Genomic DNA, 71563 nt, shown 5'->3' on the forward strand with positions numbered 1-71563 from the left:
ACCCCAATAACCTCACCCAAACTTTTGAACACTAAAGGGCAATTTAGCGTGGCCAACCCACCCAGCCTGCACATCTTTGGACTTTGGGAGTACCACACAGACACGGGGAGAACGTCCAAACAGATTTGATGATTTTCATCTGGGAAAAGCCACCTCACAGAGGTCGGTGGAAGTAGGCCTTCATCTTGAGCACGCAGGATGTCAGAAGAGGGAACATCGCTCTGTCAACAAGCCCCCCAGAGGTTTCTGCCCATTGACCTAGTTTGAAGTCAATTTGCACGGTGATTTCCATGTCAAGTTCGCTGCTTTGTTCAAATACTTGCTGAAATCGGGCTGTCAGCCAATGTCTCCAATGTCGACTTGAGGAAAAGGATTTGGGACAAACACAGCGATTTGTTCCATCTTGTCCAACTCCTGGAATCATCTGTTGAATTCCTTTTCCAGTTTGTTCGGGTGGGTGGTCGCAGAATTTGTTTGGGTGGAAACACTTTCTGTTTGACCTGTTGTTGGATTTTCTCCAGATTTGGGAAGTTCTTTAATTGAGAGGACCGCAGGGCCCAGTTTCAGCTCGAACGCATTCACTGCACTGATCGTGTGTGGCATGTCTCTGACCCTCCCCTGCAGTTCCTGATTCAGCTCGTTCAATTTAGCGCCTACGTCCGTCAGAAACGGCGAGTCTAGCGACCACGCATTATCCGACAGCGCGGTGCACCTCATTTCTCGATTTAATAAAGGTGACAACTTCAGCGAGCAGATCTGAAAATCTCTGGAGGCTGTTTCCTCGTCTTGATCAGCCCACATCCGCTTGAAGGGTTGGTTCGCCATCAAGCTCATCGAGTAACGATTGGAAGGAGCGATGTTGCAGAGTTCTGGCCCGAATTGATTTGACGATCTTGAAAAGTTAGATAGTGGATAACCCACTGATAATTGACAAAGGAAGGGAATTCAGCATCATTTCTATAAACAGCAACAGAGCCTGTACTAACACCCAGCATTGACGACGTATCATCGACTTTGATTGAAACCAGTTTCTTGATTCAATTCGATTTGATTTATTGTCACATGTACCGAAGTAGTGAAAAGTATTTTTTCTGCGGCCGAGGGAAAGTACACAGTACGTACATAGTAGACAATAAAAGAATAATCAACAGAGAACATTGACAAATGGTACATCGATAAACAGTGATTGGTTACAGTGCGAAACAAGGGGCCAAACAAAGCAAATACATGAGCAAGAGCAGCATAGGGTTCGTAAATTGTGTTCTTACAGGGAACAGATCAGCCCGAGGGGGAGTCGTTGAGGAGTCTTGTAGCTGTGGGGGAGAAGCTGTTCCTATGTCTGGATGTGCGGGTCTTCAGACTTCTGTACCTTCTGCCTGATGGAAGGGTCTGTCAGAGGGCAATGCCTGGGTGGGAGGGGTCTCTGATAATGCTGTCTGCCTTCCTGAGGCAGTGGGAGGTGTAGACAGAATCAATGTGGGGGTGGCAAGCTTGTGTGATGCGTTGGGCTGAGTTCATCACACTCTTGTAGTTTCTTACGATCTTGGGTCGAGCAGTTGCCACGGTCACGTACTCCCCGCGTCTGGGTGGGTTTCCCAGACACAGGCTGAAACAGGCGCCGGAATGTGGCGACTAGGGGCTTTTCACAGTAACTTCATTTGAAGCCGACTTGTGACAATAAGCGATTTTCATTTTCATTTTCATTTAATTTCACGGTGCTACCGTGCTGCCCCACCGTCCAAAGATGTGCAGGTTAGGTGGATTGGCCACGATCAATTGACCCTTTAGTGTCTAAGGGTGTGCAGATTACGGGGGTAAGGTGGGGGAGTGGGCCTAGGTGGGGTGTTCTTTCGGAGGATCGGTGCAGACTCGATGGGCCGAATAGCCTCTTTCTGCACGGTAGGGATTCTATGGATCCTATGCTCTTGATGGTTGACATAATTTCATCTTTGTTCAAGTCTGTGAACAAAGTGTCGGCAGCAACCATTCGCCTCCTTGATAACTCTGCCATCGGGCAATGGTTTATGTTTCGCCAGCAAATGGCGAATGTGAAAAGACATCTTTCTCGCCTCGCCTTAAGCCACAGGTTTTGATAATAGTGACCGTTGAGCTTTCAAAATTACCTATAACTTCCTTTCTTTGTCCGAATTGCTGTGTTGAGAGGGAGATTTTCTTGAATTTGCGCAATCATTGTCTTGTGATGCTGTTCAATATTATCTCTTTTTCTCAAGGCTGACAAATGAGACAAATGGTCTTGCCTTTGGCATTCAGAAAAATAAATTTGTTTTCCCAATGGGAGGGTGGAAATGGTGTTTTTTTGTCCCCTTCATAGAATTTACAGTGCAGAAGGAGGCCATTCGGCCCAACGAGTCTGCACCGGCTCTTGGAAAGAGCATCCTACCCAAGGTCAACACCTCCACCCTATCCCCATAACCCAGTAACCCGACCCAACACTAAGGGCAATTTTGGACACTAAGGGCAATTTATCATGGCCAATCCACCTAACTTGCCCATCTTTGGACTGTGGGAGGAAACCGGAGTACCCGGAGGAAACCCACGCAGGCACGGGGAGGATGTGCAGACTCCTCACAGACAGTGACCCAAGCCGGGAATCGAACCTGGGACCCTGGAGCTGTGAAGCAATTGTGCTATCCACAATGCTACTGTGCTGCCCACGGTACCGTGTGCCCTTGTTACACATTGCCCTAGTACCTCGCACATAATTTTGTCTTCAACCAGGGGCGTTAATAATAATCTTTATTATTGTCACAAGTAGGCTTACATTAACACCGCAATGAAGTTACTGTGAAAATCCCCTAGTCGCCACATTCCGGCGCCTGCCCGGGGAGGCTGGTACGGGAATTGAACCGTGCTACTGGCCTGCTTGGTCTGCTTTAAAAGCCAGCAATTTAGCCCGGTGAGCTAAACCAGCCCCTAATTTTGGAATATTATAACAAATGCCTCCACTAGCTCTGCTAACAGTTCCTTTAAGATACCAGTATTTCGGCCATCAGGCCCTGGGGACTTGCTTGCCTTTAATCCCAATAGTTTGCTCTGTACGTATTCTCTAGTGACGGCGATTGTTTTAAGCTCTTCCTTTTCAACAACCTCTGCATTACCTGTCCCAATCCCAGCAGGGGCTGGTTTAGCTCACTGGGCTAAATCGCTGGCTTTTAAAGCAGACCAAGCAGGCCAGCAGCACGGTTCAATTCCCGTACCAGCCTCCCCGGACAGGCGCTGGAATGTGGCGACTAGGGGCTTTTCACAGTAACTTCATTTGAAGCCGACTTGTGACAATAAGCAATTTTTATTTTCATTTCAATCTTCAATTGTTGTAAAAACCCATCTGGTTCACTAATGTCCTTTAGGGAAGGAAATCTGCCGTCCTTACCCGGTCTGGCCTACATGTGACTCCAGACCCACAGACATGTGGTTGACCCATAACTGCCCCCCTCTGAAATGGCCGAGCGAGACACTCAGTTCAAGGGGCAATTAGGGCTGGGCAACAAATGCAGGTCCAGCCCAGCGACAGCCACCTCCCAGGGACGGATAAAAAAACAAAATCACTCTCAGAGAGGTCACTCCTTTGTCGATGACGCACGGGAAATGCGAGGAGCCGATATTTGGGCAGCTCGTCCGAGCCCAGGAACTGAAGACAAATGAAGACAGATTAGAATTGGGGGTTGTGATCAGAGCTCCTTCGCTCCCTGTGGAAGGTCGGTCTGGGAGTGTCAGAGCTATGGGGCGTGGGGCACCTACAAATTCAGAAAGCAGAAGGGTTGTCTTGTCTGGGTTGGTAAAATCATTTTTAAAATAGTCACAATTCTGTCTCGCTACAACCCGTTCAAGTCCGGATCGAATGGGGAAGGGCAGTTGATAGGTGGCCACGGTTGAATATTATAATGAGGCCGTCAGTCTTATCCTTATTCTTATTGTTCGGGGCTGGTTTAGCACAGCGGGCTAAACAGCTGGCTTGCAAAGCAGAACAAGGACAGCAGCGCGGGTTCAATTCCTGTACTGGCCTCCCCGAACAGGCGCCGGAATGTGGCGATTGGGGCTTTTTCACAGTAACTTCATTGAAGTCTACTTGTGACAATAAGCGATTATTATTATTATTCCTGTGTTGAATTTGATGAGGTGGGGATTTGTTTTCTGAAAGTCAGGGTCCAGGGTGACTCCTTGGCGAATGTCCTTCCATCAGACATCACTCCCCCTTACCCCCCCACCGCCCCACCACTCCCCCGACCTTTCCCATGAGGCCTTCCATCCATCAATCCTCCAATATCCACGTGGCACATCACCCCCTCCACCACCCTGGGATTATGGGACCAGCATCTTTCCCCCGCTACTACCCCCCCTCAACCCCGAATTGGCGCACACCCTGTTCCTCGGAGGGTTGACTCCGCCACCCAGATCGCCTGCCACCCCATTTGTCCACGGACCAACCTCCACTGACCCCCCTGACCCCCCCCCCCCCCCCCCCCCCCCCCCCTCAGCTTCCCCAGCAACCCTTCCCCACACAGGATCGCCCCATTCTCCCACCGATCCTGGGAAGAGTCAACAATCCTCAGCTTGCCATCCGTGATTCTGATTCACCAGTGAGCGACCCAGACCCTGACAAGCACCCCCACCCCCACCCGCACTCCGGAGGCTGCTGCGGCCTAACAAGGCCTCCCCGATGACGAGCCTTGTGCAACCAACTGATAACGTGAAGGGGACAAGGGCGGCACAGTGCGGGAGCGATAACGGGATTGGACTTTGTAACGATCCTGAATCTCTGAACTGGGCAAATGTGAATAATGAGCAGGTGATGGGTCATAAAACAACCGGACGCTGCTCTAAATTTAGCAATTGAAATAGAAGCGAATGGTGATTAAGGTACACTTTATACTGCAGTGGCAGAATGTATAACACCGCACACACAGAGACAGTGTAACACTGCACACACACACAGACAGTGTAACACTGCACACACACAGTGTAACACTGCACACACACACAGGCAGTGTAACACTGCACACACACAGACAGTGTAACACTGCACACACACAGTGTAACACTGCACACACACACAGTGTAACACTGCACACACACACAGGCAGTGTAACACTGCACACACACAGACAGTGTAACACTGCACACACACAGTGTAACACTGCACACACACACAGGCAGTGTAACACTGCACACACACAGACAGTGTAACACTGCACACACACAGACAGTGTAACACTGCACACACACACACAGACAGTGTAACACTGCACACACACAGTGTAACACTGCACACACACACACAGTGTAACACTGCACACACACACACAGTGTAACACTGCACACACACAGACAGTGTAACACTGCACTCACAGACAGTGTAACACTGCACACACAGAGACAGTGTAACACTGCACACACACAGACAGTGTAACACTGCACACAGACAGTGTAACACTGCACACACAGAGACAGTGTAACACTGCACACACACAGACAGTGTAACACTGCACACACACAGTGTAACACTGCACACACACACAGGCAGTGTAACACTGCACACACACAGACAGTGTAACACTGCACACACACAGACAGTGTAACACTGCACACACACACACAGACAGTGTAACACTGCACACACACAGTGTAACACTGCACACACACACACAGTGTAACACTGCACACACACAGACAGTGTAACACTGCACTCACAGACAGTGTAACACTGCACACACAGAGACAGTGTAACACTGCACACACACAGACAGTGTAACACTGCACACAGACAGTGTAACACTGCACACACAGAGACAGTGTAACACTGCACACACAGACAGTGTAACACTGCACACACACAGACAGTGTAACACTGCACTCACAGACAGTGTAACACTGCACACACACACACACAGTGTAACACTGCACACACACACAGGCAGTGTAACACTGCACACACACACACAGACAGTGTAACACTGCACACACACACACACAGTGTAACATTGCACACACACACACAGTGTAACACTGCACACACACACAGACAGTGTAACACTGCACACACACACACAGACAGTGTAACACTGCACACACACACACAGGCAGTGTAACACTGCACACACACACACACACAGTGTAACACTGCACACACACACAGACAGTGTAACACTGCACACACACACACAGACAGTGTAACACTGCACACACACAGACAGTGTAACACTGCACACACACACAGACAGTGTAACACTGCACACACACACAGTGTAACACTGCACACACACAGTGTAACACTGCACACACACACAGACAGTGTAACACTGCACACACACAGACAGTGTAACACTGCACACACACAGACAGTGTAACACTGCACACACACACAGACAGTGTAACACTGCACACACACAGACAGTGTAACACTGCACACACACACAGACAGTGTAACACTGCACACACACAGTGTAACACTGCACACACAGACAGTGTAACACTGCATACACACAGTGTAACACTGCACACACACAGACAGTGTAACACTGCAAACACACACAGTGTAACACTGCACACACACACAGACAGTGTAACACTGCACACACACAGTGTAACACTGCACACACACAGACAGTGTAACACTGCACACACACACAGACAGTGTAACACTGCACACACACAGTGTAACACTGCACACACACAGACAGTGTAACACTGCACACACACACAGACAGTGTAACACTGCACACACACACAGTGTAACACTGCACACACACAGTGTAACACTGCACACACACAGACAGTGTAACACTGTGCACACACAGACAGTGTAACACTGCACACACACACACAGACAGTGTAACACTGCACACACACACAGACAGTGTAACACTGCAAACACACACAGTGTAACACTGCACACACACACAGACAGTGTAACACTGCAAACACACTGACAGTGTAACACTGCACACACACAGTGTAACACTGCACACACACACAGACAGTGTAACACTGCGCATACACACAGACAGTGTAACACTGCACACACACACACACAGTGTAACACTGCACACACACACAGACAGTGTAACACTGCAAACACACTGACAGTGTAACACTGCACACACACAGTGTAACACTGCGCATACACACAGACAGTGTAACACTGCACACACACACACACAGTGTAACACTGCACACACACACACACAGTGTAACACTGCGCACACACACAGACAGTGTAACACTGCACACACACACTGACATTGTAACACTGCACACACACACACACAGTGTAACACTGCACACACACACAGACAGTGTAACACTGCACACACACACAGACAGTGTAACACTGCACACACACACAGACAGTGTAACACTGCACACACACACAGACAGTGTAACACTGCACACACACACACAGTGTAACACTGCACACACACACAGACATTGTAACACTGCACACACACACAGACAGTGTAACACTGCACACACACACACACACGGTGTAACACTGCACACACACACAGACAGTGTAACACTGCACACACACACACACACAGACAGTGTAACACTGCACACACACACACACAGTGTAACACTGCACACACACACACACACAGACAGTGTAACACTGCACACACACACACACACAGTGTAACACTGCACACACACACACACACACAGACAGTGTAACACTGCGCGCACACACACACAGACATTGTAACACTGCAAACACAGACATTGTAATACTGTACACACACACACACAGTGTAACACTGCACACACACACACAGTGTAACACTGCACACACACACACAGACAGTGTAACACTGCACACACACACACACAGACAGTATAACACTGCACACACACAGACAGTATAACACTGCACACACACACAGACAGTATAACACTGCACACACACACAGACAGTATAACACTGCACACACACAGACAGTGTAACACTGCACTTGTGTTTCAGAAAGGACGGGTGTTGGCCATTTAGGGACTAAAATGTTAAAGAAATGTCCACTACCCCCCCTAATGATCCCCTCACCAAGCACACACTTCACTGCAACAGGAAAACAGAGATAAGAGTGTTGTATCAGCACAGTTTGTTGGGTACAGAGAACAATTTACTCCCATTAGTACTGCACCGATCTCAGTGTTTGCTTCAGTGTATAGACAATACACAGCAGATTAAAGAAAATCATTTGCTTCTTCCTACTACATGTCTCCTCCTTGTGCATTCCTCCAGGATGAAGGATGATTTGGTTCCGCTCCGGTTTGGGTTCTGAGATGGCTGATAAATCCGATGCACGACCCGCAGGCTCTGCCAGGGGTGTGGCGGGTGGTGCTGGCAGTGTCAAAGAGCAAAGGATAGAACAGCGCAGAAACAGGCCCTTCGGCCCTCCAAGTTTGCGCCAATCATGATACCTGTCTAAACCAAAACCTTCTGCATGGTACAGCACGGTAGCACAGTGGGTAGCACTGTTGCTTCACAGGGAGCTGGATTTGATTCCCAGCTTGGGTCACTGTCTGTGCGGAGTCTGTACGTTCTCCCCGTGTCGTCCGGATGCTCCGGTTTCCTCCCACAAGTCCTGAAAGACTTGCTTGTTGGGTGAATTGGACATTCTGAATTCTCCCTCTGTCTACCCGAACAGGCGCCGGAATGTGGCGACTAGGGGATTTTCACAGTCACTTCATTGCAGTGTTAATGTAAACCCACTTGGGAGACAGCACGGTGGCGCAGTGGATTAGCTCTGCTGCCTCACGGCGCCAAGGTCCCAGGTTCGATCCCGGCTCTGGGTCACTGTCCATGTGGCGTTTGCACGTTCTCCCCGTGTTTGCGTGGGTTTCGCCCCCACAACCCAAAAGATGTGCAGGGTAGGTCGATTGGCCATGCTAAATTTCCCCTTAATTGGAAAAAATGAATTGGGTACTCTTAAATTTAAAAAAAAATAAAAAATTAGGCTTTCATTTCTTGAAAAATAAATTTATATTTCCCAATGTAAGCCTACTTGTGACACTAATAAAGATTATTATTAATTTACTTCCGGGGTCCGTATCCCTCTATTCCCATCCTATTCACATATTCATCAAGGTGTATCTTAAATGGAATGAAATGAAAATCGCTTATTGTCACGAGTAGGCTTCAATGAAGTTACTGTGAAAAGCCCCTAGTCGCCACATTCCGGCGCCTGTCCGGGGAGGCTGGTACGGGAAGCGAACCGTGCTGCTGGCCTGCTTTGGTCTGCTTTAAAAGCCAGCGATTTAGCCCAGTGAGCTAAACCAGCCCCTGGTCGCTATCACATCTGCTTCCACCATCTCCCTTGGCAGCACGTCCTAGGCACTCAACACCCTCTGTGTAAAAAGCTTCCCTCGCGCATCTCCGCTAAACTTTCCCCCTCAAACCTATGGCCCCTTTTCCACCCTGGGAAAAAGCGTCTGACTCTCCACTCTATCCGTGCCTCCCATAATCTTGTAGACCTCTATCAGGTCGCCCCTCAATCTTCGCAGTTCCAGTGAAAACAGTCCCAGTTCATCCAAACTCTCCTCATAGCTAATGCCCTCCAGACCAGGCAACATCCTGGTAAACCTCTTCTGCACCCTCTCCAAAGCCTCCACATCATCTGGTAGTGTGGCGACCAGAATTGAACTCTATACTCCAAGTTTGGCCTAACTAAGGTTCTATACAGCTGCATCATGTCATGCCAATTTTTATATTCAATGCCTCGGCCGATGAAGGCAAGCATGCCGTCTGCCTTCTTGACTACCTTCTCCTTGACTACCTGCGTTGCCACTTTCAGTGACCTGTGGACCTGTATGCACAGTTCTCTCTACCTATCATTATGCCTAAGGGTTCTGCCATTTACTGTATATTTCCCACCTGTATTAGACCTTCCAAAATGCATTACCTCACATTTGTCCAGATTAAACTCCATCTGCCATCTCTCCGCCCAAGTCTCCAAATGATCTAAATCCTGCTGTATCCTCTGACAGTCCTCATCACTATCTGCAATTGCACCTACCTTTGTGTCGTCTGCAAATTTACTATTCAGACCAGTTACATTTTCCTCCAAATCATTTATACAAACAACAAAGGTCCCAGCACTGATCCCTGTGGAACACCACTAGTCACAGCCCTCCATTCAGAAATACATCCTTCCACTGTTACCCTCTTTCTTCTATGACCGACCCAGTTCTGTATCCATCTTGCCAGCTCACCTCAATATGACTTTCCCTTGTGTATCAGTCTGTCATGAGGGACCTTGTCAAAGGCCTTACTGAAGTCCATGTAGACAACATCCACTGACCTACTTGCATCAACCATCTTCGTCACTTCCTTGAAACACGTGATCAAATTAGTGAGACACAACCTCCCCTTCACAAAACCATGCTGTCTATTTTGAATAAGTGCATTTGTTTCCAAATGTGAGTAAATCCTGTCCCTGAGAATCTTCTCCAATAATTTCCCTACCACTGACAGAAGGCTCAGCGGCCTGTAATGTCCTGGATTATCCCTCCTACCTTTTTAAACAAAGGAACAACATTGGCAATACTCCATTCCTCTGGGCTCTCATCTGCAGCCAATAAGGATACAAAGATTACTGTCAAAGCCCCAGCAATTCCTTCCCTTGCCTCCCTCAGTGTTCTGGGGTAGATCCCATCAGGCCCTGGGGACTTATCTACCGTAATGCTTTTTTAAGACGCCCAATACCTCCTCCCGTTTGATACCAACATGACCCAGACTATCTACTCCCCCTTCCCCAGACTCATCATCCACCAAGTCTTTCTCTTTGGTGAACACTGATGCAAAGTATCCAATCAGTACCTCGCCCATTTTCTCTGGCTCCAAGCATAGATTCCCTCCCCTGTCCTTGAGTGGGCCAACCCTCTCCCTGGCCACCCACCTGCTTCTTGGTGGGTTTCTGCTCTCCCTCTGGCGCCTCAACTTCACCTCCTCGCAGGGCAGCACGGTGGCCTAGTGGTTAGCACAACCGCCTCACAGCGCTGAGGTCCCAGGTTCGATCCCGGCTCTGGGTCACTGTCCGTGTGGAGTTTGCACATTCTCCCTGTGTCTGCGTGGGTTTCGCCCCCACAACCCAAAAATGTGCAGAGTAGGTGGATTGGCCACGCTAAATTGCCCCTTAATTGGAAAAAATAATTGGGTAATCTAAATTTATAAAACAAAAAAAAACTTCACCTCCTCGCATTCCCAACAAAATCTCCCGACGTGTTTGCTGTCTTCCCGAATGAACCTTCCCCATTTTGGGTCGGTCCCAAGGGACTCTCATGACTTGACGGGAAGATGTGACCTCACCAGGGATGTTTGAAGGACATCCCTTCAGCATTTCTGTCGTCAACCTTAGGGCAGCAGGGTAGCATGGTGGTTAGCATACATGCTTTACAGCTCCAGGGTCCCAGGTTCGATTCCCGGCTGGGTCACTGTCTGTGTGGAGTCTGCACGTCCTCCCCCTGTGTGCGTGGGTTTCCTCCGGGTGCTCCGGTTTCCTCCCACAGTCCAAAGATGTGCGGGTTAGGTGGATTGGCCATGCGAAATTGCCCGTAGTGTCCTAAAAAAAGTAAGGTTAAGGGGGGGGTTGTTGGGTTACAGGTATAGGGTGGATGCGTGGGTTTGAGTAGGGTGATCAAGGCTCGGCACAACATTGAGGGCTGAAGGGCCTGTTCTGTGCTGTACTGTTCTATGTTCTAGGGCATTTACAAAAACCTGGGTGTTGCTGCCGTAACCGAGTTTCGAGTGAAACAGTTGCTTTGGGAGACTGGTGTCAGGCAATGCGAGCGATTTGTCCTGATCAGTGGGACTAATCGATTACGTGACTTGTGCGTGTCTCCTTCTCACTTTATGCAACTGTAATGAAAGACCTGGGGCGCGATTCTCTGCCCCCCACGCCGGGTGGGAGAATCGCCGGAGGGCCGGGTGAATCACGCCACGCCGCCCTGGCACCCCCCGCGATTCTCACCCCCCCCCCCCCCCCCCCCAAATGGTGTCTCGGGTGGGCCGAGCGGCCTGCCGAACACGACCGGTTCACGCCGGCGCCAACCATACCTGGTCGTTGCCGGCGTGAACAGCACGTGGCCGCTGTGTGTGGGGCCTGTGGGGGGGCGGAGGGAGGATCGAGCACCACGGCCATGCTCAGGAGGTGTCTGGCCCGCGATCGGTGCCCACCGATCGTCAGGCCTGCGTCTCTAAAAGACGCACTCTTTTCCCTCCGCCGCCCCGCAAGATCAAGCCGCCATGCCTTGCGGGGCAGCGGAGGGGAAGACGGCAACCGCGCATGCGCGGCTGACGTCACTTAGGCGCCGCGGCCACGTCATTCCCAGCGCGCCGCTTTGACGCAAGCGTCAAGGCCCGGCGCACAAAATTCACGCGCCGCCACTCCTAGCCCCCTGGGGGGGGGGGGGGGGGGGGGGGGGGGGGGGGGGGGAGGGGGAGCGGGAATAGGGGGCGAGGAACGGCCTCCAACGCCGGAGTGAAACACTCCAGGTTTCACTCCGGCGTGGCTGTTTGTCTCCCTTTGGGAGAATTGCTTCCCTGCATTTCCATAGCGCCTTTCACAACCTCAAGATGTCCCAGAGAGCTTTACCGCCAATGCAATGCTTCGGAAGTGTAGTAGTCACTGTTGTAATGTAGGAAACATGTAAGCGGATTAGTGCATGGCAAGCTCCCACAAACAGCAATGTGATAATGACCAAATCTTTGCCATGTTGGCTGATGGAGACACATAGACGCAGACAAGGATGAACACACCTATTTTGGTGTCTCGTGGCGCAATCCCTCCCTCTGAGCCAGAAGCTCCCTGTTCGTGTCCCACTCCAGGCCTTGATGGCCAAGGAAAGTGCGACCACAACGCGGGCCAACAGGTTGAGTGTCAAACTGCAAAATCCTTCCAAACGCGGCAGTGGCTGGCGGTGGAGAGCGGGAGAGACTCCTGGTCAGCTACTCTTGCTGTGGTGTTGTGCCCCTCGATCTATAAGCCCCTGGTGACAGACACTCCAGGATTAACTAACTATGGGAACAGGAGAAAGAAGATCTCCCCCATTTCAATCACCGTATTTTCTGATGGTTAAACACCAGTACCTGGGGCATCTTTTCTGCTGTGTTGATTAATATGGCAATAACGCTGACTCAGTGTTCTAGTTGGCAATACAATTCAAATCCTGTTGTAGCTCACAGTGTGAAAATAATTGACTGATTAGATCAACCTTTGGAATTCTGCGTTTGAACCTTCGCCTTGTGGACCCGGCAATTAATTCCAACTTTATTCCTCGTAAACAACTTAAATTGTTCACTTCTTTCTCGATCTTTTTGCGAAGTTCTACTAAAAAATACATTGGGCGTCTCCGTTCCTGAGACTGCGGGCTGGATTCGCTGCCGGCGGGACCCTCTGTTTCTCCGGCAGCGCACACACGCCCGGGGATTTCCTGGCGGCATGGGGGTGCCCACATTGGCTGGCTGCCAGGAGGGAGAATCCCGCCCTACGTGTTGGCGCCAGGGCAGGATCGTGGACTTCATCAGGGTGGTATACACCCCGTGCCAAGCCAATAGATCTCAGTTCAAGGATATCGTTTTCGTTGAGTTGCGTGTTGCTATCTCATATGTAATGTTTCGGAACAACTTTCCAAATTGCAGAAGAAGTTGCTCTCAATGTAGACTGCCAATAAAAATTACTTGTTTTTTAAAAAAATGTATTCTTTCATACACCAGAGGGCATTGCTGGCTGGGGCCAGCATTTACTGCCCATCTCTAATTGCCCTTGATCTGGAGTCACATGTAGGCCAGACCAGGTAAGGACGGCAGATTTCCTGCCCTAAAGCCAGATGAGTTTTAATGATAATCGGCAATGGTGTCGGGGTTTATCATTTAGACTTTCAATTCCAGATTTTGATTGGATTCAAATTTCACCATCTGTAGTGTTGGGATTGGAACCCTGGGTCTTTGTATTATTAGTCCAATGACCAAGCCACTGCCTCCTCCTTGCCCGCCATAAATTCTTAAGATATAGGAGCAGAATAAGCCCATTTGGCCCATCATGTCTGCTCCGCCATTCGATCTTGGCTGATATCATCCTGGCCTTAACTCCACCGTCCTGTCCGTTCTCCATAGCCCTTCAGCCCATTACCAATTATAAATCTGTCTAACTCCTCCTTAAATTTACTCACTGTCCCAGCATCCACTGCACCCTGCGTTAGCAAATTCCACAAATTCACAACCCTTTGGGAGAATTAGCTACCCCTCAACTCCGTTTTAAATTTACTACCTCTTATCCTAAGATTGTGACCTCTCGTTCCAGAATGCTCCACAGGACGAAGCATCCGCTCCACGTCTACTTTATCCAAACATTTATCATCTTGTACACCTCAATTTGATCTCCCCACATTCTTCTAAACTGCTCAGTCTCTCTTCATACGACGAACCACTCATCTGTGTACATGCAACCACACAGCAGCTAGCCATGTACTGAAATAAACAGGCTGCTCACACAGGGCAGCACGGTTGCACAAGTGGTTAGCACCGTGGCTTCACCGCGCCAGGGTCCCAGGTTCGATTCCCTGCTGGGTCACTGTCTGTGCCGAGTCTGTACGTTCTCCCCGTGTCTGCGTGGGTTTCCTCCGGGTGCTCCGGTTTCCTCCCACAGTCCAAAGACGTGCAGGTTAGGTGGATTGCCCATGCTAAATTACCCTTAGTGACCAAAAAGGTCAGGAGGGGTTACGGGGATAGGGTGGAAGCGAGGGCGTAAGTGGGTCGGTGCAGACTCGATGGGCCGAATGGCCTCCGTCTGCACTGTATGTTCTATTTCGGAAAGTTCAGTGATTTTTAAATTGTAAGTTGCCCCTGGATGTTAAAGTAGGTGCCTGGTGGTACACCTGTCAGAAAGAGTTTAGGGAGAACTATTTCAGAGAACTGGCCACCGACAGATGTTAGAACATAGAACATAGAACAGTACAGCACAGAACAGGCCCTTCGGCCCTCGATGTTGTGCCGAGCAATGATCACCCTACTCAAACCCACGTATCCACCCTATACCCGTAACCCAACAACTCCCCCCCTTAACCTTACTATTAGGACACTACGGGCAATTTAGCATGGCCAATCCACCTAACCCGCACATCTTTGGACTGTGGGAGGAAATCGGAGCACCCGGAGGAAACCCACGCACACACGGGGAGGACGTGCAGACTCCACACAGACAGTGACCCAGCCGGGAATCGAACCTGGGACCCTGGAGCTGTGAAGCATTTATGCTAATCACCATGCTACCGTGCTGCCCCCAAACCTTAGGGGAGGTTTTTTTCCCTCGTTTTGTTTGCTTTTTGGGGGGATCGTAAGCTCAACGTGAAGATGTCCACAGTTTGGAATCTAAAAGATTTGGTGGTATAGAGTTGTACTTGTGAAGTGGATTTGCTGTTTTATAATGGAAAATGTCCTCAATTAAAATATTTTTAAAAGGAGAATTGAGATGGGGCACTGATGACGGGGTGTCTGTCCTGCAGCAATATTCCCTGATTGTTCCTCACTGCCACTCAGGACTCTGTGTTCCTGTTATTATCTCCAATTTTGCTAAGTTCAGTTCCCTCAAGTTGCTGAGTCACTCTGAGTAACACGTCATTCCAGTTTGCAATGTCACATTGTTGAAATGTCAGGAAGATTCTATTTGATTTGGCAATTCTGGGTGCATCAGCAGCGCAATTGTTTTCGTGGCCTAGCAATTTCTTTTAAAAATTCAAAACCTGTGGACGCCTTCACGCTGAGCTTATGGTTCCCACAGAGGCCGGTACAGACTGCCCCTCAGTTGCAGAAGGTGAGTCAACCCGCACCGCTGGCAACGGGAGGTAATCACCGCCATTGACATCTTGCACCAGAGTCCCGGGCGCCACTTTGCTCCTCTGCCCAGCCTGTACTGTTCTGTCGTTCTTGGTGTCTGAAGGTGGCAATGCGACGTGTACCCGCAAGCCTGTGGCCAGTATGGGGGAGGCGGATATAAGACGGGACGAGTGCAGAAGGTGATGTGCAGAGTGTGAGCAGCACTTTCATGAAATCTTTCACCCTTACGCAATAGGCTTTTGTTATTACAGATCCTCCCAGGCAGACTGTCTAAAAACACGTCAGCAATGAGTCATTGCCAGTAACTGCCGACACTGACTGTGCAATTTTTGTGTCGGCTCCAGCTGTTCTACAGAACGCAATGTTAAAACATTTTAGCTAAAATCTAACCACGTTTGTTTCAGAATCAGTTCCTATATCTGTGCAGTGTGTCAATTAAGGGGCAACAATTTCCTCCCATTCAGCCCATTTATATCTCATACATACGTGTGTATCTGCTTGTATTCGTGTGAGTATATTTGTGTGTGCATGTGTGTGTGCGTGTATCTGCTTGTACGTGCATGTGTGTGCGTGGTGTGTATCTGCTTGGATATGTGTGTGTGCGTCTGCTTGTATGTGTGTATATTTCTGTGTGAGTATATGTATGTGTGTGAGTGTATTTGTGTGTGTGTATCTGCTTGTATGTGTGTGTATGTATTTGATTGAGTATATATATGTATGTCAAAACATACAGCGTGAAGGCGTCCACATGTGTGTGTATCTGCTTGTATGCGTGTGTATGTATTTGAGTGAGTATATATATGTATGTCAAAACATACAGCATGAAGGCGTCCACATGTGTGTGTATCTGCTTGTACGTGTATGCGTGTGTGCATCTGCTGAACGTGTGTATATGTGCGTGCGTGCATGTGTTTGTATATGTGTAAATGTCTGTGTGAAATGAAAATCGCTTATTGTCACGAGTAGGCTTCAATGAAGTTACTGTGAAAAGCCCCTAGTCGCCACATTCCGGCACCTGTCCGGGGAGGCTGGTACGGGAATTGAACCGTGCTGCTGGCCTGCTTTGGTCTGCTTTAAAAGCCAGCGATTTAGCCTTGTGAGCTAAACCAGCCCCTGTGTATGTATGTATCTGCTTGTATGTATGTGCTTGCATGTGCACATGTGTATGTGTGTAGGATTCTATGTTTGTGTGTGCTTGTATGTGTGTTACGTGTTTGTGCATATGTTTGTGTGTGTGTATATGCTTGTGTGTGTGCATATGCCTGTTTGCGTGTGTATGCTTATGTGTGAATGCATTAGTGATGTCTCTTGAACATGTAGTTAGGCCACAGCTAAAATCCTGCGCGCAGTAAATGCTGTACAAGGAGGATGTGATGACATTAGAGAGGGTACGGAGGAGATTTGCAACTAAGCAAGAATTGGAGAATCGTCACTGTGAAGAAATGCTGGGATGAAGGAAGCTGAGGGAAGATTTACTTGAGGTGGATAAAATTATGAACAATCTGGATAGAGTGGATAGGGAGGCTCTGTTACTATTAGCAAGGAGCTCAATCATCAGGGACCATAGAGTTAACAAAACTGACAGAAGAGTTAGAGGGTTGCCAACCCTCCAGAATTGTTGGCCTGGAATCTGCCGGAATTGAAGATCGATCTCCAGAACACAGCTGTGCGCGACCCTGGAGAAACATCGTCGGGACATTAAAAAAAATATGGGTTTTTTTTCATTTCCTTTGAACATTTCTCTTGATCAGATTTTTTAAATATTGAAAATGGGAAATAAAGGCTGTTTCACGGACAGAAGTGCATTGTCCCATTGGGTAATGAGTCTCTCTGTTTTCCGATTGGTGAAGGGAGACCGTGCGTCACGAGGGTGGATGTGTTGGCCGGCTAGAGGGTGGAGCCTGGGGGCAGGTCTTGTGTTGAAACCTCCACTTGGGGGGGGGGGGGGGATTCTCCCGCCTCCCAGCCACATGTCTCTCGGCAACGGGAGCCGGCACGCCATTCGCTGGCGACCTGATTCTCTGCTCCAGCCGCTGCCAATGGGATTTCCCATTGATGCCACCCCACGGAGCTGGGAAACTATCAGGCGGGGGGGGGGCGTTACCGGCGGGAACAGCGAATCCCACAGTCAGCGAACGGCTGGTGGATTCTGGCTTTAATCACAGTTGTCAACCCGGATGTCTGTACCAACATAAAGTACACACCAAGTTTTTTTTTTCCAATTAAGGGGCAATTTGGCGTGGCCAATCCACCCACCCTGCACATCTTTGGGTTGTGGGGTAAGCCCCCCACAGACACGGGGAGAATGTGCAAACTCCACACGGACAGTGACCCGGGACCGGGATCGAACCCGGGTCGTCGGCGCCGTGAAGCAGCAGTGCTAACTGCTGTGCCACTGTGCCGCCTCGTGCAGACTAAGATAAAGGGAACAATTCCTTCCAATGGCTCGAGGGAACCCCACCACCTGGAGGTTCCCCTCCGAGTCACTCACCACCCCGAGTTGGAAATATATCGGCCATTCATTCGCTGTCGCTGGGTCAAAATCCTGGAACTCCCTCCCTAACAGCACAGTGGGTGTACCTACACCTGAAGGACTGCAGCGGTTCAAAAGGCAGCTCACCACTACCTTATGAAGGGTAATTAGGGATGGGCAATAAAAGCTGGCCTAGCCAGCCACGCCCACATCCCGTAAATTAATTTTCATAAAAAGATTCATCATAGGATGTACAGTGCAGAAGGAGGCCATTCGGCCCATCGAGTCTGCACCGGCTCTTGGAAAGGGCACCCTACCCAAGGTCAACACCTCCACCCTATCCCCATAACCCAGTAACCCCACCCAACACTAAGGGCAATTTTGGACACTAAGGGCAATTTATCATGGCCAATCCCCCTAACCTGCACATCGTTGGACTGTGGGAGGAAACCGGAGCACCCGGAGGAAACCCACGCACACACGGGGAGGATGTGCAGACTCCGCACAGGCAGTGACCCAAGCCGGAATCGAACCTGGGACCCTGGAGCTGTGAAGCAATTGTGCTGACCACAATGCTGCCGTGCTGCCCTAAACATAGGGCACAGCAGGCCTATGCTTCTTATTCACTGAGCAATTGGTCATCTCTGATTCTTCGACCTCTCTCTGGTTTTTATTCCCACTTAATTTACTGTGAGACCAAAAGTCAATTTCCCGATGTCACAATTAACTTTTGGAATTTTGATCTCGGGATCATAATAATAATCTTTATTAGTGTTAGTATTTATGAGTATTATTATTATTAGTGTCACAAGTCGGCTTACATTAACACTGCAATGAAGTTACTGTGAAAAGCCCCTAGTCGCCACATTCCGGCGCCTGTTCAGGTACACAGAGGGAGAATTCAGAATGTCCAATTCACCTAACAAGCACGTCTTTCGGGACTTTGTGGGAGGAAACCGGAGCACCCGGAGGAAACCCACGCAGACACGGGGAGAACGTACAGACTCCGCACAGACAGTGACCCAAGCCGGGAGTCGAACCCGGGTCCCTGGCGCTGTGAAGCCACAGTGCTAACCACTGTGCTACCGTGCCGCCATAAAGGCGGGCGAGAGAGGAGTCAAATTTCCTGGCAAACAATGTCGGGGGAATTTCCTTCCGCCTGCTTTATCACGTCCTGCTCGCTCTTTGAAAGGTCACCTCTCCGGCATTAATTTATTTCCCCGCGAAATTAAATTCCCCGCCTGTGGGAAATTGGGATGGTCACTGTGTGTAAATGGCGAGCACCTGGCGAGTAGAGGCTCCCATGAGGTAATGGTGGTGGGGAGGGCAACATCACTGCTCACCCATCCGTCAGATTCGTCGTGGTCCGCACAGGTGCATTAATGAGCTGAACAGCGCAAGATCGCACGTGTCCAGCTGTCCCCAGGAGGAACCACTCCTACTTACACGCCTGGTACCGAATTTGGATTTCAGAGCGTATGATTTCACCCAATGTTGACCCTTTATCAGATCAGATCAGCCATTTACACATTCTTTATACTTTCTAATGGTTTTGGTTAATTCAATGTTTCTACCGATAGCTGAATTAAAATTTAATCTCAGTCGTTTACATTTCATTTTTTAAAAAAAATTTAGAGTACCCAATAAATTTTTTCCAATTGAGGGGCAATTTAGCATGGCCAATCCACCTAGCCTGCACATCTTTGGAGGAAACCCACGCAGACATGGGGAGAACGTGCAGAGAGGTTTACAATTCATCTACATTGGTGGCACGGTAGCACAGCGGTTAGCACTGTTGCTTCACAGCGCCAGGGTCCCAGGTTCGATTCCCGGCTTGGGTCTCCCCGTGTCTGCGTGGGTTTCCTCCGGGTGCTCCGGTTTCCTCCCACAAGTCCCGAATGACTTGTGCTTGTTAGCGGAATTGGACATTCTGAATTCTCCCTCGGTGTACCCGAACAGGCGCCGGAACGTGATGACTAGGGGATTTTCACAGTAACTTCATTGCACTGTTAATATTAGCCTACTTGTGACACTAATAAAGATTATTATTATTAATTGGCGTGTTCCTCTGGTTTTTCTCACCGAGGTTAGACTGAAGACTTCAGAATGCAAGATAAGTGGTATCAGTTGATAGCCGGTGACAATCTAGTCAGTACTGGGGTGTCAGCATGATTCAGCCGAAACGTTATGGGTTTTTAAGCTCCACTCAAGGACTTGCTCGAATAACAAAAATCCCAAACTGTGCCGACGTTGATAATCTGAAAGAACAGAAAATACCGGAAAGACTCAGTGAGTCAGGAACCATCCACGTTTGAGATCGATGACCTTGGGGTTCTTATGAAAGGTTATCCACCTGAAACTTTTCCTCGCTCCTGCAAAACTCGTGCTGGATCTCCCTGGATGATCTATTTTCTTTTCAGCATTGGAGAATTGTCAGATTGAGGAATTTATTCAGAAATTTTGAATACCCAATTCATTTTTTTTTTCCCAATTAAGGGACCGATCCACCTACCCTGCACATCTTTGGGTTGTGGGGGTGAGACCCACGCAGACCCGGGGAGAATGTGCAAACTCCACACGGACAGTGACCCGGGGCCGGGATCGAACCCGGGTCCTCAGCGCTTAGGAGGCGGCAGTGCTAACCACTGTGTCATCCTCAGATTCGGGTGGAGTGCTCATCCAAGGTGTTGTCAGTATTGTGAGTATTGCTGATAGAAAAAAGGCAGGCTGGTGAAGTTTTTCATCTCGCACTCGACAGGACAGACGCGAGAATCCCAAATTTCAAAGGGAACAACAATTTATACCGCATGAGCAAAAGGATGCTGATTGGTTGGCAAGTCAACGCTGGTTGGTCAACGCATCGCCATGGAGAATGCACCAGGGGACTACTGTCCCCAACACTTTTGTTCAATTTTAAAAAGGCACAATGTCTGGACATGTTCCTTTTGCTTGCACAGGCCAGGTCCCTGCGTGTGAATATGTGTAACGTCCAGCAAGCAGACGTGAGCCACATCACAAACCCGACTGATGAACTTAAATTGCTTATTAGCGTGAGTCTCGGCACACTCAGGATTGCTCAGCATGTGCTGTCCAATCATGAAATCACATCTAATGATAGACATTGGCCGGTATTCATGATAGACGTTGGCCCGCGGGTTTCCTGGTGGGGTGGGGTGGCTTAAATGGGAAATCCCACGGACAGCGGCGGGAACAGAGAATCCAGCCACCAGCGTGTCGCCTCCTGCTGCCGGGAAACACGTGGCTGGGAGGACGGAGAATCCCACCCACTATGTTCTGAGGGGCTGTTTGAGTTCAGTCAATATTCTGCTTTTGTGGACAATCAGGTTCTATTCTACCAAGTGCCTATTATCCGTGAGGCCTTCATTGAGACGGGAAGGTTGGAATCACCGAAGGATAGTTAAAAGGCATTTTCTTTAACTCAAGGAAGAAGATCCATTGATAGGACCATTATTATGTCTTGTGCGACGATAAATAGCGCCGAATCTGACCATATCTATTCTGTACGTTCCGTTTATTGTGAGGTAAAGGAAAATGATGGGCCTCAGATCAACAACTTATTTGAAATGAGAATAAAGAAGCAGTTAATTTATTTCAGGTGATGTTGATTCGGGGATGAGCGTTGGGCTCTTCGAGTTCCCCGCTCTTTCTTTTCAGAGTGCCCTGGGGATCGTTTATTCCGTGGCCATGCAGACAGGATTTTGGGGTTAACGGTTCGGCCAAACGACGGCGCCTCTGACACTACAGCACTCCCTCTGCACTGCACCAGAAAGGCATACTTGGATTATGTGCCCACGCCCTCGCTTAAAGCTGCAACTCATGATCTTATGACTCCCCGATAGGAATGCTGACGGTCCTTTATTTCTCAATGCTGGCTCGGCAGCTGATATCAGTCAGATTGCACCCTGAAAATTATGGACTTAATAAAATAGGGCATATTAAGTGGCGTTATATGTGCTGGTGACCACCTGTGCGTTAAACATTTTTGCAATCACATGCAGCACACACTGTAAATATTTACGACCCATTAATCAGTTTTGTACTCTGAACATTTGTGTTTGCTGCTGACACATTCACTTGGCTCGGATATCTTTAAGGAACGAACATATCCTTCTGCCACCTCAAAGTGCTTCACTCCCACTAAATTATTTTGAAGTGCCGTCTGTTGTTTTATCGGCAAGTGCAGTAAATCAAAGCCTCCGGGGCAGCAATTTGATGAGTAACCCCATTATTAACCTGTCCCCGTGCTTGTGGGGTAAACGTTTGCCACAAATTTGGGAGATCCCCCCTCTCGTTTTTCGTTCCTGGTCTCTTTTGTGTCCCAAGTTTCAAATTGCCGGAGGATATCTTTTGCAAGAAGAAAGGTTTACCTTTAGAAAGTACCTTCCACAACCTGAGGATGGCCCAGTGGTCACTTTTGACGTGTCATTGCAGCTACAGTGTCAGAAACGTGGCAGCCAATTTGTGGCACAGCAAGCTCCCACAAACGGCAATGTGATCATGACCTGATATCCTGGGGTTTTTTGGATTGTTCACTGAGGGATTTGGCCAGGAGCTGGGGAGCACTCCCCCGCTCTTCTTCCAAAATAGTGTCATGGGGGTTGTTTACATCCACTGAAGAAAACATCCAAGAGACAGCACCTCCAGCCCTCAATGCTGCACTGTCAGCTGACATTTCAGTGCTCAATGATGTGGGACTTGAACTCACAACCTGTAGCTCATTGGTGAAAGAGCCGCGCACCTTTGTGACGCTGCTAACACAAATCATAGAATCATCGAGCTTACAGTGCAGGAGAAGGCCATTCGGCCCATCGCGTCTGCGCCGGCCCTTGGAAAGAGCACCCTATTTAAGCCCACACCGCCACCCTATCCCCGTAACCCAGTAACTCCGCCTAACCATTATTGGACACTAAGGGCCCATCCCCCTAACCTGAACATCTTTGGACTGAGTCTTTGTTGGGATTGGTCAGTCTATAAGTGGTCAGAGCCTCATGCTTTTATGGGAACTGGATATGTTGCTACATTTATTTAACCGCAGTACGACCCAGAGGTGCAACCATTTCCCCTTTCTGCTTGCGTACGAGATATTTTTCAGTTACGTAAAAAGAGGGAAAATTGCTTCATGCTTATTCTGACGTGGTCTGTTTCGTGTGTTAACCACCTTTTGTCCAGATTCTTCATTTTTTGAACTTGTCAGGATGCACTTTGCTCAGATGAACTCCGAGGTTGGAAGTAGCTAATGTTTCCCCCCCCTGAATTGAAACAGCAAGTCCTGGCTCTTTTGATAAATGAAGCATTTTAACAAACCCTCTTTCTCCCAGTTTGACGCTAAAGGTCGGTCTAGATGGGGGTTGGGGGCCCAGGGGCCGCTCACGATCCATCAGGGTTCCGAGTGCGGCCCGTGGGACATTTTGTTGACAGTTGCCGACGCGCAGACTTGCAACATTCCGCTTGTTTCCATCGTGTAGCTCTTTTCCTATCGCACGTAAGGTGATACGCAAGTAAAGCAATGGGAAGTGAAGTGAGGTGCATGCTGGTTGCTCACAACATTGACTGTGAGAACCGTGCGCTCCCTCTGTGCAAAGATTTCTTTTGTTTTTACCGCTGGATGTTGATGACGGTTCCATTTTTTAAAAGAATATTTGTCTTCTCCTCCTCTTTCACATTTTCTCCCAAATTTGCACCCACCAACAATAGACAATAAGCAGGAACGAATATAATGTCAATCCCCATATCAACAACAACCATCCCATCCTCCCAAACATTGGCCCGCATGTTAACATAAACAAATGACAAAAAGGAATCAGGAATCACCCATTGTCACCAGTAACACATACAGACCCCTCCCCCCAACCCCCCCCCTAATGTTCGGTGTTATCCAATTCTTGAAAGTGCAGAATGAATAAGGCCCATGAATTGCAGAACCCCTCCATCCTTCCCCTCAGTTCAAACTTAACCTTCTCAAGAGTCAAGAATTCCAACAGGTTCTATTAATATATGAATGATTAAGGGACTGGTTTAGCACACTGGGCTAAATCGCTGACTTTTAAAGCAGACCAAGGCAGGCCAGCAGCACGGTTCAATTCCCGTATCAGCCTCCCCGAACAGGCGCCGGAATGTGGCGACTACGGGCTTTTCACAGTAACTTCATTGAAGCCTACTCGTGACAATAAGCGATTTTCGTTTCATTTCCTTTAACTTGTTCGGAAATACCCGGCGTGTATTAAATGTGTTTAATCTTATTCATAGGGTCATGGTTCGTGTACAAAGCCCCGACTTCAATCTTGCGGCCCACTGCGAGGGAGGGCTGTATGTGCAGCCTACTCACTGGCCTAGGCTGCCCATCACTGCTCTAGATTTACAGGTTGGGGTGAGGCGGAAGGGGGGCGGTATTTACAAATGACACCTGCTCTGTTTAGAAGGCAGTCAAACGTGGCAAGGACCGGATAGGTCCCCTTCGGAGGCTGAATGTGCTCCTGTAAATGGGTGGCCAGCACTTTTTCCTGCCCAAAATCAGCGCCAGGCTCCAGGCCACATATTCTCGGTCATTCTCGCCTTGATTAGTCACAGTTACTCAGATGTTTTTTTGTGAATGCAGTCTGGTGTCACTTGAGGGCATGTGCGATCCACTCTGCTGTTCTTTTACGGGTTAGCTGCCTTACCCCAACCTTCACTACTGTTCACTACTCCTTGCAAATGACTGGTGGCAACGCACACTTTTCAAATCCATCTGGAGCTGGAGCTGTGGATAGTGATGGTAGATTATAGATTCATAGAATTTACAGTGCAGAAGGAGGCCATTTGGCCCATCGAGCCTGCACCAGCCCTAGGAAAGAGCACCCTACTTAAGTCCACACCTCTAAGGGCAGCACGGTGGCCTAGTGGTTAGCACAACCGCCTCACGGCGCTGAGGTCCCAGGTTCGATCCCGGCTCTGGGTCACTGCCTGTGTGGAGTTTGCACATTCTCCCCGTGTCTGCGTGGGTTTCGCCCCCACAACCCAAAAATGTGCAGAGTAGGTGGATTGGCCACGCTAAATTGCCCCTTAATTGGAAAAAATAATTGGGTAATCTAAATTTATAAAAACAAAAAGCCCACACCTCCAGCTGATCCTCATAACCCAGCAACCCCACCTAACCTTTCTGGACATTAAGGGCAATTTAGCGTGGCCAATCCACCTAACCTGCACATCTTTGGACTGTGGGAGGAAACCGGAGCACCCGGAGGAAACCCACGCAGACACGGGGAGAACGTGCAGACTCCGCACAGACAGTGACCCAAGCCGGGAATCGAACCTGGGACCCTGGAGCTGCGAAGCAACAGTGCTAACCACTGTTCTACCCCGCCGCCCAACATTCGTTCCATCACACGGCTGACCTCTGCCATCCTTACTGTCTGCCCTTGGTGTGTGTTGGAAGGATTCTCAGGTCGATATCCCGTTTGACCGCGGTATGTACGGAACCTCCCGCAGCGATCGAGACCTGGGGTGGGACGCGAACCCGGATCTGACTATTCCCAGGCGCTGCTGTTCCTTCGCTGTCGCTGGGTCACAATCCTGGAACTCCCCAACAGCACTGCTGGTGCCCCCACACCACAAGGACGGCAGACGTCCAAGAAGGCAGCTCACCACCACCCACTGCGCCACGGCCACAGACAAATCCCACATTGCCTGCCATCTACAGAAGTCAAACAACAACAGAATTAAGACGTAAAATGAATGCAATATCCCGCGCGGGACCTGTGGGTGAGAATGCTTGTTTTCCCCGTGCTCCTTGTGGAAGTCGAACTCCCCCCGGCTAGAGGGTGGGATATCTCTATTGCCCAGTGTATATAAGGTTGGGCAGTAAATCACCGACAAGAGCAGTACCCAGCAGGGATCAACCAGGGAGCATGTGATGAACAGTCGCTGTGGATATAAGCGGGGAAACCAAACAGTGTGAAGATGCTGTGCAGTGCCTTGATCACGGAGGCCGAGGTCATATCGGGGCAGGGGACAGCAAAAGGGAAGCGGAAGAACTCATCGATAACGGTGAGGAAGTAGATGTTGCGGTTGGTGGACGGGAGGGGCCCTTTGAAGTCCACGCTTAGTCGCTCAAAGGGCCCAGAGGCCTTTATCAGGCGGGCCTTGTCTGGTCGATAGAATTGCGGTTTGCATTCCGCACAGATCTGGCATGCCTTAGTCATGGCCTTGACCTCCCCTGTGGAGTAGGGTAGGTTGCGGGACTTGATGAAGTGGGCAAGCCGGGTGACCCCCGGGTGGCAGAGGTCATCGGGGATGGATCTCAGGCGGTCCAATTGCGCATTGGCGCACATGCCGCGGGACAGGGCATCTGGGGACTCGTTGAGCTTCCCCGGGCAATATTTAATGTCATACGTATAGGTGGAGAGCTCTATTCTCCACCTCAGAATTTTGTCATTCTTTATTTTGCCCCATCTTCTAGGAGCTGCTGCCGGATGTACGAGGACATGATACCGGACACAAGGGCGTCGCGAATATGCAAGTTCCTGTGGTGTTCGGATCAACCAGGGAGCATAAATATACTGTTTGTAAATAAAACTTTGGGCGCGATTCTCCGCACCCCACGCCGGGTGGGAGAATCGCGGGAGGGGCGGGCGAATCACGACACGCCGCCCTGGCGACCCCCGCGATTCTCCCACCCCCCCAAAATGGTGTGTCGCGTTTGTTGACAGGCCGCTCGGAGAATCGCCGCTTGCCGTTTCTCAAGGCCGCCGGCGATTCTCCGGCCCGGCCGAGCGGCCTGCCGAACCCGACCGGTTCACGCCTGCGCCAACCACACCTGGTCGCTGCTGGCGTGAACAGCGCGCGACAGGTGAGTGTGGAGCCTGTGGGGGGCGGAGGGAGGATCGAGCACCATGGGCGTGCTCAGGAGGGGTCTGGCCCACGATCGGTGCCCACCGAACGTCGGGCCGGCGTCTCTAAAAGACGCACTCTTTTCCCTCCGCCGCCCCGCAAGATCAATCCTCCATGTCTTGCGGGGCAGCAGAGGGGAGATGGCAACCGCGCATGCGCCGGGCTGCGCTTAGGTCACTTAGGCGCCGCCGGCCGCGTCATTCCCGGCGCCCGAGATTCACGCGCCGCCGCTCCTAGCCCCCTGGGGGGGGGGGAATAGGGGTCGAGGAGCAGCCTCCGACGCTGGAGTGAAACACTCCGGGTTTCACTCCGGCGTCGGCTGTTTGTCTCCCGATGGGAGAATTCCGCCCTTTGTTCTTACTTTCACTTGGTTTAGATTCCCGTGCCCTCATTAAAATGATGAGATTTAAGAATAGCCCAATGCCATATCCCCGGGATCAAATTAATCAAATCTAATGAAAGGGCAGCTCGGTGGCGCAGTGGTTACCACTGCCGCCTCATGGCGCCAGGTTCGATCCTGCCTCTGGGTCGCTGTCCGTGTGGAGTTTGCACATTCTCCCCGTGTCTGCGTGGGTTTCGCCCCCACAACCCAAAGATGTGCAGGGTAGGTGGATGGGCCCCTTAATTGGAAAAAATGAATTGGGTACTCGAAACGTATAAAAAAGATCAACTCTAATGATTTTTATACATTGAATCCTGACCTAGACGATATTTTACTCTGCTTTTTTTTTCTATCTTCTATTGTGTTTTTTTATATTTTACTTGGAAAAATGATTGATTGTAAAATTTGGTCCTCGCCCACGACGGAAGGTGATTTTTACTGAAGAGATGAATGAAACGGAAATGGGTCCTGTGTCAGGCAAAAGGGCAGCAGTTTACAAACAGAATTAGTTTGCAACTTCCAAGTACAGATGGGGGGAGGGGGGGGGGGGGGGGGGGGTTGGGGGGGGGGGAGGGGGGAGTAGACAAAACTGGTTCTTCCTGCCCCATAAATATATTGTGGATAGCCACCCACCTTTATCCCTGCCCGCAATTTAGCGTGGCCAATCCACCTACCCTGCACATCTTTGGGTTGTGTGGGTGAGACCCACGCAGACACGGGGAGAATGTGCAAACTCCACACGGACAGTGACCCGGGACCGGGATCGAACCTGGGTCCTTGGCGCTGTGATGCAGCAGTGCTAACCACTGCGTGACCGTGCCGCACACTCATGCTCACCTTTTAACACATACAAACATACATACAAATTAGGAGCCAAAGTAGACCACTCGGCCCCTCAAACCTGCTCCGCCATTCAATAGGATCATGGCGTCGAGTCACTGGATATTTAGCACCGCCTGGGTAGCTCTTACTGCCTCTCGCATTTTCTGAGCACTGGGCGGTTTGCCGACTGGATTCTGCAAATGGTTTGGGTCAGAGCAGAAGGTGCGCCAGCCATTTCAAACCCCTTTTTGGGCATAGATCTAAAATCACCGCTGTTCACTGAAATCCTTGAGTGGGTCTTGAACACCCACTCAGAGGTAAAGGTGAGACAGACCAACGCAAGTGTGCCCGCCTTGTAGTGGCAGCATCACAGCTGTGATTTTTAAAAATTCTTTCTTGGGATGGTAGAATCCCTGGCAAGGTTGGTATTTATCACCCATCCTTAGTTGCCCCTTGAGGAAGGTGGTGGTGAGCCGCCTTCTTGAACCGCTGCAGTCCGTGTGGTGTAGGTACACCCACAGTGCTGTTAGAGAGGGAGTTCCAAGATGCTGATCCCACGACGCTGTGGCAATGGCTGATGTATTTCCAAGTCAGGATGTTGGGTGGTTCAGAGGGGAACTCATCGGTGATGATGTCCCCCATGCATCTGTTGCCCTTCTCCTTAATAATTATTAACAATAATCTTTATTATTGTCACAAGTAGGCTTACATTAACACTGCAGTGAAGTTACTGTGAAAATTCCCCAGTCGCCACACTCCGACGCCTGTTCGGGTACAGGGAGGGAGAATTCAGGATGTCCAATTCACCTAATCTGGCTGCATCACAGCCTGGTATGGCAACTGCTCGTCCCAAAACCGCAAGAAATTCAGAGAGTTGTGAACACCGCTCAGTCCATCACATGAACCTGCCTCCCATCCATTGACTCCGTCTACACCTCCCGCTGCCTGGGGAAAGCGGGCAGCATAATCAAAGACAACTCCCACCCGGCTTACTCACTCTTCCAACTTCTTCCATCGGGCAGGGGATACAGAAGTCTGAGAACTGATTCAAAAACAGCTTCTTCTCCTCTGTTACCAGACTCCTCTTATGGACTGACCTGATTAATACTACACTCCTGTGTGCTTCACCCGATGCCGGTGTTATGTAGTTACATTGTGTACCTTGTTTGGCCTTTTATTTCCTTTCCTTTTCATGTGCTAAATCATGATCTGTTTAAACTGCTCGCAGAAAAATACTTTACACTGTACCTCGGTACACGTGACAATAAACAAATCCATCCATCTTTCAGGACTTGTGGGAGGAAACTGGAGCACCCAGAGGAAACCTACGCAGACATGGGGAGAACGTGCAAACTCCGCATAGACAGTGATCCCAAGCCGGGAATCGAACCTGGGACACTGGCGCTGTGAAGCAACAGTGCTAACCATTGTGTCACAGTGCCGCCTTGTAGGTGGTCGAGACCGTAGGTTTGGAAGATGCTGTCGATGGAGGGTTTGCGCTGAGTTGCCGCAGCGCATCTGGGCGATGGTAGGCACGGCTGCCCCCCTGTGGTAGGCACGCTCTGGCCCGATGACTGCGCTGTATAAGAGGCACACATCAGAGCTGTAAATAACTGTAACCCTGTCCCCAACCCAGTGGGTTAAAGCAAGGAAGTCAGAAACCCAGCACTCGAAGAGTTAACCAATTTGTGCTGAATCATCCCGGTGGGGCGGGAACAAGGTTGTAGGCGGTGACTTGCTGAACATATAAGAGGTGTTGGTGGAGGAGCTGCAGCTCAGAATCCGGGTTATATTCTTGCTTCAACAGTGTTTGAACGGAATAGAACCCAAACTTCGATACCTCGAACTCCCATTTTAGTTTGGAAAAAAACAAATTTTTTTTTTCAACACTTTGCCAACAACAACAACAACAGCAGCAACAGGATGGCTTCTCAAATCCGCCAGAATTATCACCAGGAGTGCGAGGCAGCGATGAACCGCCAAATCAACATGGAGCTGTACGCTTCCTATGTCTACATCTCGATGGTGAGGCCAGAGATATTTACTATGTGGGTGGAGGGATTCTGAATTGGGGGGGGGGGGTATTGAGCTGGCTGGGGCATTCTGTTTTTAATTGTAACCATCGACGGGGTTGGGGGGAAAATCGGATCTTGCGGGGCAATCCTCTGGTCTAGGAGAAGGGCGTTGTTGCTTTTGTCTCCAGTACAAAGACTAGTCCCAAGGCTAGTTGGCCTCTCGCACATAATGTGCTTGTTTAAAGCTTTAAAAGTGCTCAGGTGAAAACCTTAACTGGGTGGAGAGCTGTGGCTGGCCTTGTCAATTTCCACTGGGTCAATTTCAGTAAAAACCTTACAGGGCGGAGAGCTGTTGCTGGCCTTGTCAATTTCCAGCGGATTGGAGAAATTGAACGAGTCTGGAGAAGTTTGTGTGCCTGGTTTCACGTAACACTTTTTTTTCTCTTCTCTCTTTCCCTTTGTCCCTCTCCCTCCCAGTACGCCTTCTTCGACAGGGACGATGTCGCCCTGAAGAACTTCGCCAAGTTCTTCAAAGACCAGTCCCACGAGGAAAGGGAACATGCAGAGAAGCTGATGAAATTCCAAAACCAGCGTGGGGGACGTGTTATCCTGCAGGATGTCTCGGTTAGTACAAAAGGACTGACTTCCCACACGCCATGCCTCACTCGAGTCTCTCTCTTGTGTAGTCTAATTCTTTTTTTTTTCTTTCCCCTCCCCCTAGAAACCTGACCGCGATGAATGGAGCAATGGTCTCGAAGCCATGAAATGTGCTCTTCACTTGGAGAGAACCGTGAATCAGTCTCTCTTGGACCTCCACAAACTGGCTTCTGACAAGTTCGATGCACAAGTATGTATGGACCTCCCTCTGATTCCTTTGTTCTACCCAAGGCCAGTTTTTCTTGTTCTTTTTTAAACCCCTCCCAGGTTCAGTGTGGACTGTAGAAATGTTTTTCATCCAGCAATTGTTTTTTAAAATAATAACAGTAAACTTTTTTTTACAATCTATTTAACCTGCACATCTTTGGGTTGTGGGAGTGAAACCCACACACACACACACACACACACAGGTGCAAAGTCCACACGGACAGTGAATCGAATGTGGGTCCTCAGTGCTGTTGTTCCAGTGCTAACCACTGTCACATGCTGCTCTTTACCTAGCAAGTATTATCATTTTAAAAAAAAATTGTTTAAAAAAAAAAAATACCAAGACAAGGGGCCAGGCTACTATCTACTTGAACCCAAGATTTTTCTTGAGGCAGATGTTTGGCTGGGGCTGGTTTAGCTCACTCGGCTAAATCGCTGGCTTTTAAAGCAGGCCAGCAGCACGGTTCGATTCCCGTACCAGCCTCCCCGGACAGGCGCCGGAATGTGGTGACTAGGGGCTTTTCACAGTAACTTCATTGAAGCCTACTCGTGACAATAAGCGATTTTCATTTTTTCATTGGGATAATGCTGAAATTGTTTAAAATCTCCAATCATTTTATGCTGACAAATATAAATTGTCCTCCCAGGACATCAACAACTAACTGGTTATGTGTTGTCCAGCATTTAATCGAAGACTTGATTAAGTACTGCACTAGCTGAACAATAAGTGTCTGAGGTTCATTAAAGCCATGCATATTAACAACACTGTCTTTTTAAATTTCTTCCAGATGTGTGATTTTCTGGAGACTCACTACTTGGATGAGCAGGTCCAGTCTATTAAGAAGCTTGGCGATTTCGTCACCAACCTGGTTCGTCTGGGGGCTCCCCAGAATGGTATGGCCGAGTATCTGTTTGACAAGCACAGTCTGGAAGAGAGCAGTTAATGCCTGGAGATCAACAGTGTGCCTACATTAAAACCATTTTTCTCTACTATTGATGCTTTTTCACTTGGATGACTATATTTGTCTATCTTTTTGATTTGAGTCTATCTTTGATGGGGTATTAACTAGGTTGTGAATTAAGCTTGTAAAGGTTAAAATCGTGTCTTGAAGTGTGAACGTTTCTATCAAACTGTAAAACTGTGGCACAACTGGATAAGAAAATAAAATAAAATGTTGTCAAGTGTTAAACTGTTTCTTGTAGTCTTTGCTCTTTTGGGGGAGGAATCATTCTCTCAACCCACTAGGTGTAGATAATTCCACAATAAGGGAGTTCCATGGTTTTGACCCAGTGACAATGAGGGAATGGCGAGTTCTGATTTCGTGATTTAATATGGGGATGAGTGAGAAAAATATCAGGCATGATTGAATGGTGGAGCAGACTCAAATGGGCCGAGTGGCCTAATTCTGCTCCTGTCCTGACCCCTGCATCTGTCTGTACCATGTGTTCAGCAATTACTTGCCACTTGAACAATATGCTGCTTTCCTATTCTACCTGCTTTTGAGTGGACAAGAACAAAAAGTACAGCACAGGAACAGGCCCTTCGGCCCGTGCTGCCCGTCTAAACTAAAATCTTCTACACTTCTGGGGTCTGTATCCCTCTATTCCGATCCTATTCATATATTTGTCAAGATGCCCCTTAAACGTCACTATCATCCCTGCTTCCACCACCACCTCCGGCAGCGAGTTCCAGGCACCCACTACCCTCTGTGTAATTTTTTTTTTTTTTTAAACTTTCCTCATATCTCCTCTAAACCTTGCCCCTCACACCTTAAACCTATGCACCCCTAGTAACTGACCCCTTTGAACGTTCTCCCTGTCTGGGTTTGCTCCGGTTTCCTCCCACAGCACCAAAGATGTGCCGGTTAGGTGAATTGGCCATGCTAAATTGCCCCTTTAGTGTCCAAAAGGTTAGGTGGGGATAGGGTGGAGGTGTGGCCTTTATGTAGGGTGCTCTTTCCAAGGGCATATGCAGACTCGCTGGGCTGAATGGCCTTCTGCACTGTAAATTCTATACTGGCTGGCTCTAACTTGTCCCCCTCTGCTCTAGTATTGCGAACTATAATCATAGACTGGTTACTCCTTCCTCCACCAGGAGGTGGTAGTCCTGTCTAGCACTATTTTAAAAAAAAAACCAAGACACTCTAAATACCAAAACACTTCTTTCCAAGGGCCATGTGTGTCACTGTCTCAGATGGCATTTGTTGCCCATCCCTAATTTCCCTTTTACTGAGTGGCTAAGAGTCAACCACATTGCTATGGGCCTGGAGTCATGTAGGGCAGACTGGGTAAGGATGGTGGATTTCCTTCACTGAAGGTTGTTAGTAAACCAGATGGGTGTTTTTTTTTAAACAATTGATTAGTTTGAACCAGTGTTTTTCTGAACATTAGTTTTGGTCATTGGATTACTAGTGCCATTACCACTACAGCATTGTATTCAATGTATTCCTGCATATCTTGTGCAAATAGTTGAGACTGCTTGTCCAAAGATGATGGTTAACGGTTGGTTACTAATCAAATGGAGTTTGTTACGTATCAACAAAATTGTACTGCGTGAAGCCTGTTACAAACATGCCTGGGTAAACTGTTCAAATCTTACCTCTCCACAAATAATTTTCTTGTTTGAATGAACAGGCACTTCAAACCTAAACATTATCAGTGTCACCTGATTGTTCCTGAGTGACTTGCACCTGTGGTGTTGATAAAACTGTAGCTTTCCAAACCTGTGACCTCCACCACCTGTTACTTCAAGCTCCACTCCAGGGGTAAGTCTTGTCTGACACTCCCAGTGCAGTTTGGAGGGAGTGCTGCACTGCCCACGCAGCTGTGCTTGTGGATGTTGAACCCCTCAAGTGGGCATCGGGTGGTGGAATTCTCCTGGTGTCTTGGCCAACATTCGTCCCTGAACCAGTATCATCTGGTCATTTATCTTTTTGCACTGTACAAACTGGTTTCACCATTTACCTACAGAAATGTCACGCCACTTCTAGTTGATTTTTAAAATTCATTTGCAGGATGTGGCCATCGCTGGCTAGGCCACCATTTATTGCCCATCCCCTAATTGCCCTTCAGGTGGTGGTGAGATGTGTTGTTGAACTGCCGCAGTCTCTGTGGGAGAGCTACACCCACAGTGCTGCGAGGGAGGGAGTGACAGGAATTTGATCAGGTGACGGTGAAGAAACAACCAAAAAATGGTTCTGATCATTTATGGGATGTATGTGCTGCTGGTTAGACCCAGCGTTTATTGCCCATCCCTAGTTGCCCTTCAGAAGGTGGTGGTGAGCTGCCTTCTTGAACCACTGCAGTCCTTGAGGTGTATATAATCCCAAGGTTTAAAAAAAATTTATAGTACCCAATTAATTTTTTCCAATTAAGGGGCAATTTAGCGTGGCCAATCCACCCAACCTGCACGTCTTTGGGATGTGGGAGCGAAACCCACGCGGACACAGGGAGAATGTGCAAACTCCACACGGACAGTGACCCGGGGTCGGGATCGAACCTGGGGCCTCGGCGCCGTGAGGAGTCTGCTAACCACTGCCCCACCTTGCTGCAATATAATTCCAAGTTGGCTGTGAAAGACCTTTATACAAGTGTAAATTCTTTTGAGTTGTCAGCGCAGATGCACTGTTTCTTTCAGGGTTCTGCCAGGGTTCCCAAGTGCATTGTTAGGTGTGAGACAGAATCATATAGATCAGGGGGTTTTCCAGTTCAGTATCACGTCTGGTGAGCACCTAGTGAGTGAGAGCACAAAGTGGGCCCAGTATCCCAGAGGTCTGTGTGAAATGGGTTCAGATAAAAGCTGGCATCCCTTTTCGCGATCACTGTATAAACAAAAATGACAGGCCTGAAAAGACACGAGGGATCACCAAAAAAGGCTGGTTGTTTGGGCATATTACAGGAGGACAACTAGTACTGATGCTTCACAGCACCAGGGTCCCAGGTTCGATTCCCGGCTTGGGTCTGCACGTTCTCCTCGTGTCGGCGAGGGTTTCCTCCGGGTGCTCCGGTTTCCTCCCACAAGCCCCGAAAGACGTGCTTGTTGGGCGAATTGGACATTCTGAATTCTCCCGCTGTGTACCCAAACAGAATGTGGCGACTAGGGGCTTTTCACAGTAACTTCATTACAGCGTTAATGTAAGCCCACTTGTGACAATAAAGATTATTATTATTAGCTCCCCAGTCAAGCACCTTCGGGGGGGGGGGGGGAGCTCATCCATAATCTCGGCACGTGCAACGCTCTCCGTGTGAAAAGGGACCCAAGTCTTTCCCTGTGGATCTGAGAAACATTAACAGGCAAAAACAGCAACGGTTTAAGAACTTTTATTTGGGAACAGATTGTAAAGTTGTTCTTTCCGGAATGATTATCCAGTGCATTTTTGTGACCAGATGGGATCACTTTAATACCACGGCCATTTTGGTAAAAACAATGTCATAACTTAACATAGAGGACAACAGGATCACCCTGTTGAACAATGGAATTCCTTCGACCAATCAGGGTGACGAGCTTGCAAAAAAAAAAACCGAAGGAAGGCAGACCTAGCAGACGCAAGTCTAATGAGCCAAAGTTGGCCAAACATAACCTCTCCTTAACTGCTCTCCCCCAGGGTGTGCTTGTCGAACAGATATTCCCCCATGCCATTATCGGGAGCTCCCAATCGCTTCAAGTTAGTAATATGCTCTCCAAGCCTCGTAATGGCCACAATTTGCTCATTCAAGTAGTTTGATTCCAGGAATTCGCATAGCTGAAAGAGAAAGAAAATGGGGTCTCATCTCCATCCTGAAACTTACTTCGCCAACCTGGCACGCTCCAGCTTACAGCTCCCAGACCCTGCTGATGGGTTTGGAGTTATCAGCCTCAATCCCAATTACGTTATCCAGTTGAATAAGGAAGCAAATTTCAAGGCAGGAATTGTTCACAGCCAGTTAGATGGTTCTTTACGACCGCAGCCAGCCTCTGAGTCTCCCAGTGCAATAAAAAAAAGAACCCTGGGAGGTCTTGGCTCTCCTCCAATTCAGGCCTCTTGCAAACCCTGATTTAATCACTACAACTCTGGTAAACCCTCAGCTGCTTCAGTCCCAAGACCTGGACTTGCCGCCCTCAACCTCGCCTCCTTTTGGATGCTCCTCACAACCTCTTTAATTTATTCTTTCACGGGCTGTGGGTATCGCTGGCAAAGGCGGCATTTATTGCCCAGTCCTAATTACCCTTGAACGAGTGACTTGCCAGACCATTTCAGGGGACAGTTAACATTGATCTGGAGCCATACGTAAGCCAGAGCAGGTAAGGACAGCAGATTTCCTTTCCGCCAGGGCATTAGTGAACCAGAGACTTTTATTTATTTTTGTATAAATTTAGAGTACCCAATTTTTTTTTCCCAATTAAGGGGCAATTTAGCGTGGCCAATCCACCTACCCTGCAGAGCTTTGGGAGGTGGGGGTGAAACCCACACAGACAAGGGGAGAATGTGCAAACTCCACACGGACAGTGACCCAGGGCCGCGATTCGTCCTCTGCGCCGCAGTCCCAGTGCTAACCACTGTGCCACCGTGCCGCCCCACCAGAGATTTTTCTGACAATTGGTGATAGCTTTGCGGTCAGCATTACTGAGCCGAGCTCACAACTGTAGATTTTATTAGCTTACCTTTTGAGATTTTGTTGATTGCATTTTTAAAAATTTAGTGTACCCAATTAATTTTTTCCCAATTAAGGGGCAATTTAGCCTGGCCAATCCACCTACTCTGCACATCTTTTGGGTTGTGGGGGAGAAACCCATGCAGACAAGGAGAGAATCTGCAAACTCCACACGGACAGTGACCCAGAGCCGGGCTCGAACCTGGGACCTTGAGGCAGCAGTGCTAACCACTGCGCCGCCGTGCTGGCCTTATTGATTGCATTTTTAAAAATTCCACAAGCTGCCATGGTGGAATTTGAACTGAAGCACCTATCCAGGCGATATCTGACAAAGATTGACATCGAGCCTCTTAAAGGGGAGGCCCAGGCTAACACTCTGGGGCTTCAGTTCAAATCCCACCATGGCAGCATGTGGAATTTTAAAAAATGCAATCAATAAGGGCAGCACGGTGGCACAGTGGGTAGCACTGCTGCCTCACGGCACCAAGGTCCCAGGTTCGATCCCGGCTCTGGGTCACTGTGGACTTGGGGAGAGTGCTCTTTCGGGCCGAAAGGCCATCCTCCGCACTGCTGAGATTCTGTGATTATATATAAATGACAGCTAGGGGCAGCACGGTGCTGAGGACCTGGGTTCGAATCCCGGCCCTGGGTCACTGTCTGTGAGGAGTTTGCACATTCTCCCCGTGTCTGCGTGGGTTTCACCCCCACAGCCCAAAGATGTGCGGGTTAGGCGGATTGGTCACATTAAATTGCCCCTTAATTGGAAAAAATAATTGGGTACTCTAAATTAAAAAAATATATATATAAATGACAGCTGTTGTATTTGCCCGCCTGTGAATCAGCGTTTGAAGCAGGTTCGTTAATATGATTCCGGGGTGTGACTATGTGGGGGTTTTCTGCCCTTTTGGAGTGGAACGTCTCTCCACGCCTTACAAAGTAAACGACGGACAGGATCATATATCCCCTTCCTGATCCACCAACCATCAATCAATCACGGGGCATTTTAATAATCTTTACCCTATCCAAGAGGAGCAAAGCAGGGCAGAGTCACAGAGTATATTCTTGGTTAGATTCTCCCCGTTTATGTTTAATCTGTAAGCTCTACAGGTGAGAATGAGGCTGTTCAGCCTTTGGCCCCTGTGCTGGCCCCATGGGAGAGCTATCTAATTCCATCCCACTCCCCTATCCGTTCGCCGAACTCCTTCAAAACTTTATCTTTTCAAGCGTTCACCCAATTCCCTTTGGAAAATGACCACTTAATCTGCTGCCACTGCTCGTTCAGGCAGCAGATTTCCAAACCACTACAGTTGTATCGAACCTTGGTATGGTCGCACTTGGAATATTGCACACAATTCTGGTCGCCACACTACTAGAAGGATGTGGAGGCTTTGGAGAGGGTGCAGAGGAGGTTTACCGGGATGTTGCCTGGTCTGGAGGGTGTTAGCTATGCGGAGTGGCTGAATAGACGCGGACTGTTTTCATTAGAAAGACGGAGGTTGAGGTGCGACCTGATAGAGGTCTATAAGATTATGAGGGGCATGGATAGAGTGGATGGGCAGGCACTCTTTCCCAGGGTGGAGGGGTCAGTCACCAGGGGGCATAGGTTTAAGGTCCGTGGGGCAAAGTTTAGAGGAGATGTGCGAGGCAGGTTTTTTACACAGAGGGTGGTGAGTGCCTGGAACGCGTTGCCAGGGAAGGTTGTGGAAGCAGATACATTAACGGCGTTCAAAGGGCATCTTGACAAACACATGGATAGGATGGTAGAGAGGGCACAAGGAAGTGCTGAGGGTTTTGGCAAAGATTGGTATCGACCAGTACAGGCTTGGAGGGCCGAAGGGCCTGTTCCTGTGCTGTATTGTTCTTTGTTAAGTAAAAAAGCAAATCACTGCGGCGCTGGAATCAGAAACAAAAGCAGAAAATGCTGGACAATCTCAGCGAGTCTGACAGCATCTGTGGCAAGAGAAGGGAGCTAACGTTTCGAGTCTGGATGACTCCTTATCAAAGCCAGAGAGGGCTGGGACAGGGCTGAGATTTATACTGTTGTGGGGGAGGCGCGAGCAGTCGGGGCAAATCATGACTCGCTGCCTTAAATTTCTTTAATCTTCATCTACCCCTCTGTTTCTTTCTTTAATTATCTTAAATCTGTGTCATCCGGTTACCGGCCCTCCCACCAGTGAAATAGTTTCTCCTCATCTATTCCACCCAAACGTCTCATCAATTTTAAACACAAGAGATTATTGTGCAAGATTAAAGCGCATGGGATTGGGGGAAGTGTACTGAGGTGGATAGAAAACTGGTTGGCAGAGAGGAAACAAAGAGTAGGAATTAATGGGTCCTTTTCAAATTGGAAGGCAGTAACTAGTGAGGTGCCACAGGGATCGGTGCTGGGACCCCAGCTATTCACATTACATATTAATGATTTGGATGAGGGACCAAAAAAAGTAACATCTCAAAGTTTGCAGATGATACCAAGTTGGGTGGGATGGTGAACTGTGACGTGGATGCAGAGATCCTACAGCATGATCTGGACAGGTTGGGCGAGTGGGCAAGTCAATGGCAGATGCAGTATAATTTGGATAAGTGTGAGGTAATTCACTTTGGAAGCAAAAACAGGAAGGCAGATTACTACCTGAATCGTTGTAAATTGGGAGAGGGGGCGTGTGCAGCGAGACCTGGGTGTCCTTGTGCACCAGTCGCTGAAGGTAAGCATGCAGGAGCAGCAGGCGGTAAAGTATGCTGGCCTTCATTGCGAGAGGTTTCGAGTATAGAAGCAGGGATGTGTTACTGCAATTATACAGGGCCTTGGTGGGGCCACACCTAGAATATTGTGTGCAGTTTTGGTCTCCTTCTCTGAGGAAGGATGTTCTTGCTCTCGAGGGAGTGCAGCGAAGGTTTACCAGACTGATTCCAGGGATGGCGGGACTGTCACATGACGAGAGATTGACTAGGTTAGGATTGTTCTCGCTGGAGTTCAGAAGAATGAGGACAGACTTATAAAATTCTAACAGGACTAGACAGGGTAGATGCAGGGAAGATGTTCCCGATGGTGGGTGTGTCTAGAACCAGGGGTCACAGTCTGAGGATTCAGGGTAAACCATTTCGGACAGAGATGAGGAGACATTTCTTCACCGAAAGTGTGGTGAGCCTTTGGAATTCATTACCACAGGAAGTAGTTGATGCTAAAACATTGAATATATTCAAGAGGCGGCTGGATATAACACTTGGGGAGAATGGGATCAAAGGTTCTGGGGAGAAAGCAGGATTAGGCTATTGAGTTGGATGAACAGCCATGATCGTGATGAACGGCGGAGCAGGCTCGAAGGGCCAAAAGGCCTCCTCCTGCTCCTATCTGCTAGGTATCTATGTAACGTCGATCATATCCACGCAGAACCTTTTCTGCTTTTAAGGTTGGTAAATTTATACATAAAATCTGGGTGGTCAAGGTTTGGCGAGATTCGCGCAACTCACAGAATGATCATCCTGGTCGGACGCCAGTTTGTGTAGGTCCAGGATACACTGGTTCACTTCCTTCTCCAGGTGCAGGGCCTGTTCCATCGCCTCTAAGCCGTTGCCCCATTCGTCCTGTTTGGGTTTCTGGAAATAAAGGCAAAGTGGCTCACTGGAGCTGAAGGACATTTCGTAACGTTGGGCGAAGCGGGTGGGAAGGGAAAGCAAAGGGGACGGAGAGATCTCCCTCCCGCTAACCTTGATGTCCTTGAGGATGATGCGACCTCCGCGCAGATTCTGAAACTTCATCAGCTTCGCAGCATGTTCCTGCTCCTCGAGCGACTGCTCCAAGTAAAACTTGGCAAAGTTCCTCAGAGCGATATCATCCCGCTCGAAGTAGTAGGCCTGAAGCAGAGAAGACAAGGGAGTGACGACGGGACTCAGGGCACCCTCGCTTCCACGGCGCGCACCCTCCCGACACGAACGTACTTCATTTCAACCATTCACTGCCGAACACGATTGCTGAGCAACGTGTCGCCACGGGGACCCCTTCGGCCCTTCAAAATGCTATCCCACAACATCTTCTCAGGACAAATAAGAATGGCTAAGGGTCAGCTGTGCCTCAGTGGGTAACCCTCTTACCTGACTTCGAAGGTTGTGGGTTTCCACACACTCCAGAGAGGTGACGCTCCTCTTGTAGTTTGGAGCACCGCATTGTTGTGAGACACGAAACCGAGGTGGAATTAAAAGATGCAATAGCGCTACTTTGAAGAGCATGAGAGTTATCCCTGGTGCCCTGGCTAATATATATCCCTTAACCAAAATCACTAAAACAAATTCAGATGATATAGTCTTTCTCTCATTGATGTTTGTGTAAGCTTGCTGTATGCAAGTTGGCTGGCGCGCTCCCTAATGGTCAGTGGTGACTAAACCTCAGGAAAGTACTTAATTGGCTGGAAGTGCTTTGGGGATATCCTGAGGATGGGAAAGAGTCTATATAAATGCAAGTTCTTTCTTTAACAATGGAAGGGCAGGGTTAGCCCTGCTGCCTCACGGCGCCGAGGTCCCAGGTTCGATCCCGGCTCTGGGTCACTGTCCGTATGGAGTTCGCACATTCTCCCCGTGTCTGCGTGGGTTTCACCCCCACAACCCAAAGGTGTGCAGGTTAGGTGGATTGGCCAGGCTAAATTGCCCCTTAATTGGAAAAAAAAAATAATTGGGTACTCTAAATTTATAAAAAAAAACAATGGAAGTGCCTATGTAAACATGTCACACTGCTGTTACATCCTCCTGCCACTGGAGGCTCTGCATCTCCGTAGGCAGAAGGGTGTATGTACAACATGACGGGCTTACATACCTTATAAACAGGACATCGACCTGGGAGGAATGTGAGTTGATGTAACAATCTGAGGAAGTTCCCCTTGCAATTAAGGACATTACATTTTCCTTCCACATCTCTTGCTGATTCTTGTACAAGGACATCCAGATCCCTCTGCATTTTAGCAGTCTCTCATTAGTTAAATAATAGTTTGCTTTTCTGCCAAAGTGGCCCAGCTCATATTTTCCCACATCATACTTCATCTGCCAATTATTTTGCCCACTCACTCAGCCTATCTAAATCCCTTTTCAGACTGTACCCTCCTCACATCTTGCATTCCTACCGATCTTTGCATCATCAGCAATTCTGGCTACGCCAGTCCCTTCATCCAAGTCATTAACATAGGGAGTAAATAGTTCAGGTCCCTGTGGCACTCCACTAATTATGTTTGCCAACCTGAAAATGACCAATTTATCTCGATTTTTGTTTTCTTGCATGACAATGGTAAGATGTTAGTAAAATTGGATGATTAATGTAGTGGGCAATGTTAAGGGTCAAACACCTGGGGTTAGAATGTGTGTGTTTAAAAAGAATTCTGTTCTGCGGGGCCCGGGTGGTTTTAGCGGCCAGCAAGTGAAATTGACAGAGGAATGTGTTTGTCAGTCTGGGCTAATGCATCACGGTTTGCCTGGGGAAGTTGTTTTTCAGCTTGAAGAGATGAGGTCATTTCGGGCTGGAGCCCAGGAAGGCAGAGAGAGACATTTTGAAAGTATTAGAGAGGCAACTGGTGGAGAAACTCTTTGGAGAGAGGAGTTGCATTCTGATCTGCCTGATACTGAGTCCACAAATCTCCCGCAGTAAGTTAGATTGAGATCTGTATGTTTCTTTTCTTATTGTTTAATGGGAAATTGAGTAGCATTGTTCAAGGTGTAAATTGTAAGCTGTTATTTCTGGGTGTGAAGTTAAAAAGTTTAATATTGTAGTTATAATAAAGTTTTAAAACTAACCAAGCACTATTTCTTCATGCAATCACTCCTGGAGCGAATCATTCTTTCCACAAATAAACTGAAATATTGGGGATTTGGTCCAGTATCCTAGCCACTGTTGGGATCTGGTCTGGGATCGTACTACTGAATCCATGCTAATATATCAACCACGACACCATGGGCCTTTATCTGGTGCAGTTACTTTTTACGTGGCACCTTATTGAATGCCTTTTGGAAATCTAAATACATTATATCTACTGGTTCCCCTTTATCCACCCTGCTTGTTACATCCTCAAAGAACGCTAATCAATTTGTCAAATATGTTTTGCCTTCCACAAAAACGTACTGACTCTGCCTGTTGCCTTTTGCTTTTTCTAAATGCCTTACTACTACTTCCTTGAGAATGGATTCTAGCAATTTCCCAATGATAAATGATGGATTAGTCTCCACCAACTCTCTTCAACAGTATAAAATCCATCACATTTCTACTTCTAAACAAGAGTCATATGGGCTCAAAACGCAAACTCTGTTTCTCTCTCCACAGATGCTGCCAGACCTGCTGAGTTTTTTCCCAATACTTCCTGTTTTTATTTCAGACTCACAGCATTAGGGGCGTTTTGCTTTAATTATAGTTTCCTGCTTTCCGTCTCCCTCCTTTCTTGAATATAGCAGTTACATTTGTGGTTTTCCAATCCTTTCCAGAACCTGGAGAATTGTGAAAGATTACGACCAATGCATCCATTGTCTCCACACCATTTCCTTTAAAAAAAAATCTAGGGTATGGTAATTGGGCGGAGGACCGACTGGGTCCCTGTGCGGAGAACCTGGACGTAATGGGCCGAGTGGCCTCTGTGCTGGCCATCAGGTCCAGATGTATCAACCATTAGTGCCATTAGCTTTCCTCCTACTTTTTCGCCACTGATAGTGATTGTTGTACGTTCCTCCTACCATTTGCCTTTTCATTACCAATTATTATTGGTATGCTTTATGCAAACAGATAACAAACGTTTGTTCAAAATCTCTGCCATTTCTTTGTTTCCCACTATTAATTCTCCAGTCACACCTTTTAGGGGCTGGTTTAGCACACTAGCTAAATCGCTGGCTTTTAAAGCAGACCAAGGCAGGCTAGCAGCACGGTTCAATTCCTGTACCAGCCTCCCTGAACAGGCGCCGGAATGGGGCGACTAGGGGCTTTTCACAGTAACTTCATTGAAGCCTACTCGTGACAATAAGCGATTTTCATTTCATTTTTTTTCATTTTTAACGGGCCAGTGTTTACTTTAGCTACTCTCTTCCTTTTTATATACTTGTAGAAAGTGTAATTGTCTTTTTATATTACTTCCTAATTTTCTCACATATCCCAATTTCTCTACTCATCCTTCACCAGCTTTGAATGTTCCCAAACTTCTGGCACTAATTTGTCATGTTTTCTTTCAACTTGATACCCCCCCCCTTAACCTCCTTCTACAAATGATGCACCCTTCTCGTAGTATCTTTATCAATGGACTATATCTTTCTTATGAAAGACCTCCTTCACAAGGGCAGCACGGTAGCATGGTGGTTAGCATAAATGCTTCACAGCTCCAGGGTCCCAATTTTGGTTCCCGGCTGGGTCACTGTCTGTGCGGAGTCTGCACGTCCTCCCCATGTGTGCGTGGGCTTCCTCCGGGTGCTCCGATTTCCTCCCACAGTCCAAAGATGTGCGGGTTAGGTGGATTGGCCATGCTAAATTGCCCGTAGTGTCCTAAAAAGTAAGGTTAAGGGGGGGGGGGGGGGGGGGGGGGGGGGGTTGTTGGGTTACGGGTATAGGGTGGATACGTGGGTTTGAGTAGGGTGATCATTGCTCGGCACAACATCGAGGACCAAAGGGCCTGTTCTGTGCTGTACTGTTCTATGTTCTAAATGTCTGCCACCCCTTTGCCACTGTCTAACCCTGCACTGCTGGCCTTGTTCTGCGTCACAAAGCAACTGTCTAGCCAACTGAGCTACACTGGCCCCCATACCGGCTGAGATTATTCATGAAGGCCCCACTTTCTCAACCTTGCACCTCGCCTGAGGTGTGGTGATCCTCAGGTTAAATCACCACCAGTCAGCTCTCCCCCTTAAAGGGGAAGCAGCCCGTGGTCATCTGGGACTATGGCGACTTTTGCCGTACCTTAGTCTAACCTTTCAATGTTTTTTTTGCCATTCCACTTTGGCCAACTCTGTTCTCATGCCCTTGTAATTGCCTTTATTTCAGTTTCAGACAGCAGTTTGGACACAAATTTCTCACCCTCAAACTGAATGTGAAATTCTATCATGTTATGATCGCTCTTACCTAGAAGATCCTTTGCTATGAAGCCATTAATTAATCCTGTCTAATTACACATTACTAAGTCTAAAATGGCCTGTTCCCTGGGTGGTTCCAGAACAGCCCGGTAGCACAGTGGGCAGCACTATTGCTTCACGGCTCCAGGGTCCCAGGTTCGATTTCCGATTGGGTCACTGTGGAGTCTGCACGTTTTCCCAGTGTTTGCGTGGGTTTCACCTGGGTGCTCCGGTTTCCTCCCGAAAGACGTGCTATTCGGTAATTTGGACATTCTCCCTCTGTGTACCCGAACAGGTGACGGAATGTGGCGACTAGGGGCTTTTCACAATAACTTCATTGCAGTGTACTGTAAGCCTACTTGTGACAATAAACATACTGTTCTAAGGAATTGTCGCAATTATACTCTAATGAACTTCAGGCTACGTTTGCCAATTTGATGCATCCAATCTTAAACAGTGAGGATCTGCTGGAATTCTGTCCTGAGATGTGTCCGTTGAATGGGACCCGCTGGATTTTCTCCTCACATTGTTGGAATTTTTTTCCTGGGACATCCTGTATTGAATGGAATGCTCTGGAATTTCCTCCTGGAATGTGTCAGTTTCTTCTTGGGACGTGCTGTGACTGACGCAGGTACTGGGATTTCTTCTTGGGAAATGCATGCTCCCTCCTGTGGTGTGCTGAGATTCTACATTGGAAGATGCTGCAATTCCCTACTTGGATACCCCTGAATTCACCACTGGGATTCCCTCTTCGGATGTGCTGGGATTGGGATTTGCTTGGATTCCCTGTGGGGATTCTTTATTGGGCTGTGCTGGGATTACCTGTTTGGATATGCTGGGTCTGTTGGGATGTGATGAAATTCTGTTGGGGTGTGGCAGAATTCTGTTATGGCATGCTGGGATTATCTGTTGGTGTCTTTGGGATTTCCCTGTTGGGACATGCTGGAATTGCCTGCTGGGTGTACTGGGGCATGCTGGGATTCCCTGTTTGGGTGCACTAGGAACGCCTGCTGGGTGTGGTGGTGGGGATGTGCTAGGATTGCCTGCTGGGTATACTGTGATTTCTAGTTGCAGTGTGTTGGGATTCCCAATTGGGGGTGTGCTGGGATTGCCTGCTGGTGGTGCTGGGATTGCCTGCTGGGGGTGCTGGATTCCCGGCTGGGATTGCCTGCTGGGATTGCCTGCTGGGAGTGTACTTAGATTGCCTGCTGGGGTTGCTGGGATTCCCTGCTGGAATTGCCTGGTGGTGCTGGGATTGCCTGCTGGAATTGGCTGGTGGTGCTGGGATTGCCTGCTTGTGTGCTGGGATTGGCTGCTGGGGGGGTTGCTGGGATTGGCTGCTGGGATTGCCTGCTGGGGGGGGGGGGGGGTGCTGGGATAGCCTGCTGGGTGGGTGCTGGAATTGCCTGCTGGGGGGTGCTGGGATTGGCTGCTGGGGGGGGGGTTTGCTGGGATTTGCTTGGGGGGGGGGGGTGCTGGGATTGCCTGCTGGGTGGGTGCTGGAATTGCTTGCTGGGGGGGTGCTGGGATTGGCTGCTGGGGGGGGGGGGGGTTGCTGGGATTGGCTGCTGGGGGGGGGGGGGGTTGCTGGGATTGTCTGCTGGGGGGGGGGGGGGTGCTGGGATTGCCTGCTGGGAGGGGGGGGGGTGCTGGGATTGCCTGCTGGGAGCACCGGGCTCTCACCATGGACAGGTAGACGTAGGAGGCGGTCAGCTCCTGGTTGATCTGTCTGTTGATGCCATCCTCACATTCCCGCGGGTAATTCAGGCCGCTCCCTCGGCCCTGCGACCCCCTCCGGATCAGCAGCTGCGGCCCGGCGGCGGGGGAGCGGCAGAGCGAGAGCGGGCCGGGCCGGCACAGGAGGCGGCAGCCGGGCTGCAGGCCCAGCCACAGGCCGGGCAGGAGGCCCCACAGGCTGCCCATGGGAGCGCGGACAGGCCGCGGCGTGAGGGGCGGGGCGAGCGCGCGGCCGCCGGGACTGCCGATTGGCCGCTAAGGCGGGCGCCATATTGGGAAGGGCGTGTGGCGGCGGGTCCGGGCGGCCGCCATTTTGAGCGGTTCCACATTAGTGTCTCCTTCCTTCCGCCATTTTGGGGTGTGGCAGACCCTCCGCCATGTTGGGTGTGGCCAACCCTTCGCCCTGTTGGCTGTGGAAGACCCTCCACCATGTTGGGTGTGGCAGACCCTCCTCCCAACCTGGCCCATGTTTGCCTCTGGCTGCTCCATGGAGAGGGCCACAGCACAGAAGGAGGCCACCCGGCCCGTCGTGTCCACGTCAGCTCACGGCCTGCGCAACTCGCCCACGCCCCGCAATCTATTTCCCAGAGCCCATTCGATTCCACTTGAAAAATCACGATCGAATTCACCTGTGTTCGGGCATCGCGCTCTGGATCTTGCTGCCCGGTGAAAGTATTTCATCGGAATTAGGAGCAGAAGTCAGCAAGTCAGCCCTTGAGCCTGCTCCGCCATTCAATCAGATCGTGGCCGATCTCTTCCTGGTATCAAATCCACCTCCCTATCTGTTCCCCAAAGAACAAAGAAAAGTACAGCACAGAAACAGGCCCTTCGGCCCTCCAAGCCTGTGCCGACCATGCTGCCCGTCTAAACTAAAATCTTCTACCGGGGTCCGTATCCCTCTATTCCCATCCTATTCATGTATTTGTCAAGATGCCCCTTAAACGTCACTATTGTCCCTGCTTCCACCACCTCCTCCGGCAGCGAGTTCCAGGCACCCACTACCCTCTGTTTGAAAAACTTGCCACGTACATCTCCTCTAAACCTTGCCCCTCACACCTTAAACCTATGCCCCCTAGTAATTGACCCTTCTACCCTGGGGAAAAGTCTCTGACTATCCACTTTGTATATGCGCCTCATAATTTTGTAGACCTCTATCAGTTTGCCCCTCAACCTCCATCGTTCCAGTGAGAACAAACCAAGTTTATTCAACCTCTCCCATATGCCTTCAACTCGTTTGAAGAAATTCAGAAATATCTCCTTCTAGAAACCATTTAATGACTCAGATTCCGCCGCACTATGGGATAGTGACTTCCACAAATTTACCACCCTCTGCGAGTAGTTCCTCCTCATCTCAGTTCTAAATCTACCGCCTCTCAACCTATATCTGTGACCTCTCGTTCTAGATTGCCCGACGAGGAGGACCATTTGGTCTACGTTTACTTTATCAATCCCATATAGTATTTTCTAATAATAATAATAATCTTTATTGTCACAATTAGACATTAACACTGCAATGAAGTTACTGTGGAAAGCCCCTAGTCGCCACACTCCGGCGCCTGTTTGAGTACACGGAGGGAGAATTTAGAATGTCCAATTCACCTAACAAGCACGTCTTTCGGGACTTGTGGGAGGAAACCGGAGCACCTGGAGTAAACCCACGCCGACACGGGGAGAACGTGCAGACTCCACACAGATAGTGACCCAAGCTGGGAATCGAACTTGGGATTCGATCCCCTCTCATCCTTCTAAACTCCAGCGCGTATAAGCCCAAACAGTTTAATCACACCTCATACCTCAACCCTTTCATCCCCGGAATCAATCTGGTGAACCTCCTCCAATGCCACCGCATCCTTCCTCAATCAGGAGACCAGAACTGGACACAATACTCCAGATGTGGTCTCACCAAGTTGTCACCGCCATCGTTTCCTTGGCCCATCATCTCGAATCGGTGTCTTCAGGCTTGAAATGCAATGATAATCGCTTATTGTCACAAGTAGGCTTCAAATTAAGTTACTGTGAAAAGCCCCTAGTCGCCACATTCCGGCGCCTGTTCGTGGAGGCTGATACGGGAATCGAACCGTGCTGCTGGCCTGCCTTGGTCTGCTTTCAAAGCCAGCGATTTAGCCCTGTGCTAAACAGCCCCTGATAGAGAAACAGTTTCTTCCCTGACCGGGAATCGAACCCGGTGAAAGCACCGAATCCTAACCACTAGACCACCAGGGAGAACAACAGGGAGGCTTTCAGCCCTTCTGCCAGTTGGAATTCTCCCCACCTCCTCTGTCCATTCACCTCCTGATTTTGAACACCTCCGTCAAGTCTCCTCTCAACCTTCCTGAAATGAATGATCCAGGTTTCTCCAATTCATCTGGAACACACTGAAGCCTTGGCCCCTTTCCTGGTCTACAGAAGAGGTGTGCAGACTTGGACCGTGAACTCTGCTTGTCTCTCCACGGGCACTGACAGACAGACCTGCCGAATTTGTCTCTGCCCTCATGTGATTCTTGTGAATCTTCTCCGAACCCTCTCCAAAGCCTTCGCGTATATCTCTTAAGGTGTGGCGTCCTCAATTGACCGCAATACGCCATCATCATAATCTCCATTCTCTTGTACTCGATTTATAAAGCCCCAACACCATATTGCTTTTTAACCGCTTTCTCAACTTGCCCAGTCGCCTTCAACAAGTGTCTCTGTTTCAACAACACCTTGAGAATTATACCCTTTAATTTACATCGCCTCCTGTCCTTCCTGTCAAAATGGTGTCACTTTCTCATTTCTCTGAATTACATTTCATCAACTACGTGTCTGTTGCGCTAACAATTGCACACAGAAACACAAAACGGTACAAAAGAGGCTTTATTACCGTGAGATGTTATTACTTCAAGTGGAGCTGTAAAATGGCAGCTCAGGAGACCTCATGGATATTTATACTGCTCCTGTGGGCGGAGCTAGCTGGCTTACCGACAAACTATGCAGGGGCTTACCGACAAATCTGTAATAGCCGGTACTATTGTACATCCTCTAATAGAGGCACACATATATATATACAGTGGTATTACCACAGTGTCCACCCATTCCATCAGCCTTGAAATCACGTAAAGAACTAAATTCAATGTTTGCCCTTTAAAATCCAAAAGAACTTTGTGTCAGAGCCTGAGGAAAAGAAAGCACCACCCTGAGGTACGGACTCCATTTCAGAGGACCACAAAGAGTCATTGAATCATAGAATTCACAGTGCAGAAGGAGGCCATTCAGCCCATCGAGTCGGCACTGACCCTTTGAAAGAGCGCCCCGCTTAAGGCTACACCCCCGCCCTACTCCTGTAACCCACCTAACCCAAAGCTTTTGTACACTAAGGGCAATTTATCACGGCCAGTCCACCTAACCTGCACAACTTTGGACTGTGGGTAAAAACCGGAGCACCCGGAGGAAACCCACGCAGACAAGGGGGAGAAACGTGCAGACTCTGCACAGACAGTGACCCAAGCCGGGAATTGAACCTGGAACTGTGAAGCAACTGTGTGGACCATTGTGCTACCGTGCTGTCAACCGTATTGCCGTGGATCTGGTCAAGAGTCACGTGTAGGCCAGACCATGTAAGGATGGTAGATTTCCTTCCGATGGAACCATCAATCCACCAGGCACGTGTTTCCGATATGAATCTAGGCTTTAATCGACTTACTTCAGAGCCAGCCTGTTACCCGTTGATGAACTCTTAGTGAACTCAGGCTGACTCTGGACAAGGGTATTTATACAGCGGCACTAGGGGGAGGAGTCGGGGGCGGAGCCAAGGGTGGAGCCCAGTACAAGTTCCTGAGTACTCCCAGAGCTACTCCCCCTAGTGGTTGGATAACGCTACTGCGCTTACCTGGTGACCATTACTGAAACTAGCTTTCAATTGCAGGTTTTTAAATTAATGAGTTGAATTTGACAAATCAATTCAAACTCCCGTCAGCCGCTGAGGTGTGATTTGTTCCCCAGACGGCCAGCCTGGGCCACTGGAGAGGTTAGTTCTGCAGTCACCATCTTTCCCACGTGATAGACAGACGGAAGGAGCTGAAAAGGACCTTCATGCAGCCTCAGGATGTGAATCGGAAGGCAGTGGGGTGGTTGGATACATTAGGACATGACCAATAAAACAGGGAGCTGACTAGAGAAAGTTGCTGAGCCAGTATTCATTCAAAGACTGTTGAAGCATAAACGCAGCCCAGTTTGTGCAAAACTACACAAAGGAATCTTTATATTTGTAACTTCTGCGATTGGGACATATCTTTACCTCGTAGGCCGTGTTGACACATGCGATGACGTGACATTTTTTTTAAAAAAAGGTTAATTATAATGCAAGCAATGTCCAAATATTGTGTGACAGGGGAATGGGCAGGCGGATAGCTCAGAGGCATGTTCAATTAACTGCTCACTGATTCCAACAATACACTAAAAAAAAACAATTTGCTGACTTCATTTAGTTTAAAAGAGGAGTATTGTGTCCAGTTCTGTGCACCAGACATTAGGAAGGATGTGAAGACATTAGGGAGGTGGCAGAGAAACGATCATAAGGAGCAGAATTAGGCCATTCGGCCCATTGAGTCTGCTCCGCCATTCGATCATTGCTGATATGTTCCTCATTCATGAGAGTGGATCCAGGGTGGAGGAGGATTGGCGACAGTGGAGCTGGATTCTCTGGTGCTTCCCTGCGTTGTGCCGCTCACTGGGAATCCCGCCGGTTTTCATTGAAGACACTCCATGCCACCGGGCGGGCGTGATCTGCCGGCAGAAATCCCAATGGCCAGAGAATTCCGGCTGTCGGGACTGTTTTCCTTAAGAGAAGGCTGAGAGGAGATTTTGATATAAGTATTCAAAACCATGAGGGGTGTGGACAGAAAAGATAAGGAGAAAGGGTTCCCATTGGCGGAAGGTTCCAGAATCCAGGCCCTTTAAGATAACTGGCAACATGAGGTAAAACCTCTCCACTCGACGAGCGGTTAGGATCTGGAAAGCGCTGCCAGAGAGTGTGGCGGAGGCAGGTTCAATCGCGGCTTTGGAAAGGGAATTGGATCATTGTCTAAAAAGGAAAGATTTGCAGGGCTCCACGGAAGAGGCGAGGCATGAATTGCTCCTTTCGAGAACCAGCATGTACACGACAGGCCAAATAGCCTTCACCTGAGCTCCAGCCACTCCGTCATACAACTCAAAGACTGTTCAGATTAATAGACCTTCTTGATTTGTCTTTGAGGAATGTTTATATGTGAAAAACTTGAACACAACTTCAAAAAAACAACTTAAGACATGTTGCGTTTTGTAGTTTTTTTAGGCTTTCCCCTTCCTCTGGACTCTCCCTGACTTATCCATGCTAATAGAATTCTGAGTTATACAGTGGAAACAGATGGCCGGGATCAAAGTCTACAGACCACTGGTTGACCAGTCCTGTGTACAATGTCCAATGCTGCCCTCCGATATGCAAGACGCAGAGGTGCCATGAGCCTGATTTAAATGCTGAGAGTCGATTGAAGAAACCTGTGCAACTCAATCTGGAAAGGGCAGCACGGTGGTTAGCACTGTTGCTTCACAGCGCCAGGGTCCCGGGTTCAATTCCCGGCTTGGGTCACTGCCTGTGCAGAGTCTGCACGTTCTCCCCGTGTCTGCGTGGGTTTCCTGCCTCAAATCCCGAAAGACGTGCTTGTTAGGTGAATTGGACATTCTGAATTCTCCCTCTGTGTACCCGAACAGGCGCCAGAGTGTGGCGACTAGGGGCTTTTCACAGTAACTTCATTGCAGTGTTAATGTAAGCCTACTTGTTTATTTATTTATTATAAGGGAGAAGCCCACGAGGTGATCTTGTACTGACAAATAAGACAATTGATTTGTAAAACTCCCAGAAAAGATGCATTTTTGTTAATGGGATGTGGGCGACCCTGGCAAAGCCAGTTTTTGATGCCCATTCCCATTTGCCCTTGAGCTGTGTTACTAGCTAGGCCATTTCATAGAACATACAGCGCAGAAGGAGGCCATTCGGCCCATCGACTGCACCGGCTCTTTGAAAGAGCACCCTATCCAAGCCCGCACCTCCACCCTATCCCCATAACCCAGTAACCCCACCCAACACTAAGGGCAATTTTGGACACTCAGGGTAATTTATCATGGCCAATCCACCTAACCTGCACATCTTTGGACTGTGGGAGGAAACCGGAGCGCCCGGAGGAAACCCACGCAGACACTGGGAGAACGTGCAGACTCCGCACAGACAGTGACCCAAGCCGGGAATCGAACCTGGGACCCTGGAGCTGTGAATTTACCACACAGGTTTGAAGTCAAATGTAGGCCGGGCCAGGTACAGGCGGCTGATTTTCTTCCCCGTAGCCCATTCGTGAACCAGCTGTGTTTCTCTGACAATCAATAATAATTCAACAGTCACTGAGGCTAACTTTCAACTCCAGAATTTTATTAATTGAATTTAAATTTCCACCCACTTCGAAAGGAGGACTTGAACCTATATCCTCAGAGTTTTAGCCTAGGCCTGTGGATTACAAGTCCAGCGACATTATCACTACACTACTGTGTCCCTCTAACTCCAGACAATTACTGAGCATTTGCCTAAATTGTAAGAATAGGACAAGGGGACATTCTCTAACTGATAAAAGGAAAACGGAGGCCATTTTCATACATTTCTGGTCAAGTCAGAGGGACAGAAACCCCAAACTCATTTAATTACTGATTAAATAAGTGGGCAGCACGGTAGCATGGTGGTTAGCATAAATGCTTCACAGCTCCAGGGTCCCAGGTTCGGTTCCCGGCTGGGTCACTGTCTGTGCGGAGTCTGCACGTCCTCCCCGTGTGTGCGTGGGTTTCCTCCGGGTGCTCCGGTTTCCTCCCACAGTCCAAAGATGTGCGGGTTAGGTAGATTGGCCATGCTAAATTGCCCGTAGTGTCCTTAAAAGTAAGGTTAAGGGGGGGGGTTGTTGGGTTATGGGTATAGGGTGGATACGTGAGGTTGAGTAGGGTGATCATTGCTCGGCACAACATCGAGGGCCGAAGGGCCTGTTCTGTGCTGTACTGTTCTATGTGGACTCTTCTTGATGGATAAAGCTTCGACATCAGGGATTATCTTCCATAGAATCCCGAGAGTGCAGAAGGAGACCATTCGGCCCATCGAGTCTGCACCGACCCTCTGAAAGAGAACCCTACCTAGACCCACACTACTGCCCTAACCCCATAGCCCCACCTAACCTGCACATCTTTTGGAAACTAAAGGGCAATTTATCACGGCCAACCCACCTAACCTACACATCTTTGGACTGTGGGAGGAAACCGGAGCACCCGGAGGTAACCCATGCACACACGGGGAGGACGTGCAGACTCCACACAGACAGTCACCCGAGGCTGGAATCGAACCAGGGGTCCCTGGCGCGCTCCCAGGCAGCACAGTAGCACAGCGGTTAGCACTGTTGCTTCACAGCGCCAGGGACCCAGGTTTGATTCCCGGCTTGGGTCACTGTGCGGAGTCTGCAGGTCCTCCCCGTGTCTGCGTGGGCTTCCTCCGGGTGCTCCGGTTTCCTCCAACAAATCCCAAAAGATGTGCTGTTAGGTGAATTGATCATCCTGAATTCTCCCTCAGTGTACCTGAACAGGCGCCTGAGTGTGGCGACTCGGGGATTTTTATATAACTTTATTGCAGTGTTAATGTAAGCCTACTTGTGACAATAATAAAGATTACTATGTGAGGCTGCAGTGTTAACCCCTGTGCTACCATTATATGCTAGTGGAAAATCGCTGAGCATGTTAACATAGTATTCCTCTGTCCATTCTTTAGGAGATGGTGTTAACTCACTTAATATAAACTAGTCAATGCCTTTGGTAATATGACCAACCAGAACACTGTCACACCAAGACGTTGTTCCTTTCCTGCTGATTTCATCAAAATTAATTTCTCGTCTTACAGTTTAAAATAAGAAGGGAAGACTTTGAGATTCTGCAAGCGGAGACCTCCTGAGCAATTAGATAGCAAGAAGAGAGTTAGGAAGCAGCCAAGCAGACCTGTCACTCCTTCCAATCCCTCGCGCCATCGCCCCATCCCACCCTCCTGTCAGCACCTGAGCCAAAGCAGCTGGCCTATTGGCCAGAGGAGCTGCCTCACTCAGAGCACGCAGCAACCTGAACTCAAAGCCAGGCTGTACCTGAACAATATAAATTCAGGTGTGCCTGAGATACACTTTCACATTGCTGCCTCTGAAACGCCACTCAGCTGCAGCCTGCGATCTCTGTCACGCCAGAAGACTGTTTGAACATTGGTTATTTTATCCTGCATTGAAAGCGTATTCAGCATGGACCACAATATGCGTTTGAACTATCACAAGGATTGTGAGAGTGCTGTCAATCGGATGATCAACATGGAACTCTACTCTTCATATTTTTACCTGTCCATGGTGAGTTCTACACCCAAAGCAAATCTCTTTGAGCTTGAAGCGTGAGTGAGTTCTAATAGGTGTTTTCAAAAGGTACCGTCTCCCTTTAAAGAGTCTGTGATGGCCTGCAGGAAAAGTTTTTATTTTGTCATTTTGCCTGGATTAAAGTTTGGAAAATAATTATTTCCCGGTCCTGTACACTTAGTTAACTCCGGTTGTCCACTGTTTGGTGCGATGCCATAATCTGGGATTAATTAAATCTGGGAAGAAAACATTCCGAACGTCGAAAATGTGCTCAGAATGACTGCATCTTTGGGTGTGCTGTTTCACACTGTAGCTAATGTCAGGCAGCTCCTGCTCAAACTAGCATTCCAGGGACATTATGAGCGTGTTAAATGGTCAAACCTCAATCTTGCTGATCAGAAGTCCTAACCCTTTGGAGTTTATCTAAAGCTAGGAAACCTGGAGGTACATTTTTATTCCTGTGTCTTCAGTAAAAGATTAAACGTGATTATAAATTGCAGGATGCCTCCATTTGGGGCAGTACGGTAGCATGGTGGTTAGCACAAATGCTTCACAGCTCCAGGGTCCCAGGTTCGATTCCCGGCTTGGGTCACTGTCTGTGTGGAGTCTGCACGTTCTCCCCGTGTGTGCGTGGGTTTCCTCCGGGTGCTCCGGTTTCCTCCCACAGTCCAAAGATGTGCAGGTTAGGTGGATTGGACATGCTAAATTGCCCTTAGGGTCCAAATTGTCCTTAGTGTTGGGTGGGGTTACTGGGTTATGGGGATGGGGTGGAGGTGTGTGCTTGGGTAGGGTGCTCTTTCCAAGAGCCGGTGCAGACTCGATGGGCCGAATGGCCTCCTTCTGCACTGTAAATTCTATAATTCTATAATTCTAAATCACAGCCGTGACCATACATGTCAAAAAGCACTTCATAAATCGCCCGGTGGGGTAAGGCGGTGGCGTAGTGGTATTGTCACTGGATTAGTAATTCGGAGACCCGGGGTAATGCTCTGTGGTCCTGGGTTCGAATCCCACGACGGCAGATGGTGGAAATTGAATCCAAGAAAGATCTGTAATTAAAAGTCTAATGATGATCATGAAACCACTGTCAATTGTCGTAAAAACCCATAATAACTCAGGGAAGGAAATCTGCCATCCTTACCCGGTCTGGCCCTACATGTGACTCCAGACCCACAGCGATGCGGCTGATTCTTAACTTTCCCCCTCCGAAACGGCTGAGCAAACTGCTCAGTTCAAGGGCAATTCGGGATGGGCAACAAATGCCGGCCCAGCCCAGCAACGCCCATTTCCCAAGAATGAATATTTAAAAAAAGATACTATGTAAATGCAAGTATTCATCTTCCTTTCCTGCTGCTTTGCACCCACAAATTTCCCTTTTGCCTACGTGGCCTACGTTGATCCTCTGCTGATCGAAAATCTCCCTCAAAACAAAGCCAATCGATCTAATGTTCATTTTCCGTAATGTGTAATCTCAAGCCGTCATTTATGGATATAATTTTCCCAAATTCGGAACAGAGTAACAACTGATCAGTGGGGAAAGAAAATCCTGTCTTCTCTTACTGGGTCGAGTAACGTTATGAACTAATTCAGTCAGCTCACAAACTGGTGGAGGTTGGATCATTCTTGTCGTTATGTTTTGGTAATCATCCATCAATAATATCTGCTATAATTAAAAACAGAAAAATCTGGATAAGCCCAGCAGGCCGGGCAGCATCTGCAGAGAGAGGAAACAGAGTTAACATTTCGGGTCTAAATGGTTCTTCTACATACTAACTAGGGTGGTGCAGTGGTTAACACTGCTGCCTCACAGCTCTAAGGTCCCAGGTTCGCTTCCGGCCTCGGGCGACTGTCTCTGTGGAATCTGCACGTTCTCCTCGTGTCTGCATGGGTTTCCTCCAGCTGCCCCCCCCCCCCCCCCCCCCCCAGTCCAAAGATTTGCAGATCAACTGGATTGGCCATGATCCAGGCGTGGGGTAGGGGTGGGGGGAGTGGGCCCAATGTAGAATGCTTTTTTCGGTGCGTCGGCTGAATGGCCTCTTTCTGCACTTTAGGGATTCCACGGACTCTTTCCGATATAACGAGTTGACAAGCTAATCACAATGACTGAATGTGAAGATTTGTGGCAACGTCTCCTTTCGTACTGATCCGTGCACGTCGTGGAGACATAGGGCAGGATTTTCCAGCCGTTCCTACCAGCGGGATTGTCCAGTCCTGAAGATCCCCCCCCCCCCGTGGCAGGGTGGAAAGCCATACCAAACACTAGTGGCCAATGGAGAGCTTCCTCTGCCGCCGGGGAACATGCCGCGATGGGGCCGGAAAATACGGCCTGAGAGACATAATGGCACCGAAGGAGGCCACTCTGTCCATCAAATCCATGCTGGCTCTCCAGTCAGTCCCATCCCCCCCCCCACCTCCCCCCCCCCCCCCCCCCCCCCCCCCCCCCCCCGTTTTATTTCCATATTTCCGTAAGTATATTTGACTCAGGAGTCTGTCATATTCCATTTTGAAATGATTGACTGTCTCTGCTTCCACTTCCCTCGACGGCAACAAGCCCCAAGTCAGTATTATTCGCTGCATTAAAGTTTCTGTCCCCTATTCACCCTCACCCCGCACCCCACCCCGCACCCCACCCCGCACCCCACCCCGCACACCATCCCACACCCCACCCCGCACCCCACCTCACACCCCACCGTGCACTCCACCCTGCACCCCACCCCGCATCCCACCCCACACCCCACCCCGCACCCCACCCTGCACCCCACCCCGCATCCCACCCCACACCCCACCCCGCATCCCACCCCACACCCCACCCCGCACCCCACCCTGCACCCCACCCCGCACCCCACCCTGCACCCCACCCCGCATCCCACCCCACACCCCACCCCGCACCCTCACCCCGCACCCTCACCCCGCACCCCACCCCGCACCCCACCCTGTATCCCACCCCGCACCCCACCCCGCATCCCACCCAACCTCTAGCTCAAAACCAGAAATCTGTGTCCCGCAGTACCATCAGCTAACGGGAACAGCTTTTCTTTTAAAAAAAAATTTAGAGTACCCAATTCATTTTTCCAATTAAGGGGTAATTTAGCGTGGCCAATCCAACTACCCTGTACATTTTTTTGAGTTGTGGGGGCGAAACCCACGCAAACACGGGGGGGGGGGGGGGGGGAATGTGCAAACTCCACACGGACAGTGACCCAGAGCCGGGATCGAACCTGGGACCTCGGCTCCGTGAGGCTGCAGGGATAACCCACTGCGCCGCCGTGCTGCCCCGGGAACAGCTTTTCTTAATGAACCTCATCCAAACCTGTAATTATCTTGTCCAGCTCTATCAGATCACCCACGTTTCAAGGAGAATGGCTTCTGCGACCTAACCTTTTAGGGAAATTCCCTCATCCCTGAATTCTGGTATATTTCCCTCTCCTCCCCTTTCCTCTTTGGAAAAATTATTATTTTGGGATGTGGGCATGCTGGCATCTCTCCCCCCTCCCCCTCCAATTTAGCCTGAGAAGGTGGTGGTGAACTGCCTTCCCGAACCGCGGCCGACCATGTGACGTAGGAACACCCACAGTGCTGGTAGAGGGTGGTTTTGGGATCTCGACCCGGCGCCAAGTCTGTGATATCCTCCGGTGCTTGAACCTGCTGGCACGATTCATTTGGCATCAATGGGGCCATTTCTGCCACTTTGTATTCCACACTGCCCCCCCCCCCCCCCCCAAAATCTATGAGTTAATTTGGATACATGAAGAAATTCATGTTGCCAGAGCATTTCTCTTTAAACTGCCCATTGCTGGAAACGCTTAATTCTTCTTCTGAAAACATGAATTTACCAGAGAGCCGCACTTAGAAAATTCTAGAAAAAGGACACATTTTGAGGCCTCAACTTCGCTCAGAGAGAGCACTGGGATGGGGGTGGGGGGTGCGGGGAGGGAGTGGGGTGGGGGGTGCGGGGAGGGAGTGGGATGGTTACAAATCATCAAAAGTGTCTGCGTGGGCCTCTTAGCCTACCTAAGCTGTCTGAGACAACGCTGCCTGAAATAATCCTTCCCTCTTCTTGCTCAGCTGATAGGAACTCGGTTTTTGAGAACAACCTTTTATCCTTTCTCATTGGACAAACTAGATGTGCGTCCACTGGAGTTTCGAAGAGTAAGAACTAGGGGCGACTGATTAAAAATAAGGAGTCGCCCATTTAAGACAGAGATTCTTTTCTTCTCCCCGAGGGTTGTGGGACTCTCTCCCTCGAAAGGTAGTTCAGGCAGAGTCCTGATCATTTATAAGGCAGAAGCAAATAGATTCTTGATCACCAAGGGGGTGAAATGGTATTGAGGGTGGGCAGGAATCTGAAGCTGAGGTTAAAATTAGATCTGCCATGATCATATTGAGAGGCAGAGCCGGCTGGAAGGGTGGGTGGCCTACTTCTGGCCCCTAATTCGTAAGTTGGTATTGACCTAACAGATCCTAAAGTTGTCCAAGTCATCTCCAATGTTTCGACTAATGCAAAGAGAATCTCAGACCACGCCTGCGCATTTTTTAATGCAGAGATAATTTTTTAATGCATTTTTTTAATGCACTAATGCAAAATGCATTTTTTGTGCATTAAATTTTTAGTGTATTTTTAGTGCACTTAATTTAGTGCATTTAATTTTTAGTGCATTTTGATGCACTAATGCAAAGTGCATTTTTAGTGCATTTTTTAATGCAATAATGCAAAGAGAACCTCAGACCACGCTTGTGCATTTTAAAAACCGTGCTAATGGCTGTCCTGTCACAGTTGAATGAGAATGAGAAAGCCTTATTAGTAATTAAATGGACATTGAACTATTTTGGGCGTGTGCTAATTGTATGAATTCCCAGTAAAATGGATAGGGCTGGGTATGTGTTTCTGTGATGGGGCTGAACCTGACTTAATGATAACAGCTGGTGAGCAACCCTCGACCAGAGGGAGCTGGGACAATTCTGTTTTGATAATTAGCTGGCCAATAAGAACCATAGAATCCCTACAGTGCAGAAGGAGGCCATTCGGCCCATCGAGTCTGCACCGACCTTCCAAAAGAGCACCCTTCCTAGACCTGATCCCCCGCCCTATCCCCGTAACCCCACCCAACGTTTGGTCACTAAGGACCAATTTTTTTTTTAGCACCCACCTAACCTGGACATCTTTGGACTGTGGGAGGAAACACACGCAGACATGTCAAAACACGCAGACTCCGCACAGACAGTGCGGCACGGTAGCATAGTGGTTAGCACAATTCCTTCACAACTCCAGGATCCCAGGTTCGATTCTTGGCTGGGTCACTGTGCGGAGTCTGCATGTTCTCCCTGTGTGTGCGTGGGTTTCCTCCGGGTGCTCCGGTTTCCTCCCACAGTGCAAAGATGTGCGGGTTAGGTGGACTGGCCATGCTAAATTGCCCTTAGTGTCAAAAAGGTTAAGCGGGGGTGCGGGGATAGGGTAGATATATGGGCTTGAGTGGGTTGCTCTTTCCAAGGGCCGGTGCAGGCCCGATGGGCAGAATGGCCCCCTTCTGCACTGTAGATTCTATGAACACAGTCACCCAAGCCGGGAATCGAACCCAGGACCCTGGAGCTGTGAAGCAACAGTGTTAACCACTGCTACCGTGCCGCCTATCAAGATACTGCTGAAATATTCCTGATTCTAAAAGATTTCTTGATAATGGAAATGCAGGGAAAGCAAAACATTTTATTTTGCTAATTCCCCAATGCCAAAGAAATTTAGCAGAACAGCGATGAGATGTTCATCGTGGAACAACGGGACAGTAACATAATGATAATGTTACTAGACTAGAAGTCCTGAGTCCGCACGAATGTTCTTGAGACATCAGTTGAAGTCCCATCATGGCGGAAGGGAGAATTTAATTTCAATGAATTAAGAAATCTGGAATAAAATGCTAGACTCAGCAATAATCATCATGAAACTGCTGAATTATTGTGGGAAAAAAAACACTCATTTGGTGCCCTAGTGACCTCCAGGGGTGGGAAATCTGCCAATCTCACATGGCCTGGCCTACATGTGACTCCAGCCCCATTGCAAACTCTCACTTGCCCTCTGCACCACATGGACGGCAGTAATTTGAGAAGGTACCTCACCAATACCTACTCGAGTGCAATTGATGATGAATGGTGGCCTTTTCAGTGACATTCACGTTGCACGCCAAAAGTTGGAGGCTTCGTAGCCCCCTCTGTATTCTGGGAAGCAGATCACCTCACTTTGGTAACCCACTGGATGCATTTTTCATTCATCTGTCACCCCCTCCCCATCCACTATTTTGCAGTCATATTACTTTGACCGAGGTGACATTGCTCTGGACAACTTCATGAAGTTCTTCAAGAAACAGTCAGACAAGGAACGTGAGCAAGCGGAGAAGCTGATGAAATTTCAGAATCAGCGAGGAGGTCACGTTGCCCTGCAGGATATCAAGGTTAGTGTGGAGAAAACGACTGTTTGGAATGTGGTTTTGTTACATCTGTCCTGTTGAGTCCTGGGTGAAAAACTTTGACAGCACGTGTCTTTTCGGCAGCAATAATCATATTCTGTGCTACCAAGTGATTCAGCGTCTACCTACTTGTTTCAAAGGTCGGGAGCCTCTGGTGCCGTCAACGTCTATGGCTGTTTATGGTTCTCGCCGGCTGCGGTACTGGGGAACCCTCCGTGTGGGGGGGGGGGGGGGGTCGCCTTCGGCAGGGGCGGAAGACCCTGCCAGCAGGAAGGGCAAAAGCAAACTGGTTATTAACTCACTCTTTACAGCCAGCTTCTGGAAGAATTCTTTTTTTCATAAATGTTTTTTATTGGATTTTTGAACAGAGTATATTTTGCCGTTATGTACACGGGCACTTCTGGAGGGCAGTCCTCGGGTGGGTCTGGTGCCGGTGTTGCCGCTCGCTTCTCCCGGCCAGATTTCACCGCTGTTGTCTTCTCGTGCACACTGCCGCTTCAGCCCTTTTCTGCCTGTGTTCTGCTTTTTCTCTGTTCCTGTGGATGTTAAGTTGGTTAACGCTTCCCTGTTCCCCTCCCCCCCCCACCCGTGGTTCGTCTTTCCTTCCCCTTAGACTAAGTTGTCCCCCCCCCACCCCCCTCTCCCAGTCTATCTCTCCCTCTCAGGCTTTGGCTGCTTTCCCCTGGTTCCTGGCTACCCTGCTATTCATCTGCTTGTTTGTTGGCTACAAACAAGTCCCGGAACAATTGGGTGAATGGCTCCCACGTTCTGCGGAAGCCGTCGTCTGACCCTCGGATGGTGCATTTAATTTTCTCCATTGGGAGAGATTCCGAGAGGTCGGACAGGCAGTCTGCAGCTCTGGGCGGTGCTGCTGACCGCCAGCCGAACAGGATTCTACGGCGGGCGATCAGGGAGGCGAAGGCAAGGGCGTCCGCCCTCCTCCCCAGGAATAATTCTGGCTGGTCTGAAACCCCGAAGACCGCCACTTTCGGGCATGGCTCCACCCTCACCCCCGCCACTTTGGACATTGCCTCGAAGAAGGCAGTTCTGGAAGAATTCTTGAGCAAAACTGCTCGCTATTCACTACTCAATATGGAATCTGATTGCATTATGGCAGGGAAAGAATAAACCAGAGCAAGGAATGCTCTCCTGGGATTAGAATATAAACATTTTGGTAACAACAGAAGTCCCATCGAAATCATAGAAAAGTTACAGCACAGAAGGAGGCCATTTGGCCCATCCTGTCCATGCTAGCCCTAGGATGCCCTGCTGCCTTTTCTAATCGCATCTTCCTGCACCCGATCCGTAGCAGTGTAGGTTAGAGCACTTAAGGTGCAGATCCAGGTTCTTTTAAAAAGAGTTTAGGGTCTCTGCCTCCACCACCAACTCGGGCAGCGAATTCCAGACTCCCACCACCCTCTGCCTGTCTGTCTGTGCCCCGAACTATTGAATCCCCGATCACTATACTCCTGCCACTTGTTTTTCTCCCACCCACCTGAGCAGACGTGCCACCCACGGTGCCGTGGATTTGGCTGCTGTTGCTTTCCCCTGAGAGGCCATGCCCTCCCCAACAGTATCCAAAGCGGTATATCTGTTTGAGAGGGGGGTGGCCACATGGGGGGGTCTCCTGCAATGCCTTCCTGAGTCACTTACTGTCTCCTCCTCTGATGTAGTTCATCACTGAATTTCCCCGTTATTTCTGCTTTCCATTAGACTGGAACAGCGCAGGTGGGTTTTTGAGATTTTGGGATCCAATTGTGGGAAAGCCTTCATTCCACAATGCTCCTGCCCACCACCTCAAAGTCTGTGCATTTACCCGCACCATAAAGCGAGCTGGGACAATGGATAAGATGCCCATGTAGGAACATAAGAAATAGGAGCACAAGCAGGCCATTCAGCCCCTCGAGCCTACTCCACAATTCAGTAAGATCTTGATGGATCTGATCATGGCGTTGACACCACCTCCCTGGCCCGCCCGCCCCTCGTTATCCTTGACTCCCTTATAGATCAAAGATCTGTCCAACTCATCCTTGAATATATTCAATGCCCCAGCCTCCACTCTGAGTTATAGAAGTCCAAAGATTAACGAGCAACCCTCAGAAGGAAGAATTTCCTCCTCCCTCATCGCTGGGAAACCCTTTATTTGAAACTGGTGCCCCCTAGTTCTACACGAGGGGAAATATGCTCTCACCTTCTACCCTTCCTCAGAAACTCATACGTTTCAATATCTCATTCTACTAAACTGTACAGGCCCAACCTGCTGAACATTTCTTCATAGGCCACCCCCTTCATCCTTGGAACCAATCAATTGAATGCGGCACAGTGGCATAGTGGTTAACGCTGCTCCCTCACAGCGACCAGGGACCTGGGTTCAAATCCGGCCTTGGGTGACCGACTGTGCGGAGTTTGCACATTCTCCCCGTGTCTGCGTGGGTTTCCTCCGGGTGCTCCGGTTTCCTCCCACAGTCCATAATGGGAAGGTTAAGAGGATTGGTCTCAATTGATTAATTGCCCTTAGTGCCCAGGATGTGCAGGTTAGTTTGAGGGGTTATTGGGATAGGCTGGGGAAGAGGTCTTGGGTGGAGTACTCTTTCAGAGGCTCGACTCGATGGGCTGACTGGCCTCCTTCTATAGGGATTCAACGATAACCTGGATTCCGTGGAATTTTGTGCTTCCTTGAATGTAAATCTGACTACTACTAACCAGGCTTTACTTCCCTTTCAAGAGACCAGACCAAGAAGACTGGGACAGTGGTCTTCAGGCAATGCAATGTGCTCTACAACTAGAGAAGAATATTAACCAAAGCCTGTTGGAACTCTACAAACTGTCCAAGGATAGATCAGACCCACATGTAAGTATTCAGAAAATAAAAAATCTGTTTTTGGGAATTCAACATTCATTCTGAAAGATGTTGGTGGAAAGAGATTTAGATTTATGCGGCGACCATTTCCGAACACCTTATTACCAGGAGTTCAAAAGTCTGCATTGGGTGTAGTTTTGGAATTGCTTCTCTTTTTGTTCTAAGTTCAACTGCTCCGACATGGCACAGGAGTTTTCACAATTCGTTATTAAATTAGAGAACTCATTGGGTTCTCAAATCTCATTTTAACTCAACGTGTGAAGACGCTCGACTTCCTTCGGCCTACTCTTTATTTGGACAAGTGAACCGAATGCTTTACTTGATGTGGGCGAAGGAGATGGTAATATTTTGGAACTAGCCAAACATGGTGACAGCTGTGTTCTAAAACTGTTAATTCGGTGATAAGTAGAACGCATAGACGAATTGGCCGGCATGGTGGCACAGTGGTTGACACTGTTGCTTCACAGCGCCAGGGTCCCGGGTTCGATTCCCGGCTTGGGTCACTGTCTGTGCGGAGTCTGCACGTTCTCCCCCCCGTGTCTGCGTGGGTTTCCTCCGGGTGCTCCGGTTTCCTCCCACAAGTCCCAAAAGACGTGCTCGTTAGTTGAATTGGACATTCTGAATTCTCCCTCAGTGTACCCAACAGGTGCCGGAGTGCGGCAACTAGGGGATTTTCACATTAACTTCATTGCCGTGTTAACGTAAGCCTACTTGTGACAATAATAAAGATTATTATTATAGTACAAATTACCAACGAGGTTTATTTCAATACAATTCTAATACTCCTCCGCTCCCCAAAGTGTCTCTTTCCCCGACCTGCAACTGGGCCGTATTTTTAGGCAGCTGGGGAGGGAAAGCCCCGCCCCCTTAAAGGGGCAGTCCCATCCCCCTTAAAGGGGAAGTTCATACTCCGGGGAGGTCATGGGAAATCGTATTGTCCTGATCCCGGGACCTCCAACAGAAACGTAAGGGCCTTTGGAGGGAGGAAATATTTTGTTTGACACCAGATGTTAGATCCGTTGTTTGAGTAGAATGGACCTGTAATGGTCGAGTAGAGTGGGATTATATTCTTTGAAGTTTAGAAGAATGAGGGATGACCTTGTTGAAATTCCTAGTGGGCTTGACAGGGTGGATGCCAAGAGGCTGTTTCTCTGGCTGGTGAGTGGAGCCAGGAAGGGGGTGGAGGCAGGGGGAGGGGGGGGGGGGGGGGGGAGTCAGAGGTCAGCCATTTTGGAATGCGGTGAGGAGAAATTTCTTTACTCATAGGATTGGGAATCTTTGGAATCCTCAACCTCCGGGAACCATGGATGTTCAGTTGTTGGGTATATTCAAGACTGAGTTTGATAGATCTTTGGGCACGATATGGAGATAGGGCAGTAAAGTAGAGTTGATATAAAAGTTCAAGAATGATCTTATTGTCCGGTTGAGCAGGGTTCAAGGGGCTGTTTTGGCTTCACCTGCTCCTATTTCCCTTGCTCCTCTCGCAATAGGAGGCATGAACAAACATGCATAATTTGCCCTGAGTGCTTCACGCTTGAACAACGCGATTATTTTTCAGTCTCAAAGCATTTAGTACTTTGTGCACAATAAACAGTGCCTGGCTTCATTCTCTTCCAGCTGTGTGACTTCCTGGAGACTCACTACTTGGAAAAGCAAGTCAAGACCATCAAGAAACTTGTGGACCACGTCACCAACCTGCATCGTCTAGGTGCCCCCCAGAATGGCACGGCCGAATACCTGTTCAACAAGCACACCTTGGGGGCAGAGTAGATACCCCAACAGCAGTCTTTGACCTCTGACCCCGAATGCGGGGAATATCGACTTCTCAACAAACGTTCTCCAGGTCCCCCCCCCCCCCCCCCCTCTCTCTCTCTCTCTCCCCCCCCCCCACCCGAATAAATATTGACTAGTTCTAGATTTGATGTCTGTTACAAAATGTCTCACTGTTTAGCGAAGTTTATCTTCACAGCTACTATTGCTGGGTTGTATGAATGCTCTCGTTGACTAATTTGGCAGCAAGGTCAACACAAACCCCTGGAATTGGACTGAATAAAGAAATGTCTCATGTCACACATTCGAAGAAATGTTGCCGACGGTTACAGGCCAATAAGAAGCAAAAGAAATATGATCAGGTGTAGGCCACGTCCACTCGTGAGCCTGTTCCGCCATTTAATATGACCGATCTTCCATCTCGCCTCAAGTTGCCATCAGCTACTCAAATCTCTTGATTCCTTGAGGCCTGGAATTTCAGATCCCGCCCGCCGCAGGAAATGTCGCGGGCGAGACGGAAAATTTGACAAGCCGACTAAACATCCGTTGACTGGAAATTTCCGGTCTCGTGACAAGCGGACTGAAACATCCTGCCCTTGGCCTCCACGGACCTATCGACCTCAGTCTTGAATGTACTCAGTGACTGAGCTTTGATGCCCCGCAGTTGTCGGCAAAATTGGAAGAGATGCGCTTGAAGCGCTCGCCCACAACCTGACCTGACATCAAGGGCATGACTGACAGTTGACTCTAACCTCGTCCTACCCTTTCAAAATTGATAAATAAGGGGATCAGGGATTAAGGGGAGAAGGCAGGAAAATGGGGATGAGAAAATATCAGCCATGATTGAATGGCGGAGCAGACTCGATGGGCCGAGTGGCCTAATTCTATTCCCATGCCTTATGGTCTCATGGTCTAAACTTGCAACATGAAAACAAACCGACCAGAAGGTCCATGTTGGTGTTTGTACTGCCTCCTCCCTTCCCCCAGAAGTAGAAAGATATATACTTTATAAAATCCAGACGGTGATGCCAGTGTAAAATTTGGATGTCGTGCCAAGAGAGATCACTAAGCCTGTAACCAGTAACGAAGCAATCACTGCCGTTAAATGTAATTCAAAGAATTTATCAATTAAAACCGGGCCATGGAAGCTTTGTTGTTGAGTGCTTATTTTCGGTAATATGAGGAGAGATTAAAGAGTTTGGGCTTATACTCGCTGGAGTTTAGAAGGATGAGAGGGGATCTGATTGAGGGGTGTATAAAATACTAAAAGGAATTGAGAATGTAAATATAGACCAAATATTCCTCCTTGTGGGGCAATCTAGAACGAGAGGTCACAGATAGAGGTTGAGAGGCGGTAGATTTAGAACTGAGATGAGGAGGAACTACTTCTCGCTGAGGGTGGTGAATTTGTGGAACTCGCTGTCCCATAGTGCGGTGGAATCTGAGTCATTAAATGGTTTCAAGACGGAGATAGATATATTTCTGATTTAACGGGTTAAAGGGAGGTAGATTTGAGACCAGAAACCGATCAGCCGTGATCTGATTCAATGGCGGAGCAGACGCGAGGCGCTGGATTGCCCACTTCTGCTCCTGATACCCCTGTTCCTGTGTTTCATCCCTGACGGGACACGTTGCGAGCGAGAACAGAAGGTTTGGCGTTCCAGCCAAAACCCCAATCCCTTTCAGCGGCACTGGAAAATCCCAGCGGCAAGAGGGAACGGAAAATCTCGCCCACTAATCCCGCACCATCAGTCCACCGTGGTCACTTGTTTAATTCATCTCTTTTTAATTTGCCCAGCTAGAGAATTGGTCTCATTGGCACATAGAATTACACAGAGAAACGGACATAACCAATCTAGACAGTATTTTATGATCCACACGAGCTACGTCTTCCCCTATCAATTCCTTTTCTTGTCATGTACTCATTGAGCTTCCCCTTAAATGCCACCCTCTAGGTGTCTGAGCAAATACAATTTTGTTTCCTATAAGGAAATACTTTGCTCCCAGCTTGAACAATATTGGGGGGGGGGGGGGGGGGGGGGGGCAGGGTGGGTTTCCTCCGGGTGCTCCGTTTTCCTCCCACAGTCCAACGATGTGCAGGTTAGGTGGACTGGCCGTGCTAAATTGCCCTTAGTGTCCAAAAAAAGGTTGGGTGGGGTTACTGGGTTACGGGGATAGGGTGGAGGTGTGGGCTTAGGTAGGGTGTTCTTTCCAAGAGCCGGTGCAGACTCAATGGACCGAATGGCCTCCTTCTGCACGTTAAATTCTATGAAGGTATAATTCCTACTTGCAAAGAATGAGGCCACTAACAATTTTTTACTGCGCCACCTAGCTGTAGAAAAAGAGAGGATGGGTGGGGTTCAACTATGTACTTACACTAATGTTGGCGATGAAACTATTGCATTGTTCTTGGTTCACAAATGGGAAGGAAATCCCGCCTTTTCTTACCTGGTTCCAGCCTGGGTACCAGGCTCACAGCAATGTGGTTGACTCTTTCATGCCCTGCAAAATGGCCTGGAACATCAGGCAGTTTAGAAGGCATCTCACCACTGCCTTCTCAAGGGCAATTGGGAATGGGCTCTGTCACCGACATCTCATACAGAATGAAAGGATTTGGAGGCGGCAATGAGATTGTGCTGTGACAGAAACGAAAAGGAAAATGCTGGAAAATCTCAGCAGGTCTGGCAGCATCTGTAGGGAGAGAAAAGAGCTCACGTTTCGAGTTCCGATGACTCTTTGTCAAAGCTAACAGACAGAGAAAGTGGGAAATATTTATACTGTGGAGTGAGAATGAATGATGAGTCATGGCCGCAGAAACACAGGGAAACCGGGTGCTAATGGCCACAGATACCAAGGGGAAAGAGTGTTAATGGCAGCCCCCAGAGAGGACAAAAGATGTGAAAGGTCCAACAGTAGGGAAACTAACATCAGCGGATAAACTGTAAATGTCGGGGGGGGGGGGGGGGGAAGGGGGAAGCAAAGAGGAAAAAGGTGCAGGAATGGTGGATAAGATTGGGGGGAGGGGGGAAATTAAATGCATTGTGCTGTGTCTGCTTCTTTAGTTTTAGTTAAAGCATCCAACTCATTTTTTTTTCCAATTAAGGGGCAATTTAGTGTAGCCAATCCACCTAGCCTGCGCATCTTTGGGTTGTGGGGGGTGAGGCCCACGCAGACACGGGGAGAATGTGCAAGCTCCACACGGGGAGTGACACGGGGCCGGGATCGAACCCGGGTCCTTGGAGCCGTGAGGCAACAGAGCTAACCACTGCGCCACCATGGTGCCCATCTGTGTCTGCATAGTGGACGTTGGAATTCAGCAGGTGGAGAATTGTAAACAAGACCCCTAATCCTATCACTGGATGTGGACTACGTTTGAGGCCACTTGAAGCATTATGGTCACATGTAGGGGGGGGGCGGGATTCCCCCAGCCCCGCGCCGGGCTGCAGAATCCTCGCAACCGCCCCACGCTGCCCCGACGCCGGCACACGATTCTCCTGGTCTGGCTGCCTGTGGGGGGGGGGGGGGGGGGGGGGGGGGGGGACCACTCTGATGGGGCCTGGCCCGCGATCGGGGCCTACCAATCTGCGGGCCGGCCTCTCGCTCCACGGGCCTAGTTTCTTACGCGTCGGCCCCTGAACACCCGCGCCATGTTGCGTCGGAGCCGGCGCGTTGAGGGAGGCCACCGCGCATGCACGGGTTGGCGCCGGTACCACCACGCATGCGCAGATCCCGTGGCGCACAGTTCGCGCCGGGATGGGGGGGCTGGGGCAGCCCGTTCACGCTGTCATGAAACGCGACGGCGTTTCCGAAGGCGTGGGCACTCTGCCGCTGAATGGGAGAATCCCGCCCAGGGGCTTTGAAAAGATCTAGAAGATAGAGATGCAAAGAAAGTCAAACTAATTATACGACTGGGCAATAAGATGGTGCCCCTGAGTACCCTTTATTGGTTTGTCAGAGCTTCTACGGGACAGTACAAGCACAGCAACTATAGCTTCCTCACACTTTCGAATGCTCGTATTAAGTTGGACATGTACCCTGCAATGGATGTTTCTTTTTTAAACGGTTGAAATTAACTTACAAACTAAGATTCAATAAGTTCTCATCTTTGCTCTGCAGCAGATCTGAACTTGTGCCACGTAATGCGCCGTTACTGAGTGGATTTAGGAAGGTTCTCTCGCAGAATGAGAAGCAAAAACAGTCTTGGATGGTGCACAATGTCTTCCATGATTAATGGATTCTGCAGTTTTGCACCAATGAATCTATTTGCTACAGAAGTGTCAGTTAGTGATTCAGGAGGGGCTGGTTTAGCACACTGGGCTAAATAGCTGGCTTGTAATGCAGTATAAGGCAGCAGGGCGGGTTCAAATTTCCCGTGCCGGCCTCCCCGAACAGACGCCGGAATGTGGTGACTAGGGGCTTTTCACAGTAACTTCATTGAAGCCTATTATTGTTATAGGATTGAGAATGTATCCTGGTCGAAAAGTCTACAAATCTATGGACTTATACAGAATGAAGGTAGTTTACGCTTTATACTTTATGACATAAATTGAAACATCTGGCCTTCAATAACATTCAAATAATTGAATTCATAGGGGATGGATTAGCACAGTGGGCTAAACAGGTGGCTTGTAATGCAGAACAACAGTGTGGGTTCAATTCCCGTACCAGTTTACCCGAACAGGTGCTGGAATGTGGCAACTAGTGGCAGTTGGTTGACCTATAGTCCTTTGTGGGCAGCACGGTGGCACAGTGGTTAGCACTGCTGCCTCACGGCGCTGAGGTCCCAGGTTCGATCCCGGCTCTGGGTCACTGTCTGCAATAAGGTAATGCATTTTGGAAGGTCTAATATAGGTGGGAAATATACAGTAAATGGCAGAACCCTTAAACGTATTGACAGGCAGAAGAATCTGGGTGTACAGATCTACAGGTCCCTGAAAGTGGCAACGCAGATGGAGAAGGTAGTCAAGAAGACATATGGCAAGAAGGCAATGCCAGGGCATTGAGTATAAAAATTGGTAAGTCATGCTTGATGCGACCATCAATTCACTCTGAGACACGAGTTGGAGTAAACTGTGGCTTTAAGTGAATTGATGGTCGCATCAATTTAATCGGCTTACAACTGAGCCTGCCTGCGACTGTGCTGAACTGAGGGCGGACTCACAGGACCACAGCACTTATACTTCCTGAAGGGGGCGGAGCCAAGGGCAGAGCCCTGTACATGCTCCTCATCTCTCCCTGTGGGCAGAGTCACGCAACGGCTCACAGATGGAGCCCACAGGGACACCGTAATGTACAGTGTGAATTATAGTGGTTACACATTCACCACATTGCTGCAGCTGT

The 71563-nt window shown here is 49.1% G+C and overlaps 3 protein-coding genes across 3 annotated transcripts; 2 read left to right on the top strand and 1 right to left on the bottom strand.

Annotated features, from left to right (window-relative positions):
• Nucleotides 1-30172: 30172 nt before the first annotated feature.
• LOC119956387 (ferritin heavy chain-like) lies at nt 30173-32482 on the top strand. Its single transcript, XM_038783566.1, has 4 exons — nt 30173-30438; nt 30906-31052; nt 31150-31275; nt 32081-32482. The coding sequence occupies exons 1-4, from the start codon at nt 30337-30339 to the stop codon at nt 32234-32236; spliced, it is 531 nt and encodes a 176-aa protein (XP_038639494.1). The 5' UTR covers nt 30173-30336; the 3' UTR covers nt 32237-32482.
• Nucleotides 32483-35596: 3114 nt separating this feature from the next.
• Nucleotides 35597-46919, bottom strand: LOC119956287 (ferritin heavy chain-like). The gene is made up of 4 exons (XM_038783370.1): nt 46665-46919; nt 40629-40775; nt 40392-40517; nt 35597-36034 (listed from the first exon to the last, which is right to left on the bottom strand). The coding sequence occupies exons 1-4, from the start codon at nt 46902-46904 to the stop codon at nt 35879-35881; spliced, it is 669 nt and encodes a 222-aa protein (XP_038639298.1). The 5' UTR covers nt 46905-46919; the 3' UTR covers nt 35597-35878.
• Nucleotides 46920-54912: 7993 nt separating this feature from the next.
• LOC119956291 (ferritin, heavy subunit-like) lies at nt 54913-66315 on the top strand. The gene is made up of 4 exons (XM_038783373.1): nt 54913-55135; nt 61432-61578; nt 64319-64444; nt 66071-66315. The coding sequence occupies exons 1-4, from the start codon at nt 55034-55036 to the stop codon at nt 66221-66223; spliced, it is 528 nt and encodes a 175-aa protein (XP_038639301.1). The 5' UTR covers nt 54913-55033; the 3' UTR covers nt 66224-66315.
• The last annotated feature ends 5248 nt before the right edge of the window (nt 66316-71563 follow it).

This window comes from Scyliorhinus canicula, chromosome 23 (genome assembly GCF_902713615.1).
Source record: "Scyliorhinus canicula chromosome 23, sScyCan1.1, whole genome shotgun sequence".
Lineage (NCBI taxonomy): Eukaryota > Metazoa > Chordata > Chondrichthyes > Carcharhiniformes > Scyliorhinidae > Scyliorhinus > Scyliorhinus canicula.

Excerpts from the sequence above, each read along its gene's own strand:
- LOC119956387 (XM_038783566.1), top strand. The coding sequence starts at position 30,337 with ATGGCTTCTCAAATCCGCCAGAATTATCACCAGGAGTGCGAGGCAGCG. Across the intron at positions 31,053-31,149 it reads TTATCCTGCAGGATGTCTCG|AAACCTGACCGCGATGAATG; the intron begins GTTAGTACAAAA and ends CCCTCCCCCTAG. Across the intron at positions 31,276-32,080 it reads CTGACAAGTTCGATGCACAA|ATGTGTGATTTTCTGGAGAC; the intron begins GTATGTATGGAC and ends AATTTCTTCCAG.
- LOC119956291 (XM_038783373.1), top strand. The coding sequence starts at position 55,034 with ATGGACCACAATATGCGTTTGAACTATCACAAGGATTGTGAGAGTGCT. Across the intron at positions 61,579-64,318 it reads TTGCCCTGCAGGATATCAAG|AGACCAGACCAAGAAGACTG; the intron begins GTTAGTGTGGAG and ends TTCCCTTTCAAG. Across the intron at positions 64,445-66,070 it reads AGGATAGATCAGACCCACAT|CTGTGTGACTTCCTGGAGAC; the intron begins GTAAGTATTCAG and ends ATTCTCTTCCAG.
- LOC119956287 (XM_038783370.1), bottom strand. The coding sequence starts at position 46,904 with ATGGGCAGCCTGTGGGGCCTCCTGCCCGGCCTGTGGCTGGGCCTGCAG. Across the intron at positions 40,776-46,664 it reads CCTACGTCTACCTGTCCATG|GCCTACTACTTCGAGCGGGA; the intron begins GTGAGAGCCCGG and ends TCTCTGCTTCAG. Across the intron at positions 36,035-40,391 it reads CCGACCAGGATGATCATTCT|CTATGCGAATTCCTGGAATC; the intron begins GTGAGTTGCGCG and ends TTTCTCTTTCAG.